At 42.0% G+C, this 72,089-nt stretch overlaps 2 protein-coding genes across 2 annotated transcripts; one reads left to right on the forward strand and one right to left on the reverse strand.

The window, feature by feature from the left end:
• The first annotated feature begins 5,102 nt into the window (after positions 1–5,102).
• Positions 5,103–5,901, forward strand: LOC120042868 (eukaryotic translation initiation factor 2 subunit 1-like). Its single transcript, XM_038987652.1, has 2 exons — positions 5,103–5,241; positions 5,498–5,901. Exons 1-2 carry the CDS (start codon positions 5,128–5,130, stop codon positions 5,621–5,623), a joined length of 240 nt encoding a protein of 79 aa, XP_038843580.1. The 5' UTR covers positions 5,103–5,127; the 3' UTR covers positions 5,624–5,901.
• A 20,829-nt stretch (positions 5,902–26,730) lies between these two features.
• On the reverse strand, positions 26,731–33,506 carry LOC120042869 (transport and Golgi organization protein 1 homolog). The gene is made up of 8 exons (XM_038987653.1): positions 33,202–33,506; positions 31,485–31,610; positions 31,335–31,356; positions 31,122–31,198; positions 30,939–31,016; positions 30,700–30,810; positions 30,185–30,244; positions 26,731–26,736 (listed from the first exon to the last, which is right to left on the reverse strand). The coding sequence occupies exons 1-8, from the start codon at positions 33,259–33,261 to the stop codon at positions 26,731–26,733; spliced, it is 540 nt and encodes a 179-aa protein (XP_038843581.1). The 5' UTR covers positions 33,262–33,506.
• Between the last annotated feature and the right edge of the window lie 38,583 nt (positions 33,507–72,089).

A 72,089-nucleotide genomic window follows, 5' to 3' on the forward strand; every position in this document is an offset into this window, starting at 1 on the left:
AATACATAAAATAAAAATGTATACATAATAAACATTTACAGCCATGTTGGCAATTGGGCTGACTGGTTCTGCTCGACTATGAACAGATGAAGCCTAAACGTCAGCAAATCCAAGGCTGGAACAATTCGCAGGATGTTGATCGTAGAGGCAAATATCAAAATCTGGGCAGACAATGTCAAAAATAAGAGCAAGGACATGAAACCAGAACGCATAATAAAAGCGTCTTATTGCGTCACCATATACGTTCTGATTCGGGTTTATCACGTCTTTGTTGGATAGAACTAAACAGTCCACAAGTTTACTGACAAGTGAGCGCAATATCCCATTCGATTTCTCCATTCAATTGGACTATCTGACTATCGCAGATGTATTATGATACATTAAAAGCACATGTTCATTGTTTTTCAGGCACTGGGTACCAAAACAAACAGAGAGGATAGATAGGACTCACATTTCCAGGATAGGCTATAAACTACGTTTATATTAACCTGTAAAAGTCAGAATTGATCAAATAAATGTTAATACAAATGCGTAGTTGCTGGACGAAGCTAAGGGTTGGCGATCCAGTTGTTTTTGTTTCACCTGTTATCAAAATAGTAGCCACTCCCACCCGACTAGACTACAATCACCCCATTAAACAGAGGACATAATTTTACTCACATTTGGGAGGACACTCAATGACGGTAATGATCCAAGTCACATGTCATTGCCAATAAAATGACAAAAAAGCATTGCAACAAATTACAGTCCTATAACAAAGACAATTTATTTAATTACATGTTTTGATTTGACCTTTATCTAGGCAAGTCAGTTAAAAATAATTTCTTATATACAATGACGGCCTAAACCCTAAACCCAGACAACGCTGGGACAATTGTGCGCTTCCCTATGGGACTCCCAATCACAGCTGGTTGTGATACAGCCTGGAATCGAACCAGGGTCTGTAGACAGAAGCTGCTTTTCAGTCTCTCGATCTCAAGGCCACCAGACTGCGAAACATCACTAGCACATCAGAGGCGGCTGCCTATAGACAAAGATTTGGAATCACTGCCAATTTTAGAAATGGATCACTAGCCACTTTAATAATGTTTCCATATCTAGCATTACTCATCACAAACCGGCTCGTGGAGATAACAAAAATATATTTCAGTTATTCCTTAACTGAAGTAAACTAAATACAAGTGTTTGTGTGCATAAATGTGATAATGAGGGGTGTTGAAAGGTGCCAAAGCAACCAAACGGCCACAAAAATGCCACAACCAAAAATCTATAAATGTGTCTGCATGGAGAGTCTCCCCAATGAATGGGGAATTGGTGCATTTATCCGGGAACACACCCTGGCCCAGGTGTGTCCCATGTCGCTGACGACCCTCCCAGCCCTGCCAGCCAACATCCTAATAAGGAAAACAAGAGCAAAGCGAAAGAATACGGCAGACAGAGCAGGAGGGTCGTCACAATATGTATAAACTGCACTCCACACTATTCTACGGTATCGTAGTCACTTTAATTGTGTTTACATACTGCATCACCCATCTCATATGTATATACTGTATTCTATACTATGCCACTGTATCTTCGTCCAATGCCGCTCTGACATACACTGCCGTTCAAAAGTTTGGGGTCACTTAGTAATGTCCTTGTTTTTGAAAGTAAAGCACATTTTTTGTCCATCAAAATAACATCAAATTGACCAGAAATACAGTGTAGAAATTGTTAATGTTGTAAATGACCATTGTAGCTGGAAACGGCAGATTTTTTATGGAATATCTACATAGGCGTACAGAGGCCCATTATCTGCAACCATCACTCCTGTGTTCCAATGGCACGTTGTTAGCTAATCCAAGTTTATCATTTTAAAAGGCTAATTGATCATTAGAAAACCCTTTTGCAATTATGTTAGCACAGCTGAAAACTGTTGTTCTGATTAAAGAAGCAATAAAACGGGCCGCCTTTAGACTAGTTGAGTATCTGGAGCATCAGCATTTGTGGGTTCGATTACAGGTTCAAAATGGCCAGAAACAAAGAACTTTCTTCTGAAACTCGGCAGTCTATTCTTGTTCTGAGAAATGAAGGCTATTCCATGCGAGAAATTGCCAAGAAACTGAAGATCTCGTACAACGCTGTGTACTACTCCCTTCACAGAACAGCGCAAACTGTCTCTAACCAGAATAGAAAGAGGAGTGGGAGGCCCCGGTGCACAACTGAGCAAGAGGACAAGTACATTAGAATCCATAGGCCTAATGGACACATGCTCAAACTCGCACACATTTGATAGAATAAAAAATAAAAAAAAGGGGTAGGTGCTACATCCATTTTTGGACACACATTGTTTTAACCATGTTATGAGGCTATACAGTGTTTGTTTACATTTACAATGTTTACAAACACTGGAGGAAAACAAGTTCACACACACACTACCGTTCAAAAGTTTGGGGTCACTTAGAAATGTTCTTGTATTTGAAAGAAAAGCACATTTTTTTGTCCATTAAAATAACATCAAATTGATCAGAAATACAGTGTAGACATTGTTAATGTTGTAAATGACTATTGTATTTGGAAATGGCTGATTTGGAATGGAATATCTACGTAGGCGTACAGAGGTCCATTATCAGCATCCATCAGCGCAAACTGGCTCTAACCAGAATAGAAAGTGTGGGAGGCCCCGGTGCACAACTGAGCAAGAGCTCAAGTATATTGAAGTGTCTAGTTTGAGAAACAGACGCCTCACAAATCCTCAACTGGCAGCTTCATTAAATAGTACCCGCAAAACACCAGTCTCAACGTTACCAGCGAAGAGGCGACTCCGGGATGCTGGCCTTCTAGGCAGAGTTGCTAAGAAAAATCCATATCTAAGACTGGCCAGTAAAAATAAAAGATTAATATGGGCAAAAGAAGACAGACACTGAACAGGGGAAGATTGGAAAAAAGTGTTATGGACAGCCTAATCTAAGTTTGAGGTGTTCGGATCCCAAAGAAGAACATCCGTGAGACGCAGAAAAAATGAAAAGATGCTGGAGGAGTGCTTGACGCCATCTGTCAAGCATGGTGGAGGCAATGTGATGGTCTGGGGGTGCTTTGGTGGTGGTAAAGTGGTAGATTTGTACAGGGTAAAAGGGATCTTGAAGAAGGAAGGCTATCGCTCAATTTTGCAACGCTATGCCTACAACAGGACAATGAGCCAAAGCACAGCTCCAAACTATGCAAGAACTATTTAGAGAAGAAGCAGTCAGCTGGTATTCTGTCTATAATGGTGTGGCCAGCACAGTCACCGGATCTCAACCCTATTGAGCTATGGGAGCAGCTTGACCGTATGGTACCTAAGAACGGCCCATCAAGCCAATCCAACGTGTGGGAGGTGTTTCAGGAAGCACGGGGTGAAATCTCTTCAGATTACGACTTCAACTAGAATGCCAAAGGTGTGCAAGGCTGTAATTGCTGCAAATGGAGGATTCTTTGACGAAAGCAATAATTTCAGTTAAAAATCATTATTTATAACCTTGTCAACATCTTGACTATATTTCCTGTTAATTTTGCAACTAATTTCATGTATGTTTTCATAGAAAACAAGGACATTTCTAAGTGACCCCAAACTTTTGAACGGTAGTGTGTGTGTATACAGTTGAAGTCGGAAGTTTACATACACTTAGGTTGGAGTCGTTAAAACTCGTTTTTCAACCACTCCACAAATTTCTTGTTAACAAACTATAATTTTGGCAAGTCGGTTAGGACATCTACTTTGTGCATGACACAAGTCAATTTTTCAACAATTGTTTACAGACAGATTATTTCACTTATAATTCACTGTATCACAATTCCAGTGGGTCAGAAGTTTACATACACTAAGTTGACTGTGCCTTTAAACAGCTTGGAAAATTCCAGAAAATGATGTCATGGCTTTAGAAGCTTCTGATAGGCTTCTAATCTACACACAATACCCCATAATGAAAAAGCAAAAACAGGTTTTTAGACATTTTAGCAAATGTATATTAAAAAAAAAAAACTATAATATCACATTTACATAAGTATTCAGACCCTGTACTCCTCAATGCTTCACGGTGGAAACCACACATGTGGAGATCATCCGTTCACCTACTCTGCGTCTTACAAAGACACTGCGGTTGGAACCAAAAATCTCGAATTTGGACTCATCAGACCAAAGCACAGATTTCCACTGGTCTAATGTCCATTGCTTGTGTTTCTTGGCCCAAACAAGTCTCTTCTTCTTATTGATGTCCTTTAGTAGTGGATTCTTTGCAGCACTTCGACCATGAAGGCCTGATTCAGACAGGTCTGATTGTCTCCTCTGAACAGTTGATGTTGAGATGTCTGTTACTTGAACTCTGTGAAGCATTTATTTGGGCTGCAATTTATGAGGCTGGTAACTCTAATGAATTTATCCTCTGCAGCAGAGGTAACTCTGGGACATTCCTGTGGCGGTCCTCATGAGAGCTAGTTTCATAGCGCTTGATGGTTTTTGCGGCTGCACTTGAAGAAACTTTCAAAGTTCTTGAAATTTTCCGCATTGACTGAACTTCATGTCTGAAAGTAATGATGGACTGTCGTTTCTCATTGCTTATTTGAGGTGTTTTTGCCATAATATGGACTTGGTCTTTTACCAAATAGTGCTGTCTTCTGTATACCACCCCTACCTTGTCACAACACATTAAAAGAAGGAAAGAAATTGCACAAATTAACTTTTAACAAGGCACACCTGTTAATTGAAATGCATTCCAGGTGACAACCTCATGAAGCTGGTTGAGAGAATGCCAATGGTGTGCGAAGCTGTCATCAAGGCAAAGGATGGCTACTTTGAAGATTCTCAAATATAAAATATATTTTTTGGTTAGCTGATTCCATATTGGTTATTTCATAGTTTTGATATCTTCACTATTATTCTACAATGTAGAAAATGTTAAAAATAAAGAAAAACCCTTGAATGAGTAGGTGTGTCCAAACTCTTGACTGGTACTGTATATACATACATTTTTTTATTAAAAAAGACAAAAGCATCCACTGAAAGTGACTTTTAGTCCAAGATCTGTGTCAGGGAAAAGGCTATATGCATCACAACATTGTGTCTCTTTGGGTCTCTGACAGATTAATCTGATAGCGCCGCCGCGCTACGTCATGACCACCACCACACTGGAGCGCACAGAGGGTCTCTCTGTCCTCAACCAGGCCATGGCTGCCATCAAAGAGAAGATTGAGGAGAAGCGAGGAGTGTTTAACATCCAGATGGAGGATTTTACATAAAAATCATGTTTGCTGTATTTTAATACATTAGGAAGAGGGGGACAATGGAAAGTCCAAGGTGGGGTGGTAGAAGTTTCATGTAAAACAGAAAATTGTAACTCCTGCCATATGTAATACATGCTTTGGAAGTCTTACTCGCCAGAGATCTCACATTAAAACAGTATTAAAAACAGCAACAATGTTCAGGACATTGCGCTTTCAATGTCCATGTGTTAATTGTCTTATATGTTTTCCTCCCCTCCAGGCGAAGGTTGTGACCGACATAGATGAGACAGAGCTGGCCCGCCAGCTGGAGCAACTGGAGAGAGAGAACGCTGAGGTGGACGGAGATGACGAGGATGGAGAGATGGAGGCCAAGGCAGAGGACTAAACTAGATGAAGAACTGAGGGATTGGATACGACGACGAGACCAATTATACATATGCAGTCCAGAGCATGTATTCATAAAGCATCTCAGAGTAGGAGTGCTGGTCTAGGATCAGCCCACCCCCCCATATGTAATCTTATGCATAATGATCTAAAAGGCTAAACTTATCCTAGATCAGAACTCCTATTTTGAGATATTTCATGAATACAGGCCTTGTCTGATGAGATGACGAACTTCATATCAAATCAAGCATTCTAGAACGTCTCTCCAACTGAACCCTTTGGATCAGTAGCAGGGACCCTTTCAGGGAGACTGATAGAGAGATGGCTACAGGCACTGACTGTCATATTGCCAAACAGGGCTGGGAAAGGCCTCTGTGATTATACCAATGGACACAATAACAACTGAATATGATCACTGAACCCTAGCTGTTTGAATTGCATAAGAACGGGTGGGTTGGGGTAGGATTAGCCTTTTTGTGCTGTAGCCAACTCCTCTCTGTGTGGAAGAGTTGGCTACAGCACATATAATACAAAATGGGACAAGGCTTGGGTTGGTGGGGTGGTAGCCTGGTCCCGTGCTGAATGTTCTTTAACCAACTCTTTGTGACACATGCAGTATAGGACCAGGCTAGAGTGAGTAGGGGTTTAGATAGATTCTGAGAATATAATAAGACAAGTGTTTTATATATAGCAAGGACATATTTTAGGAATGAGTACTTTTGAAAGTGGTTTTGACTATCTCCCCAACTCCATGAAAGGACAATAGCGTTCTTGTTGTTTTCCTGCTCAATATGGTTCAAGTGAAATGTCGGGCGGAAGAGAATAATGCTCACCTAACCAACTCACACAGATCTTTATAACTTAGGGTGCATTCTGGATATATTTCTATTTTGTCAGGACTACATTCTTAACATTACATTAAACAAATAGAAAAGTAAATATGTGTTATCAGGTTAGAAGTGATTGAAAGTGAAACATGCACTTAAATTAAATGTGGGATGCAGTTATAGCAGAAGCTGTTGGAGAAAGGTCCATGTGGGTACTCTAACCTTTATCAAAGATTTTAAATAAGATGTTTAATTGTTGTCACGTGCACAGGATATGTACAGTGAAATGTGGTGCTTTATAGGGTCTGCCATGGCAGTACAGCACACCTGGAGCAAATTAAGGTTAAGTGCCTTGCTCAAGGGCAAATCAACCTTGTCGGCTGGGTTACTAGTCCAACACTAACAGCTAGGTGACCTTCTTCCACCCATTCACAAAATAAGCAAATTAACCATATTCGGCAGGACAAGCACGAGATAGTGAGATCCTATTGGGGCGTTTTTGAATACATTTGCGTTTTTCCGTTATGGAACGCTTACTCTGAAATGCGCATCTAAACAACGCACTTTTACCAAAGTTTTGTCGTGGATAATCGTCTCAGAAATATAACACTCGTATAAGAACTTGTAAAATCAATAAAGACTTTTAATACAATGTATCACAAGGGGGTGATCCGCAGATCACACCCCTTCCCAGAGCACTGGCTCTCTCTTTATACCAATACACACACATGAGATCATTACATACATTAATTAAATGACTTCTCTTAGGTCATCTGCCACCATTATCCTTCATTTCAGGCTTCCTGCTTGTTTACGCCCAATAACGCCTGTATCAGCTCTTGATTAGATTATAATGGAGGCAGGACCCTCTTGTCTCCTAAAATTAATATATGTCTATCTTACCCTAAGCACTTATGGCCTTTCCTCTCTATTTTATCTTCATAATAGTGTCCTGCTCTTTCCATAAATGCACTTCAAGGCACGTATGGCTTTGGCCATCTGCTAATCTTTGGTTTCCTGTATTTACCAGAATGGCAAATGCACTCATGTCCTGCCTTCTTATACTATTTTCTAATGTACACCTGTCTATTGTTTAATAGTGTGATATCTACCTCCATATGTAACAATAACTCCTACATAATCCCCCCTCTTGAGGGTAATTAGCCTCAAAAACTACACTAAAATGACATATAGAGAGTAGATATCAATACCAACAATTGACTAAAACATTATCAAAATAAAGCTTACAAATCACTTGGACCAAACATCTCCAATACATAAACACAGACAGGAATAAAAGATCCAATTTGAAACATAATACACTTACAAAACCCAACTAGACCAAACATCTCCAATTAATAACATAAAATAGGAGTGAAAGATCTAGTTAATAAAAAACACTTATAATCAACCATTATACTTTAACATGATCCTATTTTTAGAAGGCAAAACTAACTTTAATTAAAAGAAAATATATATGTTCATCGATATATATCTAAAAATTCAAACAAACATACAAAGAACACAAAGCATTAGGCAAAATAGATATGCTAAAACCCCATTATCTAGGAGCACAGTCCTCATCCTTACAAATAAGACAATCTCCTCTTTGACACTTTGCACAGAAAAAAGGTTCTGGGTGATGATAATGACCATCCTCATTAATTTTTGTACACCACTTGCATTTGTGACGCAAATGACACTTTTTGTGGACATGTATGAGTAAACATTCATCTGAACTGGGTAATTGAACATATACAGGGAGCCGTGACACGCATGACCACCCCCCCCAATCACTTCATAGAGATAGTTAGGGTTACCAAAGGGGCAGTCAAGAGGTCCTCCAACCGCATTGCAAGGCTTTCCATACTTATTGGTATAATTGCCTGGGCTTCCCGGTACAGGATCAATCACCACAGGAGGGTCATCTCTCCTTACAGACATCTGTTTAACTGTTGTCTGAACCACAATTGACTTTACCAGGGGTAAAACACAACAAAATACAATACCCAAAGCCAACAACCCTCCTCCCAACATGATGGCCATCCTAGCAAACATGGCTCCCCACTTTCCTAATGCTAGGTCCAACCAATCCCATACATGAGAGTCTAAACCAGCATTAGCCTTTACTTCTGCTCGTAATCCTTTGAGTTTGGCCATAGCAATATTGGGAATAAAGGTGCAACAGTCATCCCCAAACATGACACAAACTCCACCCTTCTCCGCTAAGAGCCAATTGAGAGCCTGTCTATTTTGCCATGTCATTTTACTGGTAGCCTGTACCTGTTCCCCCAACGCCGTTAGAGCCGAGTCAGTATAGTTTTTTTTTTTTTTTTTGGGGGGTGGATCAGCTTAATATTGCGGAAAGAATGTTGCTTCCAATGTAATTGTCTGCATCATTTCCAATCCCCCATATTTTTTTGGGTAAATATATATATCCATTCACGTATGCATACATATACACATATATACATACACATACCTACATAGACATACATACTTTTTTAAAGAGTATACCTTTATTATTATTCCCCGCAAACCCTACCACCGATCCCCCAATTGGAGTAAACTGATAAACATTTCTGTTTTTACCTTCAATTTATACATCTTATACACATTTTACAGACACAGTCTACTTTATAATAGTTCTCTCTTGTTTGTTCTTAGTCCTTCCTCTATTTCTGTTGTCCATCCAGTTTGATTTCCACTTGTAACTGTGCTATTTCACAATAGCTCCGCACCTATACACATTTCACAGATCCCGTATGCCCTACATTGTTTATCTTGTTATTAGTCCCACCCTTCAGCTCCACTCAACCTTTCCCATCTATCTTCCAACATCATCCATTTCGGATTTTTATTTGCCATATATTTTTCAACTGTGCTGTGATGCTTCACAAAAGATTTGAATCTTCCTATTCTCATAGCTTCCACGGATTGTAAATTAAAAATAAACATTTTTGCTAAAATAATTATTATATTATTGATTGATTGACTATGGCTTTTCAAATCCCCCAGTATTGCTATCTGTAGCGTTAGTTCTACGCAAATGTTGCAATTCTTCAACCATTCCTGGACCTGTGACCAAAAACGAGCTACATGCGGACAATACCAAAATAAATGGTCTAATGACTCTGCCTCCTCACAGCAGAATCTACAGAGCTGGGAAGATTGTATCCCCCATATATATAACATTCTATTAGTTGCAAGAATTTTGTACAATAATTTAAATTGAAAAATTCGAAGTTTTGAATCCGGCGTTGTTTTGCGTATCAATTCATACACCATGTGCCATGGAATGGGTACATCGAAAATCTCTTCCCAACTATTTTGCAATTTATATGGCACAGCTGTAAGTTTTTTGGTCCTTAAATGAAATTGGTATATGTTTTTATTTATCACACTTTTCTTTAACCATTTATGTTCTTTAATATAAGGCCGACATACAAGTTCCTTACTTTTATCCCCTTCCACCTGCCTCTTCCATTTTTGTGGTAATGCTGCAATTAATTGGTTGTAATTTTGGGTAGAGCAGACATTTCCATATGTCTGCGTTAGCTGCATGTGTGACATTACTCCACCAGTCCTATTTATGATATCATTCACAAAAATTATACCTTTTTTAAACATTTCTTCGATAAATACAGTTTTTTTATCAATTACTATATTTGAATTTAACCACAAGATTTGTTGTACTATTTGTTCCGTCCTTTCAGGTGGATTAAACTGAAATTGCAACCAACTTTCTAAGGCTTGCTTAAAAAATAAAGATAATTTGGAGATTATTTCCTTTTCAAGCAACCGAAAGTGAGCAGGTGTAATCTGAATAAAGGGAAAAAGGCCCTTCTTGAACATAGGATGAGACATTCGTACCAATCTACTAGAGAACCAGTTTGGATTTAAGTATAACTTTTGTATGACTGATGCCTTTAGTGAGAGGTCTAATGCTTTAATATTTAATAATTTCTGCCCTCCGAATTCATATTCGTTATATAAATAGGCCCTTTTAATTTTATCTGGCTTGCCGTTCCAAATAAAATTGAATATTTTTTGTTCATATAATTTAAAAAGCAGGTCACTAGGTGTAGGCAAAACCATAAGCAAATAGGTAAACTGTGATATGATTAAAGAGTTAATCAGGGTGATTTTCCCACAAATAGACAGGTATTTTCCTTTCCATGGTAGCAAGATCTTATCTATTTTTGCTAACTTTCTATAAAAATTTATTGGAGTGAGATCATTTCTTTCTTTTGGGATTTGTATACCGAGTATGTCCACATCACCGTCAGACCATTTAATTGGTAAACTACATGGCAATGTAAAATGTGTATTTTTTAGTGATCCAATACGTAATATGGTACATTTATCATAATTTGGTTTTAATCCAGAGAGGATAGCAAATATATCTAGATCCTCTAAGAGGCCGTGGAGAGATTCTAGTTGTGGTTTTAAAAGAAAACATGAATCATCAGCGTACAATGACACCTTAGTTTTTAGGCCCTGGATTTCTAATCCCTTAATATTAATGTTTGATCTAATTTTAACAGCTAACATTTCGATGGCAATAATAAATAGATATGCCGATAGTGGACAACCTTGTTTTACTCCTCTAGATAGTTTAAAACTTTCTGAGATGTAGCCATTATTTACTATTTTACACCTAGGGTTACTATACATAATTTTTACCCATTTTATAAGAGATTCCCCAAAATTGAAATATTCTAGGCATTTATATATAAACTCCAGTCGTACTTTATCAAAAGCCTTTTCAAAATCAGCTATGAAAACCAGGCCTGGTGTCCCCGATATTTCATAGTGTTCTATTGTTTCCAGTACTTGCCTTATATTATCTCCAATGTATCGTCCATGTAAAAAACCTGTCTGATTAGGATGAATAATATCTGACAAAACTTTTTTTATTCTATGCGCCAAGCATTTTGCTAGGATTTTTGCATCACAACACTGAAGTGTAAGAGGTCTCCAATTTTTTAAATGGACTGGATCTTTATATATACCACTTGGGTCCTGTTTCAGTAATAATGATATCACACCTTCTTGTTGCGTGTCTGATAATCTATCATTTATATAGGAGTGGTTAAAACAAGCTAATAATGGTCCTTTGAGTATATCAAAAAAATGTTTGTATACTTCCACTGGTATGCCATCCAGTCCTGGAGTTTTCCCATCCTTAAAGGCCCCAATTGCATCAAGTAGTTCCTCCTCTGTAATTAGGCCTTCACATGAGTCTTTCTGTACAGATGTTAATTTTACATTATTATTAGGGAAAAAATCCATACAATTAGTTTCAGTTAGTGGAGATGGAGGAGCCTGAAACGAAAATATATTCTTAAAGTACTTTACTTCCTCTTTCAAAATATCATTTGGTGAATCATGCGTGACTCCATCATTTGTAACAAGTTTTAATACGTTTTTTTTGGTAGCATTTCTATATTGAAGATTGAAAAAAAAATTGGTGCATTTTTCCCCATATTCCATCCAGTTCGCTTTATTTTTGTAATATATTACACTGGATCTTTCTTGAATAAGTTCCTCCATTTCTTTTTGTTTTTCCTCTAACTTATTCTGTGCCTCTATGGTACCGTTTTTATTGTTATCTAACTGTACTGTTAGTCCTTCAATTTCCTTTGTTAATATGGACTCTTTTGATCGAAATTGCTTTTGTTTTATAGATGAGTACTGAATTGCATGGCCTCTAAAGCCACACTTAAAAGTGTCCCATACAATATGGGGATCTGCTGTACCTATGTTATGTCTAAAAAAGTCAGTTATAAATTCTTCTGTCCTAGTTCTAAACAATTTATCATCTAGTAGGCTTTGATTAAATTTCCAATATCCTCGCCCACGTGGAAATTCTGTAAGAGTAATATATATGCCAATTATGTGATGGTCCGACCGCATTCTGTCCCCTATCAAACACTTTTTAACTTTTGGTGCCAGAGAGAATGATATAAGAAAGTAGTCAAGGCGACTAGCTTGATTAAGCCTCCGCCATGTATATCTCACTAGGTCAGGGTATTTAAGTCTCCATATATCCACTAATTCCAATATATCCATGACATTCCTGATTTCCTTAAGTGCCTGAGGGTGATAGTTTGTAGTGTGATTTCCTTTCCGGTCCATAGAGGTATTTAAGACCGTATTAAAATCTCCCACTATAATAATAGAGTCTAGTGTTGCTTGTAGAGTTGATACATTCTTATATATATTGTCAAAGAAGCTTGGATCATCATTATTCGGACCGTATAGGTTAATAAGCCATATATGTTTATTGTCCAATAACATATTTAAAATAATCCATCTACCTTGAGGATCTGTTTGGACAAGTTGCACATTTGGATCAAAGTTATTATTAATTAAAACCATCACCCCTTTTGAATTTCTTTGCCCATGGGAGAAATATATTTCGCCCCCCCAGTTCTTTTTCCACAAAACTTCATCTAAAACTGTCGAATGGGTTTCCTGTAAACAGTAGATATTATAATCCTTCTCTTTTAGCCAGGTAAATACTGATCGTCTTTTCTTATTATCTGCTAAGCCATTACAATTGTAACTGGCTATACTTATTTCACCACTTACCATAATGAGACACACCTTTCAATTATTTTTATCAAAATATATGTTTGTAAACGTCCTATTAAAAAGTAACATAATGATTGAGTGTCTATATAGTTGTACCATGACATTTGCATCTCCACTAAGCAAACCTCCAATTGGTCCCCACTATTCCACCCGCCAAAAGCCCCCATCTCGAGTTGGGTTGTCATCCCAATGACCGGCAGACCACCCCCGACCCCCCGCATCGCACAGCCCCGGACCGACTGGGATCCATCCTTCGAAAAGTGCACACAGCGCCATCCACCGAACCGAAGCAGATCCATTGCCAAATGCATTTCCATCGCCCTCACCTCTATTTTTATTACATATTGCTGTGAATCATCCTCTATAGTCCCTAACATCTTTTACTTCTTCCTTCGCAACAGTTGTGGGATACACACATACACCCACACACATTCAGCCCTTACCCCCACACAACCATAAGCTCACCCTCTCAACAATTGCACCATCCCAGAGCCCAACTCAAGATGGATCATGATTTACAAATGTACTTGCAGTTGCAGCTGCATGAGAAGGCCTGCAAGACCGCGCAAAAAATGAGCATAAATGTAGAGATTTATTTACCATTGTCACATCCTAAATGATGGAGGTCAAATGTACCCCTTCTTCCTGAAACACCCACAATACGGTCATCCATTTTGACCATGTTCCCAAGCATCTCCATGCAGTCCGACTTGATTTCGTGCCACCAGGGCCACAATAATAGTCAGTATAGTTAATGAATCCACTCTAAGTTCTTATTTGGTGTTATCCACAAGAATATAGATTCAAATCCTGATTTAACCTCATCTCTGGCCTTGAAATCCCGAGGTACATCTCTAAGCTGTCCAATTGCATCAAGGTATACCTCAGGATCCTTCTCATAAGCCCTTTTAACTCTAGGTTTAACATAGTCATCATGGGGTGATTTAATAATAGTATCCTGTTTAATTTCTTTAACTAAGGCACAAAGACCAATCCATCCATCAGGCACTACATTCAACAGTTAGTTTTTTCCACACATCCAGAAACTATCAGCAATACCTCTGTCTTGATTTTTCAACATAGTAAGAGATGGCGCAACCTGAGTTATGTGACCACACAACCCTTTTCTATTCATAATCAACCCTTTATCATTACTTTTACGAACTCCCGCATTCTCTAACACCCAAATAGTATCACATTCTACAGTGGTGTTTCCTACATCAATTCCTTCGGTGTGGTGTCTGTAAAAACATTCATATTTTCCTTTAACCACGGTACTTCTGTCTAATTGAGGTCCATTTAATTCAGTTCTAATGTTATAGGCAGCACAATCATTGTCTCCCAGCATGGTCTCATTCAACATATTTTTACCCCTAGTGCTTACCCAGAGCAATCCTACATTCTATGTCACACAAGGGAATAGAATACTTTCTATTGGTACAATGGTCATTTTTCCAACTTACACAGTTTTTAAATGATGCCGGTTCAGAGACTATTAAAAGATCAGACAAAGGTGATTTTCTACACAAAATACAATTGTCCATTCTGTGTTTGTTTGCCATATACTTAGCCCATTCGTACCACTCGTTCTTCACTACTTCTTCTCGTGTGCTGTCCTTGAGTGGTTCTGATTCTGATACATCTAGTTCTGTCGCTTTTACAATGTTCTTATCTTGAGGTAGATCATTAGAGTTTATCAGAAAGTTCCAAATGTCATTAAAAAACTCTCCTGACTCTGATGTCTCAGGTTGCTTTGTGGGTACGGTGGTCTGCTTGGTAAGGGCAGTCGATGTCATCTTAGTGGTAGCTACTGTGGTCGTCACAGCAGCCGCCACCCTTGTTGTTGTCGTTGTCACAGGTTCTTCCTGTTCAGGTGCAGGGGTAGGTCTTCACCTTCCACTGGTTCAATCTTGTTCATAATGAGCACCTACTCGTCTTTTTCTTTGATTAATGTCAGGTCACATCCTTTCGGGTCCCAAACGACTTCTCCCTTTGTTTGGTGATGTGTCCATCCACAGAGTGCAATCTCCGGTAAGGGTTTGATCCTTATGATTGAGATAGACTTCTGTTCTCCTGCTTCTGTTATGAGTTGAGGTGGAACAGAGATTCTAACCTTGTCAGTCTTTTTGGATTGTTTGGCTGGTTCCTCTCTTCTCTTCCTGCTTCCACCATACATCTTTATTGTGCATGAGTCTGTTGTTTCTAAACTAGCACTCACTGTTACTTCTGTTATGTCAATGTCATTATTCTTTTGTTGTTCTAACTTCAATTGTCTGTAAAGGAGACCCTTCAAGAGTTGAAAAGTCAATTGTGGGGAAATCCCCTTCTGTTTCTCGTGAGGTTTCTCTTCCTCTTTCTTCCTCTGAGGCTCCCTCCTCAGGCCGGACTGGCTTCCATCTGGAAGGGTTTCAATTTTAGGGAAGAGATGTTCTCATTCTGTTCCTTGTGAGGCCTCTCCTCCTCTTCTGGGTGCATTAGTCGGTGCACATGTCGCATTTTGGCTTTCACTTGATTTGCTGTTTTCTTGGCTCCTCCCTGGCGTCTCGATCGCTTCCGCTGCTCCTGCTCCCTCCGGGCTCCCTCCTGGTGAATCAGCATCCTCTGTGTCCTCATTTCTATATGGTTGTGTCCTTCTCTCTGTTGGGACTCAGGTGCAGTGGTTCAGATGGTACCACGTCTGGCTTCCTTTCACTTGGACGGCCGTTCTTGTTGCTTTTGCCACCTCATAGGGTCCTTCTCTCCTCGGTTGATCCCACTTCCTTCGGAACACTCGAACATAGACTAGATCTCCTGGTGTCACTGGGAGAGGTCCTTCTGGTCCCCTTGGATCATCAGACGCAGAACCTCTCGTCCTGGTTCAGGTTTCTGCCTTCTTTCTGTGAGGCATTCAGACTTAGAGACTTATGGCCTCTGTTCTATGATTACACAATACATCCTCTTACTTCCATCACTCATCACACAACAAACTGACATTCCAGCTGAAGCTGGCAAACTCCTCTCCTTCTGGTTTCCTAAACATAAGACTTGGAAAGCAAAAGACAAAACATAACAGCATTGACAATGTTATGTGTTATGCATAAATATATTCATGAAAACTGAAATCTGAGACCATGACAATTCCCACTCTCTCTTTACCTGTCTATGCCTCCAGGATACTTTTCTGCTGGACTCCACAAAAATAAAAGCCCTAAAAAGCTTCCTCATGCTTCCACCCAGTCTTCCCCTTTCGGCCCCAGGTTCTGAGAGGTGTTCCCAAGTCATGTCATTTTTTACTTAGTTTCCCATCTGCTCCATTTCAACTGATAATCATGTGCATAACCTTAATCAACATTATCTCTTCTTGACGTAATTCAACACTGTATATGCTTTCACATCAATGCCTTTAACATGTTTGTTTAGAGTACAATATCCTATCATCTATTATTTTTCACATGATGCATTAAAAAAATAAAACAAGTAGCCCCCAAACTCAACCCAGTATGTCTATAGTGGAATCTAGTCTTTCTCTCTCTCTCTCTGGTTCCACGTCCTCTGTCATGGTGTTTTCAAGCTCACCCATTATTCAGCTGGACCTCACTTCTCGTGAGACTTATGCACCCATCAAAGAGAGACATTAAGATCTTTACCACTGCAGTGTTGTAAGAAGTATACCCCCAGCCTGGTGTATCTTGATGTACACTCAGTCTCCAGAATTCAGCCCAAGCCCTTCCATTTCTGGCTGTTTTTTCCTGAGGACATACACACTAACACATGGGTTATTTCCTGACAACAGACTTTCTTCTTATAGCAAGATCACTAAATCTTAATTTTTAAATAACAGCCCTATGTAAACATTCTGCCTCAAATACCTGGCCTCCTGCCACAGAAATATTCATAATGATAGTCAAATGATGGTCCCTACAGCAACTGCTGTAAAATAACATGTAATCAGTCAAGTGTCTTCCAGTTGAAAGAATATCCAATCCTAACAAAACTAAGTCATAAGTTTCTTAAACTTTTGCTCTAGTGTTCAAAATGTCACCACTTATTACTTTTACTATAATTTAGGTATGTGAATTGTTCTATTTACTTTAGAATTGTCCCTATATTTTACACAGCCAGCTATCTTTCCTTTTCTGTGAGTTATCTCCTCTAAAAATATACATAGTTTCTAGAAATAACACCCCTTCACTACCATAACCTTCATTTATGAGCCCCCTCATATATCCAATGTAGTCACAGTTTTTCTAACCCATAACAGCCATTGTTTGATACATACTTAAAACATTCTCAAATCAATTTTAATCAATTTTATATCATTCCCTCCTCAGGAACATATACACAACCTTATGTTCCTCAAAACAAAAATAAATTGACCAAACGAGAAAAAGAAATTATAATAACTGCTCATTTGCAATAAATTACCACTATTTGTAATGTAATTAAAACCTGGGGAACACGTCCATCCGTTTCATTCTATGCCAATGTTATTGTTGGTCTCTTTCTTCTTCATCCATGGGTATCATCGCACAACAGACTACTTTTTATTCAATTACTTATATTATTACATTTTATCATTACAATTCCAATGGCATTATAAAACAAAAGAAACAAAAAACCTTTAATCTAATATTCTGTAAGTTTTGTCAACCACCTTGTCTCAGGATTAGTTTCCAGAGCTTCCCTAGGCCTATTAAATTTAAACAGTTCTATATCCAAATAACTAAACCGTTCTTTTTAAAATACATTTTCCAACCCAATATTCAGGATAACAGTCCTTAGTGTTTACTTTAACTCAAATTTGACCTTATCTATTCAATACACATCATCCCTTTAATAATTAACGTTTATACTAAACACTTTCATTACCAGTAATATCTATTTTCCAAATAGCCCTTTTGTCTCAGTTTTTCTCTCATGAGTGGCCTGGTAATAAAAGGTCAGTACCCCAATTCCTTTTAGTCTTTCTTCTCCCTGGCCCATATCATTTCAGCATGTCTATTTTTAGATACAGTTCACAGGTCATCAGACACAGTTGTCCCTCACTATTCAGTCGGTTAGGGTGGGTTTGAGCTCCACACCCACTTGTTGTGGTGATATTCTCTCCCATGCCTTAAAGCATTCTGACGTCACCTTCCATGATAACTCCCTTATTCTACTGGTGATCTCTCAGACGAATTACAGATTATGTAGTTATCAACATAACCCTCAGAGACCCACACTCCAATAAACCCTTTGGAGTAACTTTCATCACTTTTTATATGCAGAATGAACAAAGCACATTTGTGTATTTACCCAAAGACCATAACCCCAGGGAACTGATCATTTTACCTATGAACCCATGTTATATCAAAAAATAAACCTATTTGAATACCTTAGTCAATTTAAGAGTACAACTCTTCATAATTTCCCCAGGGAAATAATAGATTTTCAAAGTAATTATACACTTTGAATAGAAACTGGTGTTTCTTAATCATTTTATAATTAAATCCCACCTGTTCCAACAATTGCTAGTGAAGGTGATCAGTCTTTCACAGGAAATTCTTAGGATTCAGGGCATTTTGACACCATTAAAAATGTTCCGCTCCCCTTTCTTTAGAAACAACTTAAATACATTTTTCAAAAACATTTCCATCCTTCTGCATACCCAATTTGAAACTGAATTGGAAAAAACCCTTCCAATATATCCACTAATGCATATTCATTCCCGGTACATGGTGTACTTACTAGTGAACCATAGGCCAAGAACACAAAGGGACTGGACTCACTTATCCAGAACTCCATTTTTAGCCTTATCCAGATATTTTTATTTTTAAAGCGGCTGACTTTAACTAACTGTTTTCCACAGTAATGCAGTCTCCAATGACATTTTGACCAGAGAAGATTAAACCCATATCGTTAATATTCACAATGTTACCTTTTAATCAGCAAACCAATAGTATTACTTATACATAGATTTTATTCTATAAGCGTCTTAACAGTTTCAGAGAATGACGGTATAGAATGTCTAACAATTAAAATTCCATCTGTACTCTACTAGATGTCAAATCAAACGTGATCTAATACTTCTTCTTGACCACATATAAACTGTAATCTCTATGAACCACTCATTGTTCGATCAGAGACTATACACCGCCAAGTGAAAATTCCATTCTTACTAACCTCAAACCGATTAGTTGTTTGTTATTTTGACAAGGATACAAACTCTTGTATAGCGGCATTTCCTGCTACCGCACTAAGTTCCAGTGTCACCGTACACTCATTTTCCCCATACGCGATATCACCATATGCAAAACAGGGAGCTATTTTCTTATTGGTTCTTAGATATTGTCAATAGTTCTGCTAATCACCCGCACGTCTGCGAGGACGAGCGGAACCATATTTGTCATTCATCGTAATGTATTTTCTGATTATATAATGTTACCGGGTAATGGCGTCCTCCATTTTCCAGTTTTTTCATATTCAATCCGAATTCGGTAGAACTAAGGTGCGCTTCTTTCAATGACTCCATGGCTTTTTTAAATCCCTCATCTCTCTATGCTAGGGAGAAACAGTCCTTTTGTTTTCATGCCACTATTTATTTTTCCTAAATACTCCACTTCTGTTATACACCTTTTATTTACTACTTTTCCAAGGTAGAGCTAATCCCCTTTCCCAGATAATAATTAATTTGTCACATCACTTAATTTCTCCTATCAAAGCCTACTCTATATATAGTACAGACATTATTTCTGAATACTACAGATGACTTAATGTCTTATTCTAGTACAGTACTTCAAATATCTCTGTGTTTTTTCCTTTACAGATATCATTATTTATTCATTTTATTAATTTGCTTATTTTATCACTTTAACTTTATTCAGTGTATTAAATCCAATTTAATAAATGTTTCCTTATAATTTAGCTAGTTATAATGTCTACACTTTCTTTCCATTGTCATTTAACTTATTTTACTATATAATTCCTGATTCATGGTTTTAGTGAAACAAGCCTCAGTATTTTTACACCCCTCTCTGTCCTTCAGGCTATTTTTAGACTGCAGTCTCTGTGGGTACAGAGCAGCTGATCTCTTGCTGTTCCTCTTCCCTGTGAGAGTTAAATGCACTCTCCTTCTCAAATTACACTCAGTTAACTGTCAGAGAGGCTTGCGCATTCCTCTTCCTACCAGCAGTTGGTCACAGACACACACACACTATTTTACAATTTTTTCCTAATCTGCTCATTCATCACAAAGAATTCTCATTCATCTTATTCACGCATACTCTTCGTTTTTACTTAAAACAACCCATAGTTATTCCTACTAATTTAATTCACTTCCTCAACATAAACCGGAATTATACTTATGGGATTTTTACGATATGACGAGACTACTACCTAATCGGGCCAGCCTGTCTTCATATCCTATTCACCCACCCAATACTGATCTCTATTCCGTATTAGAGCAATATCGTGGCGTGACCTACCGATTTTCAACCCCCGTTTAGCTAGACGGAGCGTTTCTTATCCGCAGGATTTCTTTTGCAGTTGAACCCCGCACAATCAGGCCAGCGTTCTTCCTGCGTCCTAAATATTCACCCACAGACCCTCCTGCCGTGAATATCCCACCCAAGCAGACCCCTTTCTAAAATGTTCCTTTTTAAAGGGCGGTATCGTGGCTTCCTAACTACTTATTTATGCAGCTCTCTCTTTTTAGAGCCGCATCCATAAGTAACCTGTCCAAGCGTTCCTTCTACTAATTTTATTGAAGAGGTATTACAGGATTTTCTACCTACATTATCTGTTTTGACCGTATGGGCTGTCCCACATTATAGCCAGGCATCTCAGCCAGATGGCGCAAACAACCGCATCATTTAAGCCACACATTCGAACGGTCCGATCAGAACGAGTACATGCCCACTCCGCTAAACGCCTGACACCCGCAAAGTTCACAGCTCCTAATCACTTAATTTCTACACATGCGCATACATTTATATTTAATACAATTCCCCAAATTACACATACATGCAAATTCATTGAATTCAAAAGTTCTTTAGTATTTACTGGTTTCTTTTTAGGAAATTTGAAAGAGAGACTTACGTGGCACCCTTCTCGCTGAGACAGGATCTCTGAAGCAATCCATACAAACATTTCAACTATGTAAGAACAAGCTTACCTTTTTATAGTTGTGGCCACATTGTTTGCAAGATTGTCCAAAGAAACTATCACCAGCCCCGAACGCCATTCCGTAGTCCCTGTCCCTCCTGGCTAAGCTCGCCAAATATGTCGTGGATAATCGTCTCAGAAATATAACACTCGTATAAGAACTTGAAAAATCAATAAAGACTTTTAATACAATGTATCACAAGGGGGTGATCCGCGGATCACACCCCTTCCCAGAGCACTGGCTCTCTCTTTATACCAATACACACACATGAGATCATTACATACATTAATTAAATGACTTCTCTTAGGTCATCTGCCACCATTATCCTTCATTTCAGGCTTCCTGCTTGTTTACGCCCAATAACGCCTGTATCCGCTCTTGATTAGATTATAATGGAGGCAGGACCCTCTTGTCTCCTAAAATTAATATATGTCTATCTTACCCTAAGCACTTATGGCCTTTACCCTAAGCACTTATGGCCTTTCCTCTCTATTTTATCTTCATAATAGTGTCCTGCTCTTTCCATAAATGCACTTCAAGGCACATATGGCTTTGGCCATCTGCTAATCTTTGGTTTCCTGTATTTACCAGAATGGCAAATGCACTCATGTCTGCCTTCTTATACTATTTTCTAATGTACACCTGTCTATTGTTTAATAGTGTGATATCTACCTCCATATGTAACAATAACTCCTACAGTTTCTAAAAAGGTAAAGTCTACATAACTTAATCTACTCTGTTCGTAACATATTCTAGTTTTGGGAACAGAAAACTGTATTGAGATTACATTTTTAATCGATGAGTAAATTACCACTGCCGGTCCCTGAGCTTCCTGTAGAAACTGAATCTGGCTCATTATTCTATTTTTGCTAATATCTCTGGTTGTAGTTTGTCTGCACTACAAATCCCAGAATTCCGTGTTAGCAGTCGGTAGCTAGTAACAACCCTGAAGGCTTACTAGTCAATCATCTAGTGTCGCAAAATATATATACAAAAAGTTGTAAATGTTTAGCTAGTTGACTGAAACATAACATAAATTACAGTAACAACGACTCTGCAAAATTGCTAGCTCTGTAGGGCGACAAACTATGTGTAATATTTGTGTTGTGGAGAAATGACCAGGCAGGAGACGGGAGTACAGTTAGTTTTCGTTTAGTCAAAACCTCTCGTGCTCTACAGTTCCCGGGCACACTAGTGCGCATGTGCATTTCCTATTAGGTGTAGTAACGTAACACTGTTGTAATACATCACTGCTTAGTAACAGCATAGTAACTCATATAAACAGATATAGATCCCAGATACTACTACTACTATGGAGATGAATCGACCTTCAATCAAGGTAAATATCGTGCTAGCTACGTAGTTAGCTTGCATAGCGGTTTGATTTTTGCTTGCTTAACGTTAGTTTGGGACACAACATCGCGAGTCTGTAGTAGGGTTTAAGTTAGGAAAATGCGGTGCAGAACATTTGACCGGCAATATTTTCATTTACCGGACTCATATGCATCAGGTTCATAACCTGATTAGGGCGTCCACATCGGCCCACAGTTCTCAGAATGACAGAAATCACATTTGGGATATCATGGTAATTCATTAACAGAACATGCATGTCCAGAATTTAAAGACGTGCTGTCCTTCTTACCAAATTCTGATGTGCACTTTGAACATGTTAGAATAACTGTCGACATTTACTTTTCCTCAGCCAACAAAATGAGTAAGTTAATGAACAGCAAAATCACTATCCTATGTGAATCTACTATAGTAGAAAAGTTTAGGCTACCTATTATATTGGTCAGCTTGTCGAGAAAGATCGTCTATTCCAGAGTCTGGACATTTGTGGGAAGATAGATCCCAAATTCAACCAGTAGGCCAGAAGGCCTAGGCTACATAAAACAAAGACGTTAAAAAGCAATGAGTCTGATGCAACAGATCAGAACATTTAGCTTAGCTTTGATAAACTATTATTTCTTAAGATTATAAGCGCAGTAATGCACACAGGGCAGTAAGTAGGCTACGCAGGAATGTTCGTTCCATAATGCAATTGGCGGGAAAACACCATTGTCGAGAGGGCACTGCACAGTCAAGCGGTTTCACGTGACAGATGAAAATATCCGTTAGAAATGTAGAAAGAGGAGATCTAATAGGCTAATCTGAAGCAAGGTAAAACATGCCTCGTAAAATGTATTAAAACGTTCTGGTTTTAAACAGTTAAGTATGTTTTCAAAATACATGATACATGTTCAAAATAAATGTTTTTAAAAATGAGCCTCCAGCTCGTTGCAAAGTGATGTTTGACGCGTTGATGAAGCCTGCCTGGGGAAATTTTTTTTGAACGTCATCCAACTGGGGCCTGTAGAGCACTGACTTTACGACCTGAAGATCACTGACGTCATGAAATGACCTCATATTTTTCTGAGTTCCCAGTTGTCTTGAAAGCACAGCAAGATGCTGCAGCAGTAGCTCTTGCAGAGTCTGACATATTTTCCACTCAATGGCTCTGTATGTGTGTGATAAAAAAAAGATACATAAGGAATATAGTGTACACATGCACCAATTTAATTCCACAAAATTATGCAAATTAAGCATGATCAGTCAAATGTATGTACGTAGACTGGTGAATCCATCAATGAATAGGCTAAAAAGCTAATAGGCAAATTTAGAAATTTGATTTTTTCTTCTCCTGGACAATTGTACTTTTATTTATTGGCTTTTTTTTTTTTAATTATCGGACGAACGCCTGTTATTACTGGCTAAAGGAAGCCCTCTGTGTAGGTACAGACTCCCAATGTGTCCTAAACCTAGATTTTGGCATGTGAAAACACATTTCGTTCTGTAGCTAACTAATAATGAATGACACAAATGACATTTCCTAATCTTTTGTGTAGGTGACCCAGATTATTGTCATCATTTTGTTAGTCAGGGTCCAGTTTGGAACCACCATATCAGGTAAGCTGATCAAATTGTGTCAAAGAAAGTAGCTAGTTTTAAATGGACACTCCAAAATAAAAGTTTGTCAGATGTCCTCAGCCCTCAAAATAAGGGGAGGGGATAAGTCCATGTTTTACCAGGCATGGTGTGTGCTTAGTATTTATTTGGACAGTGAGGCCAAATTTTTTAATTTTGCTCTATAGTATACTCCGGCATTTTGGATTCGGGATCATATGAAGAGACAGTAAATAATGTCACCTTAAAAATAAAAAAAATGTCATACATATGTTTACCCTTTAGAAATGAAAGCACTTTATGTATTTGGTCCCCTAGGGATGTGCTCCGATACAATACAGCAATGAAAGGTTTATTTGAAACACTTTGGTTTGATTAGAGAACGAATTGATGCGATACGTTGCACAACATTTGTTGCATAAACACATACATTTATGTATGTGCAGACCAGCTGGCTGGTGTGTTTACGGACATATTCAATCAATCCTTATCCCAGTCTGCTGTTCCCACATGCTTCAAGAGGGCCACCATTGTTCCTGTTCCCAAGAAAGCTAAGGTAACTGAGCTAAACGACTACCGCCCCGTAGCACTCACTTCCGTCATCATGAAGTGCTTTGAGAGACTAGTCAAGGACCATATCACCTCCACCCTACCGGACACCCTAGACCCACTCCAATTTGCTTACCGACCCAATAGGTCCACAGACGACGCAATCGCAACCACACTGCACACTGCCCTAACCCATCTGGACAAGAGGAATACCTATGTAAGAATGCTGTTCATCGACTACAGCTCAGCATTTAACACCATAGTACCCTCCAAACTCGTCATCAAGCTCGAGACCCTGGGTCTCGACCCCGCCCTGTGCAACTGGGTCCTGGACTTCCTGACGGGCCGCCCCCAGGTGGTGAGGGTAGGTAACAACATCTCCACCCCGCTGATCCTCAACACTGGGGCCCCACAAGGGTGCGTTCTGAGCCCTCTCCTGTACTCCCTGTTCACCCACGACTGCGTGGCCATGCACGCCTCCAACTCAATCATCAAGTTTGCAGACGACACTACAGTGGTAGGCTTGATTACCAACAACGACGAGACGGCCTACAGGGAGGAGGTGAGGGCCCTCGGAGTGTGGTGTCAGGAAAATAACCTCACACTCAACGTCAACAAAACAAAGGAGATGATTGTGGACTTCAGGAAACAGCAGAGGGAGCACCCCCCTATCCACATCGACGGGACAGTAGTGGAGAAGGTGGAAAGTTTTAAGTTCCTCGGTGTACACATCACGGACAAACTGAATTGGTCCACCCACACAGACAGCGTTGTGAAGAAAGCGCAGCAGCCTCTTCAACCTCAGGAGGCTGAAGAAATTCAGCTTGTCACCAAAAGCACTCACAAACTTCTACAGATGCACAATCGAGAGCATCCTGTTGGGCTGTCTCACCGCCTGGTACGGCACCTGCTCCGCCCACAACCGTAAGGCTCTCCAGAGGGTAGTGAGGTCTGCACAACGCATCACCGGGGGCAAACTACCTGCCCTCCAGGACACCTACACCACCCGATGTCACAGGAAGGCCATAAAGATCATCAAGGACAACAACCACCCAAGCCACTGCCTGTTCACCCCGCTATCATACAGAAGGCGAGGTCAGTACAGGTGCATCAAAGCAGGGACTGAGAGACTAAAAAACAGCTTCTATCTCAAGGCCATCAGACTGTTAAACAGCCACCACTAACATTTAGTGGCCGCTGCCAACATACTGACTCAACTCCAGCCACTTTAATAATGGGAATTGATGGAAATTATGTAAAAATGTACCACTAGCCACTTTAAACAATGCCACTTAATATAATGTTTACATACCCTACATTACTCATCTCATATGTATATGTATATGTATATACTGTACTCTATATCATCTACTGCATCTTGCCATCTTTATGTAATACATGTATCACTAGCCACTTTAAACTATGCCACTTTATGTTTACATACCCTACATTACTCATCTCATATGTATATACTGTACTCTATACCATCTAATGCATCTTGCCTATGCCGTTCTGTACCATCACTCATTCATATATCTTTATGTACATATTCTTTATCCCTTTACACTTGTGTATATAAGGTAGTAGTTGTGGAATTGTTAGGTTAGATTACTTGTTGGTTATTACTGCATTGTCGGAACTAGAAGCACAAGCATTTCGCTACACTCGCATTAACATCTGCTAACCATGTGTATGTGACAAATACAATTTGATTTGATTTTCCAAGAGCTGGGCCGTTCTGTGGGCAAAAACAGCTCGTTGAAGAGAGGTCAAAGGAGAATGGCAAGAATCGTGCAAGCTAACAGGCGGGCCACAAACCGGCAAATAATGGCAAAGTATAACAGTGGTGTGCAGACAACATCCCGGAACACACAATTCGTCTGCCCTTGTCACGGATGGGGTATTGTAGCAGACTACCACACCGGGTTCTACTCCTATCTACTAAAAACCAGAAGAAGCTGCTCCAGTGGGCACACAATCACCAACACTGGACAATTGAGGAGTGGAAAAACATTGACTGGTTTGACGAATCCCGGTTCCTGAACTCTTTGACTTGAATGCAAATCGCTACGTCTGGAGAAAACGAGACACAGCTCATCACCTGTCTAACATCATCCCTACCGTGAAGCATAGTGGTGGCATCATCCTGCTATGGGGATTAGGGTTTCACATTTTGGGGAATATTCAGAGGTGAAAACTTTCTGTGGGAATATATAGGAATTAATGCAAATATATGCAAATTAATATTAATACTATTTAATGTTTTTTTGCATTGGATATATTTACCAAATCATATGAAGACAAACATTAATCTTTTACCTTATCATAAGTAGACATAATTGCAAATTATTAAATCCTTCCAATAGAAAAAAAAAAACTTAGTTAGTTGAACTTTAATTAAATGAGTTGACTCTTCGCATGGGATGATTTCACTGAACAACAAAATAAAGGGAATATTGAATAATCCCAATGATCCATCGCATCTCCCAAAAACGTTTTCAACATACGTAAAAGGATAGTCTAGAAACTAAATCTTTGATTGTCTTCCTCTCAGCCTTCCATGTCTTCTCCCTGGACCTCCTTAATGTCCACCTCTTGAACATCAGACTCTGAGGCCTCATCTTCACTGTCACTTTCCAACCTTGTTGAGGAAGGCTCGTTGTCAGGCTCACAAAGCCGCAAATTTGCCCGGATGGCCACCAATTTTTCAACCCTTGTATTGGCCAGCCTGTTGCGTGCTTTGGTGTGTGTGTTCCCAAACAAGGACCAGTTGCGCTCTGAGGTGGCTGATGTTGGTGGGATTTGGAGGATGATGGAGGCAACAGGGGAAAGAACCTCAGATACACAAAGTCCCTTCCACCAGGTGGCTGATGAGATATGTTGGCACGACTGCCATATTGCATCTCCATCCCAAAGCCCCTGCTTGGAAGTGTACTTCGCCAGACTGCCTAGAACTTTGCCCTCATCCAGGCCAAGGTGGCGAGACACGGCAGTGATGACGCCATAGGCCTTGTTGATCTCTGCACCAGACAGGATACTCTTGCCAGCATACTTGGGGTTCAACATGTACACTGCGGCGTGTATGGGATTCAGGCAGAAGTCTTCACGCTTTTTAATGTATTTCAGAACCTCAGTTTCCTCTGCTTGGAGCAACAGTGAAGTGGGCAGGGCAGTATGGATTTATTATCTTACATCTGCAAGCAGAGTCTGAACATCAGACAGGATGGCACTGTCTCCCCCAATACGTGCAATGGCTACTGCAATAGGTTTCAGGAGTTTCAGGCTGCTTACCACTCTCTCCCAAAATACATCATCCAGGAAGATCCTCTTGATGGGGCTGTCCATATCGGCAGACTGATATGGCCATTTATTTCTTGGATAGACTCCTTCCCCTCCAGGAGACTGGCAAACATGATGACAACACCACCCCAACGGGTGTTGCTGGGCAGCTTCAATGTGGTGCTCTTATTCTTCTCACTTTGCTTGGCGAGGTAGATTGCTGCTATAACTTGATGACCCTTCACATACCTAACCATTTCCTTGGCTCTCTTGTAGAGTGTATCCATTGTTTTCAGTGCCATGATGTCCTTGAGGAGCAGATTCAATGCATGAGCAGCACAGCCAATGGGTGTGATGTCAGGGTAGGACTTCTCCATTTTAGACCAAGCAGCCTTCATGTTCGCAGCATTGTCTGTCAGCAGTGCAAATACCTTCTGTGGTCCAAGGTCATTGATGACTGCCTTCAGCTCATCTGCAATGTCTGTTGTCCCTTGTGTCTGTTCTTGTAGAAAACTGGTTGAGAGGTGGAGATTATGTCATTAATTATTCCTTGCTTCTGGCTGTAAGTTCTTCACATATGATTTGGCACAGTATTTGCAAATGTACACAGCTTTTCCTTCTACATTAGCTCCAGTGAAATGTCTTCACACATTAGTGTGAAGGAAAAGCAGCCAACAAGTGCTCAGCATATGTGGGAACTCCTTCAAGGCTGTTGGAAAAGCATTCCAGGTGAAGCTGGTTGAGAGAATGCCAAGAGTGTGCAAAGCTGTAATCAAGTCAAAGTGTGGCTATTTGAAGAATCTAAAATATATAATATATATTGATTTGTTTAGCACTCTTTTGGTTACTACATGATTCCATATGTGTTATTTCATAGTTTTGATGTCTTCACTATTATTGTACAATGTAAAAAATGAGTAGGTGTTCTAAAACTTTTGACCGGTAGTGTAAGTCAATAACTGTCAAACGTGTGTGTGTGTGTGTGTGTGAGAGAGTGTATGGGTGGGTATGTGTCTGTGCATATGAAGGGGAGAGGGAGGGAGGATGAATATGTGTAGGAGGGCAGGAGAGAATGGGTGTGCGGGGGCATGGAGTATATGTTGTGTGTGAATGAAAGAGAATGGATGTGTAGAGGGGTGTGGGTGTGTTTGAGAAAAGGGGACAGGGGAGGTGGAGGTTGGGATAAATTTGGCCTGGCTGGGTAAGGGAAGGAGGGTAGGTGGTGATAAGCTTGGCTTGGGGGGTTAAGGATGGGAGGGGGAACAAGCTTGGCTTGGGGGGGTAAGGTTGGGAGGTGGGGATAAGCTTGACTTGGGTAGGGTTAAATGGGGGAGAGCAGGGAGGGGGTGGTGCAGAGAGATGGATTTGGTTTGGGATGGGGTTTTTTCTTCATTTTATTATGACTTGTAAATCCATTGTAAAATTAATAAGAGATCTGGACAGATAGGAAAGGAAGTCAAAGTTGTATTATTCCTCGTTTGTCATTTTAACTGCAATTTAATGGTGGATATTGGTGATAATGGAGAGGGACTATATCCAGGGGATTGGGATGGGGTGATTGGGAGGGCATCAGACACTTCTCTGAGGTGTGCTTGGGTCTTCCACTCATCCCATTTCAGTCTCTTGGAGGACCCACTCACCCCAAGTAGACCCTCACCTGCCAATATACTTACATTTACCTTGTAAGGTAATACAAACCAACCACAGTACTTATGTGGTAGTCCTTCTTAAAATGTACAGTATGTACAATGTACGTACAGTGCATTCGGAAAGTATTCAGAACCCTTGACTTTTTCAACATTTTGTTACGTTACAGCCTTGTTCTAAAATTGATTAAATGTTTTTTCCCCCTCGTTAATCTACACACAATACCCCATAATGACAAAGCAAAAACAGGTATCGCATATAAAAAAACTCAAGTATCACAGTTACATAAGTATTCAGCCTGACAGAGCTTGAGAGGCTCTGCAGAGACGAATGGGAGAAACTCCCCAAATACAGGTGTGCCAAGCTTGTAGCATCATACCCAAGAAGACTCAAGGCTGTAATCGCTGCCAATGGTGCTTCAACAAAGTACTGAGTAAAGGGTCTGAATACTTATGGAAATGTTATATTAGAATTTTTTATTTGCGATACCTGTTTTTGCTTTGTCATTATGGGGTATTGTGTGTAGATTGATGAGGGGGGGAAACTATTTTATCCATTTTAGAATAAGGCTGTATCTTAACAAAATGTGAAGTGCATCCTGGGTCTTCTTCTTGCTGCGCTTCAACTTCTCAATGGTTTTGTCCATTTCGGACATCTATGGGCAAAGATAATGATAAGCATAATGACAACCATCTTTCTCTGTCCTCATCAACGAGCCATCCTATTTAGGATAGTAGCTGGCTAATAGTAGCTGCCTATGCTGTCTATATCACGAAAGCAACTGCTCTCTAGGGTGTCTCTCTCTCATTTGCAGGCTGTCCCTTTCTCTCTGTCTGCCCGCGCAAGTCCATGCAGCTGTAGGTGCAATGGATTGTGGTCATTTTAGTCAATTACCACATTTTCTGCACTAAACTATGTGGAATATTTATTCTCCTGTTGAAAACTACAACGTCCCGAAATATGTGCTTGATTTGATTTCTCTCTAGAGAAACGGCACATTGAGCTCACATAATAAACTAACTTAATGGAATTCAAATAATTGAACCGACGTCAGAGAATTGGTTGTTCTGAAACATTTTAATTACAGCTAAATCGCTCAATACTACTCACCATATCTTCATGTTTCGCAGTATTGGCCCGCTCTTTGTCAAAGGATATGGCGTGTAAGTTATTTTCCTCGTCCAGGCGCTCATTTTGTCTCTCCATCTCTTGCACAATATTCTATTGGATAGAAAAAGAAAATGCTTAGTCAATTTAAACACTATGGAGAAGAAAAAAATAATAAAAAATCTAATAATTGTCAGCATGACAATGACATGTGATCAAGATAATATTTCTTAGAGACTCACCTCCAATTCCTGGATCTTCTCCAGAGATAAAGTGGCAGATTTTTCAGACAGCTTTTGCTTTTCTTTAAGTTCTTCGCCCTGAGGGGAACCCAGTAGAAATATACTGTCAAAACATTATGTACCTTAATTCACATTGAACTCAAAAGTCTGGATCTTAGTCAGTGAAAAGTCTCTGCAACTTACCTGTTGCTGCAGTTCAGCGACCTTTTGGAGTATCTCCTTCTTCTCTTGTTCAAGCTTTTTCATCCTGTCCACCATCTCTTTTTCAGTAGCGAATAAAAACCATGACAAGAGTATGAAATCAGACATGGTTTACACATGACAAGAACACCAGCCTGTAAGCAATATGAATGAGGATTCACTATGCACCCTAAATAGCCAGGGAGAAGAACTTACTTAGATATGACTTGCTTTTGACCTGTGAGAAGGAAAAGAAAAGTGGCAGCAAACAGCCTCCTCAACGGTAGCATACAATACATCATAGAATAACATAAAGCAATCAGATTATGAAATTATGAAAGCAGTAACTGTGCAACAACGACTTACAGATAGAATGCTCCTCCAGAAGAGGAAGCCGATGACCCCGGCACCTGCAGTGATCAGCACGGGTTCACAGGACACGCCGTAGAAGTCTGGACCTGGCTTCCAGTGCTCTGGCAGGCTGGTGACCATCTGGGGAGAGACAGGTCCAATCAGTGTTACTACAGCACCATGTCAGGCTTAGCAAATAAGTTGGGTAATAGCTGGGCTGAGATGACAGAAGAAAATAAGTGATGTTAAAAACATTGAACTAAACCATCAGGCATTCCAGTGTTCTGTTTACAAGCATGGCTAATGGTTATCCCACTGAGCACCCTCTCAGTCAATGCAGAGGCATATCTTCAGATCAAATCAAGGTGGGTTTAGAAATAGATGTAGCCTATAACCTAGTTGTTGATCAAAATCAATAGAGAAGATTTGCCTTGACCTTATGCAATTAATGGGGATTGGATTGGACTGGGGCCCTACCACTGTCCAACCATGGTGACCTTTGCACAATACAGAACTTCCATCGCAGTCGCTCAGTGAAATTCAGGGATTGGCTAAATGAATCACCACAGAGTGGATCTAACTAACAAGCCTTAGGCCTATGTGGATTTAGAGTGCAAAAGATTGCATCATGTAGCCTTTCACCCTGTAAAATGGCCAATAAACAAAATAGATGATTACATGACATATCACTAGACATGAGCCACATGTAGATTTTAATGGCATGTAACCTCAAGTGATAGTTATGTAAGGGGAAGCTGTCAAAGCAAAATTCAACAACTTGAAGGCACCTCTCGATCTGAGACCCAGATATAGGAAGAACGGATACTGCTAGTCTGGAAAGTGAGCCATTTTTTAAATGAGGAAGAGGACAGGCAACTTCCACTTTGAAAAAAATCAACTAAAAGAGCAATTAAGTGATCCATTCTAGGCTGCAGCTATTTGGGAAATGCATTAGGTATTGTTGGACAAAATCATTCCCCAAGACAATGACGTTGCCAACAAGATTCAGTTTCAATGTAGCTAGCCAGCCAGCCATATTGCGGCCTAAGACTTGACTAGCCAGCTAGCTATATTGTAGCCAACTACTTACATATCGAAGTATAAGACAGGCAGTTGATCAGATTCTGTCATCAGGGGCAAAGTGGGTAAAGATGTTGTTTCTTCCGAATCCATCGCTACTGTACGTTACTTTGACAGTTGAGCTGGCTATCTAGTTAGTTTGGCTTGTGACTTGCAATGCAACTCGTTTGCTTAAACCCGAAAATCCTCATTTCACCAACTGATCAACGTAGTCGACTGTAATATTCATATGTGTAAACATACTGAATTATAATTGGATGCATTTTACCGCCATATCATACTGTGCTATGATTGGTTAAGACCACCCAAATGGTTAGGTCATGGTCAGTTTGATGCTGGTTGGCGATACGTGAACATGCCAGTTATAGCTAGCTAATAAAGAGCTACGTTAAGAAATATCCTGTAGTACTGCATTTTAACTTTTTTTGTACAAAGTGTGCAAAACAAGACAGTATTGGTCTTCGGCACAACATATGCTTCAAAACGAGCTAGTATGTTTTCAGTACCTTTGGTACAAATTCCATGAGAAAGTACAGGGAACTAACTAGTCTTTTGAACAGTTTGTGACAGAGCTGCGTCTGCTTGTGAAAGACTGATTATGCAAACAAGGATGAGATGGTCAGGGACCGTATTGTATTTGGAATACACTCACCGCGAGTGAGAGAAACTTGAATGTTGGGTCTGAGGTAACGTTGGACAAAGCTATCGACATAGCCAGATCTCACGAGCTAGCACTGGCTCAGATGAAAACCATTTCGCGTGGTAACACGAGCGCATCACGTGAACAAGCAGTGCACGCAGTCAGGCAGACATCAAAGCACACCTCCGGTGCACAGAGAGCGCGTTTTAGAACAGAGAGAGACATAACTCCAAAACAGAGCGACACAGACTCAAAACGCCCCAAAACATGTGGATGTTGCGGATACAAAGTGCATGGCGAACAAGGAAATTGCCCAGCTAAAGGCAAACAGTGTACTAAATGTGGAAAATGGAATCACTTTGCAAAAGTGTGCAGAGCTTACCGTGGAAAAACAGTACACACAGTGAGTGAAGATGAAATGTCAATCAAAGAGTCAAACGCTGATGAACTGTTTATTGATTCAGTGACACAGAAAAGTCAAATATCAGAGACAGAGCAAGCCTTTGCTGACATTGAGATAGGAACACAAGGCACAGAGCTAAAGTTCAAACTAGACACTGGTGCACAAGTAAACATTATTCCTCTGAATAAGTACCACAGCTTGACATCTGAGTGCGAGCTACAGCCCACCACGCGCATACTGACTGGTTATGGTGGTGAACAGCTCCCAGTAAAAGGCACATGCACTTTCAAATGCAAATACAAGGAAAGTGACATGATGTTGGACTTTTATGTTGTTGACACTAGAGCACCTGCAGTGCTAGGTCTTAAAGCATGTTTAGACATGGACCTCATCAAGCTAGTTTTATCAGTGACAGCACCAGTAGAGACAGAAAATGTACTGGAGGAGTTGACTGATGTTTTTACAGGAATAGGATTATTCCCAGGAGAATGTACCATTCACCTTTACCCAGACGCAACCCCTGTGGTCTGCCCACCGAGAAAGATTCCCCTTGCTCTCCGTGCCCGTCTGAAGAAAGAGTTGGAGAGCATGGAGCAATCTGACATAGTCACCAAGGTTACAGAACCGACTGACTGGGTAAACGCCGATACCGATTATTGGAGGACAAAAAAAGCCGATACCGATTAATCGGCCGATTTATTAGAAAAAAATGTTTTTTATATATATATATATCATACACACACACACATATTTTTGTAATAATGACAATTGCAACAATACTGAATGAACAATGAACACTTTTATTTTAACTTAATATAATACATAAATACACACACACACACACACACACACAGCTCTGAAGTGACAATGATACTGTAGAGTCTGCTTAGGAGACAAATACTCTCAACTGTTTGAATAAAAATAGAGTTTAAGTTACCTGTGATGAATGTTGAAAACAAAAACTTTAATTTCTATATGCAGGAAATCCTATTTTAATAATGGGCATGGTAAGAATTGACAACCAAAGTGCGAATCATAATTCCCATGACACCTAGCAAAATCTGAAAAGCGCTTCCTTCATTTATTCCATAGGATATTTTTAGATTCACTTAAAATAAGGTCTGTGTTTCGTGTAGGCTTACACCACCGTGCCAATTTTATAAGTAGATCAAGACATTCTCTATGGAAGACATGAACGGTAAAATAAGGAACCTCTTTCATGTTCAGCGGCAAGTTATTACAGGAATTATAACGCGTCGACTATTTCTCTCTAAACCATATACCTTTGACTAATCCGGAAACTATCACCTCGAAAACAAAACGTTTATTCCGTTCCGTATTTTATCTAACGGGTGGCATCCATGAGTCTAAATATTCCTGTTACATTGCACAACCTTCAATGTTGTCATAATTACGTAAAATTCTGGCAAATTAGTTCGCAAAGAGCCAGGCAGCCCAAACTGTTGCATATACCCTGACTCTGCGTGCAATGAACGCAAGAGAAATGACACAATTTCACCTGGTTAATATTGCCTGCTAACCTGGATTTCTTTTAGCTAAATATGCAAGTTTAAAAATATATACTTGTGTATTGATTTTAAGGCATTGATGTTTATGGTTAAGTAACACATTGGAGCAATGACAGTTATTGATTGATTGTTTTTTATAAGATAAGTTTAATGCTAGCTAGCAACTTACCTTAGCGTACTGCATTCGCTAACAGGCAGGCTCCTCGTGGAGTGCAATGTAATCAGGTGTTAGAGCATTGGACTAGTTAACTGTTGCAAGATTGGATCCCCCGAGCTGACAAGGTTAAAAATCTGTTCCTAGGCCGTCATTGAAAATAAGAATGTGTTCTTAACTGACTTGCCTAGTTAAATAAAGATTATATAAAGGTGTAAAAAAAAAAAACGGCAAATCGGCGCCCAAAAATACCGATTTCCGATTGTTCTGAAAACGTGAAATCGGCCTGATTAATCGGCCATATCAAACGACCGACATTATCCTTTACCGACGCTAGATGGCATCACACACAAGCTAGCGGGAGCACACTACTTCAGTGTCATGGACGCTAGATCAGGCTACTGGGCTATCAAGCTCACAGAAGAGTCATCTAAGCTCACAACATTCAACACACCGTTTTGTGAGGATCTGTGTTTATTGCACTATAACCCAATACTACATCACGTGATTGAATATTAGCAACTGTTGGCCTGGGTGTCTGTGTGTCTGTGCTGGAAATAACAGTTAGCCCCAGATAAGTGTGCTGGGAAGCTGTGGTTAGCCTTGAGCGAGAACAGTGTGCTTTCTATGCAGGTGCAAGTGGCTCAAACAATGTTACAGAACTGTCTGACCTCAGTCTCTGGGGTGTGGGAGCGTAATCTACACAGCAACAGCGCCAGACACCAAGGAGCGCCAAGAGGCTGGGACAGCCTGAGCGCCGGCTATACGCTAAGCAACTTTAAACCACGCTCAGCCTCTACTGTGATAGGCCAACATACGGGTTGGAACTACGTCCATCACAGTATAAGAACAGCTGTTTACTTACATCCTGCCAGTTCCCTGTTCTACCCTGCGAGGTGTTACAGTGAACCCGTATATACGAAAATTGCATTTACCATTTATCGCTTGAGTTTAATAAAAATACTTAAAATATATTCGGGGACTCTGAATCACATTTTGTCCTGATACCAGATTTGAATTGACGCAAATCCTTTATAGTTTGGACGCTACAGGTTCCGTCGCCTGCCTTTTGGGATTATCTCAGCCCAAGACGAGTTTCAGCGAAAGATCGGCGAAGTGTACGAAGGCCTCAACGGAGTTGTGGCAATTGTGGGCAACATCCTTGTCTATGGTCGAACCAAAGATGAGCACGACCGAAACCCCCGCGCGATGCTGCTGCAAAGGTCCCGCGAGAGAGGAGTCCGGCTCAACCCCGAGAAGAGCACAGTCGGCGCTACAGAGGTCAGCTACTTCGGACAGCTACTTCGGACATGTTCTTACAGCGACCAGAATCAAGCCAGATCCACAGAAGATCTTAGCCATAAAAGAAATGGAGCCACCAAAGAACCGTGCAGAGCTGAAAACAGTGCTTGGCATGGTCAACTACTTAGCCAAGTTCGCACCCAGCCTCTCCAATGCTAATGCACCCCTGTGTCAACTGCTAAAGCAGTCCAGTGAGTTTCTCTGGGACAAGCAACACGACATTGCTTTCCAGAATGTGAAAGACTTGATCATGAGAGAACCAGGACCAATCCTTGCCTACTACGACCCCAACAAAGAGCTCAGACTCCAAGTGGACGCGTCGAAGTATGGACTAGGTTCAGTGCTACTGCAAGAAGGAAAGCCCATTGGCTACACTTCCAAATCTCTCACAGACTGTGAAATCAACTACGCTCAAATTGAAAAGGAGCTCTACGCCATTCTGTTCGGATGTTTCCATCAGTACATATATGGACGACAAGTCATTGTGGAATCCGACCACAAGCCCCTTGAGTCAATCATGAGGAAACCACTAGCCGCAGCCCCGCCAAGGCTACAGAGAATGATTCTTCAACTACAAAAATACGACTTCACAATCACTCACCGTCCAGGCAAAGACATCCCTGTCGCAGACACACTCTCCAGGAAGTGTCTTACCTATAAGGACAGCAGCCTCAGTGAAGGCATGGACATGCAAGTGCACACTGTGTACAGCAACTTACCAGTTAGTGACACAAAACTGAAGGAGATCCAAGCAGAAACAGAAAAGGACTCGCAACTTGCACAGCTGAGGAAAGTCATACAGGATGGATGGCCTGAGGAGAGGAGAAAATGCCCTCAGAGCGTCTCAGAATTCTGGAACCATCGTGATGAACTATCACAGATCAACGGAATAATTTTCAAAGGAGAGAAAAATCATCATTCCTACCAGTATCAGAGAAGAGATTTTGACAAAGATCCATGCTGGACACATGGGCTTGGAATGTGCAAACAAATAGAGGACATTGTTGGTAAATGCGCCATATGTCTTGAACGACGCCCCTCAAACACCAAAGAGCCAATGTTACCTCACTGTATCCCAGACCGACCCTGGCAGGTCGTGGCAACCGATCTGTTTACCTGGAACAGCGAGGACTACATCGTAACAGTGGACTACTACAGCAGATACTTCGAACTCGACAACCTTCACAGCACTACATCTGCAGCTGTGATATACGAGCTGAAAGCAGCCTTTATCCAGGCATGGAATTGTAGAGACTTTAATATCTGACAATGGGCCCTGTTACAAATCAAATGAGTTTGAATCCTTCACAAAAGCATGGGAGTTCACACATGTCACCACAAGCCCGCATTACCCTCAAAGTAATGGCCTTGCTGAAAAATCTGTGCAGATTGCTAAATCACTCATGGATAAAGCAAAAGCAGACAAGAGAGACCCCTACCTCAGTCTCCTTGAATACCGCAACACTCCAGTTGACAACTTCAAATCACCAGCCCAGCTGTTGATGAGCCGCAGACTTCGCTCAACCCTTCCCAGCACCAACCAGCAGCTGCAACCTGAGGTCGTCAGCTACAAGGAAATGCATGAAAAACGTGCACAGAGACAACAACAAAAGCGATACTACAACAGGTCAGCTAGACCACTGCCACCACTGATCGACGGAGAGTCAGTTAGAATCCAGGAGCATGGCCTCTGGAAGCCAGCAGTCGTCATCCAGCCAGCTAACACTGAACGTTCATATCACGTCCGCACCGCAGAAGGAGCGGTGTACCGCCGCAATCGTCGTCACCTATTGAACACAAAAGAACAACACACTGATGAGATGAACTGTTCCCCTGAAAGAGAGCGTGATGGACTAAACACACACACAGCACAACATACACCATACTTACCTGCAACACCACAAGAGCTGTTGACTGACACAGAAGCATGCTCAGCATCATATCGCACAAGGTCAGGAAAAGAGGTCAAGCCCAGAGCTGTCCTAGACCTGTGAAATGTCAAAGGGTGTAGGCGGATCGCTGCCCTAAAAGAGTTCCAGACTGTAAACTTGTTATTGAAAGTTCACTTGAAATGCTTTGGTATTGTATTTGTTTGAAATGTTAAGATGTATTTCTACTGTGATAGCTGAGTTGCTGAGAATCCCTTGTACGAAAAGTAACAGTATGTTGGATCATTGTTTCAGAGTCTGTGTTGATTCAATTGGTGTAGTATGCAATATTACTTACCTTGAGTTCAAACTGCAGAGCATGTTTAAAAAAAAAAAAACGCTTAGAATATGTAAACATTTTTCTTTTGTTTTAAAAGAAGGGGGATGTAATAATCATATGTGTAAACATACTGAATTATAATTGGATGCATTTTACCGCCATATCATACTGTGCTATGATTGGTTAAGACCACCCAAATGGTTAGGTCATGGACAGTTTGATCCTGGTTGGCGATACGTGAACATGCCAGTTATAGCTAGCTAATAAAGAGCTACGTTAAGAAATATCCTGTAGTACTGCATTTTATTATTTTGTCCAAAGTGTGCAAAACAAGACAGTCGACTACTGGAGAGGATCCTTCATCGTGGTTCTCTTTACCCAGGAGAGGACAATATGTACCTATCTTTCTAGCTACTATAACCTACGCTTGAAGGTTAGCTTGCCAATGCTGGCTCTGCTTCGCCAACAACATGTCTACTGTAGGGTTTTATAAGGTTTTTTGACATGGTTAATTAACTATAAGCTAGTAGGGCTTCTTATGCATTAAAGTTTGAATTACTGACTCATGTGAACCTGTATTTTCCATTAGCCTCTACTCTTACCAGTGCTCTGTCTAACCATGAGGCCACAGCCTGAAATGTGTGTGTGAAATATGTGTGTGTATGCAACAAATGTATCAGCCTGAAATGTGTGTGTGTTAAAAAGAGAGCTGTACTGTGTGACCGAGACTGCTAATCTTAGGGAGACACAGGAGGGGGTGAATCATGAGACTGCTGACTGTGGTGTACAATGGACTATAACCCAATACTATAACAAACGTGATTAGCAACTATATCATATGTAATTGAATACTATAACAAACGTGATTAGCAACTGTATTAAATGTGATTGGATATTGACAAACTGTTGGTTTGGGCGCCTGGATGTCTGTGTGTGTGTGTGCTGGAAGTAACAGTTAGCTCAGATAAGAGTGCTGGGAAGCTGTAGTTAGCCTTGAGCGAGAACAGTGGACATTGTATACAGGTGCGAATATCTCAGACAATGTTATAAAACTGTCTGACCCCAGTCTCTGGGGTGAGGGAGCGTAATCTACACAGCAACAGCGAAAGGACACCAGAAAGCACAAAGAGGCTGGGACCAGCTTATGTGCCAACATCAACGATAGGCTGGGTAAGTCTAAACCACGCCCAGTCTCTACTCTGACAGGCCGGCTCAGAAGTGGGAACTAATCTCTGTCACGAGTATAATATACTATCTTTGTCAGAAACAAATCAGTTCTCTGTCTTATCCTGCGTGATGAAACATTGAACCCGTATATACGGAAATTGTATTTGCCATTTATTAACTTTTGAATTAAACAATTATTTTAACCAAGTTCAGGTGTGCTACTGTTCCTATCTCAGTTGAACTTTCGCAACCCTAACACTACTAGCCTCCTTTTAGAGTTCTGAACGTGATTACTTTCTAAGCAAAACGCACAAAGCCTGGTAAAACGAGCGGGGTATCATTTATATCCCACCAATAAGCAAAAGACTGGCTGTGGACACTTAACTTCAGTCTACACTTCACTAGAACAAGTCAACAAAAACATGGGAAAGGATCACTGAACCTGGGCTGCATTCAGTACGTTTTTACGTTCTGGAACGTTTAATTTAACGGAAACGGTGCTGTACTCAACTACCAGTTGAAAACAGGGGAAGGGTTGGGTAACGCTGTCAGCATGGCAAATGCCGCCCCCCAAATAAAAATAATACATGCATTGTCCCAGCAATAATAAAATAAGTATGAATACTTGAGTCCTAAGCACTACATGCAGGCAATTAGTCAATTACAATAGGAAGGAAAGCCCATTCACAAGAGAGAAATACATGAAGTAACTTACCATAACACCATATATTCCAAGATACTCATAAAACAGGGTGACGAGACGACCAGATAAAATTAGCACTGATACGAATGATGAACCACTATGCTCATCTTCATGGAAATCAGTGACAGGAGGTGACTCCACAGATCCTGGAAATACAGCACAAGCAAATTAGGTTAATGCATACAGTTTACATCTCACCACAATTTCAAAAGTAGGGAAGTATAATGAACACCTACCTGAGGGAGGGTGATCCATGTCTACGCTAAGTCCCATGTCCAAGGTGTTTTCAGACATATCCCCATCTTTTGAAACATTCAGAGAGGTTCAAACAGTGAGTAAATGTTCATGCATTGCAATCTAACTGGCATTGTCAGGAAGTGTATTTGTTCTGTCAACAGATTACTATTTACTTTGTTGTACTTCTTGGGCATTTCTTAAATACAGCTTATTCTGCAAACCAAATCTCCAGGCAGTATTATCATGTCATTAGCAATGTATGAGACTTTCCAAATATTTATTTAACAAAAGGTTTTAATCCTCCTATACTCTGACATGAACATAAACTGAAAAAAAGCATTATTACCTGTGTCAGGGTGTAGTTGACTGCTCACTGCCATGGGAGCACTGTTTCTGGCCGTCGAGTAATTCTGACGCAGGGTGAACACCAATTCCTGGAAGTCGTCCAAGATGGAAGCTTCCTCAAGAAACTCACCAGCCTCCTGCTGCTGGTCAGCGTTCTCATGGGCATCCAGCATCCTCTCAATCTCATCCAGGATTGGGGTTTCAGAGGCTTCCAAAATGGCTTCCAGCACCGTTTCAATGTCCTCACTGACGTTTGTCTGGGACCGCCGGGCAGCCTTCAGCTCCAGGTCAAAAAAAAGGAACTCCAACCTAAAGAGGTTCTGAGGACCTAGAATCTTTTGGAGGCGCTCCATATCCTCCTCCTTGCAGCGGTCTCGCAATAGTCTCAGCCTCAACACATTGTCACTGTATTCCGCCTCTTTGTTTGGAAGGGGATCCAGAACTTTATCTTTAAGTGAGGGCGTGTGGCTTTCAGCATCATTTTCAGTCTCATGCACCTCAGGTTCTATGTCAATAGCCTCGTCGTGTTGGACCACATCCAACACATCACTGGATACAACATCGGTTTGTGTATAATTATTGGGTTGCTCTGACCCAAATTCAGATAGACTTTCTGTGTCATTTTCATCAGTGTGCTCAGTTTTGGATGAAGACAATACTGCATTTTCATCCTCTAGCAACTCTTCCTCAATCTCTTCCCCCTCTAGGTGTATTGAATCCTCCTCCTCTATGGGGAGTTCTTGATGGCTCTCTTTCACCATTGTGTTTTTACTTGGATCTGGGACCTTCTGGTATGGTTCTCGAAATAGTCTGAAAAGCTCTGTACCACCCTGTTTAAAAGTATTCTCTACTTGTGAGAAATCTATTGACTCCTCTTTTTGTATGGGGAGTTCTTCAACAGCTTGTTTCTGCTCTGATTCGTTAATTTTACTATCAAAGTCTGAGAGCATGTCTGTCTGTGAGAGCTGTTTAGGGACTGGGCTGTCATCTTCTGTAAGATTCTCTGCTAAAGCCTCAGTGTGTTCACTCGCCTCATCAGCAGGAGGTGTTGAAGGTTCGATGTCACCTTCTTCAGATTCATCCTCAAACTGCAACGTCTGAGAATCCTCATCAGGTACTTTGACAGCATCCTCACTGAAATTAGAGTCCGCAGGTTCCTCAAAGATTAGCTCAGAGGAAGTAGAACAGCCAAATGACTCCTTGGGTTCTTCAATTTTGGGAGGCTCCTCTGGTGTAATCTCACCTTCGTCATCATCCTCCTCGTCATCTTCCTCTGAACCGGCAACATAAGCTATTCTTTCCCCACCACTGACAATGTTAAAAACGGTATCACCAAATGCAGACCACAGGTTATTGTCCTTGGAGTCCTGTTTCTGTGTATGAGGTACCTCTGATAGACTGTCTTCCTCATCTGTCTGATCAGATTCCGGAATGTTCTCGTGTTCCAAATTAGAACTTTCTTCAGAAAAAGCCAGCAATGGAGTTTCCCTGAGATGATAATCACTTTCCTCATCCTTCTGATATTCAGTCTTGTCACTTTCCTCGTCATATGGAGTCACCTTCCAAGTGTCCTTATCATTGGAAGTGACAGCATCAAAAGTTATTCCTAGTGTGGTGTTTAACTCAGGAATAGGTCTGCCTTCTGAAAAACCATCAGGTGCATTTTCTAACTCAGGATCATCTTTGGATTCAGGTTCTGAGGGGGTTTCTTTGATCTCACCTTCCTCTGGTTCAACAACACTGTACGACACAGAGTCCTCTGTCCTCTGCTGATCTTTCTGAAGGTAATCTTTGATCCTCTCAGCTGTGGTCTCAAGTACAGTGTTAGATTCCACTCCCTTTGTGTCAAGAGTTTCAGGCTGAGGCAGAGAGGACTCTAAAGGCTCAAAATGTCTCAGATCATCATTATCTGGAACCTCTACAACCTTATCAATGTCCTCAGGTACATCCCTATCAATCTCATCATTTTCTAACAGTGTCACTTCAGGTGGAGGCTCATCCACTTCCGCCGTGGTGCTCTCAGCACTTTTGTTAAGGTACAAAGTCTATGTGGTTACTTGCACAGATTCCTCCTTGTCTGTTAACAATAAAGAGGAACCTAACAGTGAATCAATGTCATAACTGTCAAACTTATCGTGTCCAGTGTCAAAGCAAACAATGTCGGTTTCCTGAAAATAAAAATAAAACATTGTTTGAGTCATACTACCTATTTCAGAAAGAAGTTCAGTCATTCCAGACAATGTTTTAAGCGATTATGCATTGGCAGTAGTGAACTAGGCCTACATCTATTTATTGACTTACCTCAGCAGGAATCTCCAATTCTTTTTCAGTGTATATGGGATTGATTACGAGTTGGTGCTTATTGAAGTAACCAAAGCGGTTACCAACCCATTGTAAGAAATGGAAACAAAACAGAGAATGAAACATGTTAACAAAACATTGTAGAATAATAGTGAAGACATCAAAACTATGAAATAACACATATGGAATCTTGTAGTAAACCCTAAAAAGTGTACAAAAAAATATCTAAATATATTTGATATTCTTTAAAGAAGCCCAAATCAAATCAAATTTTATTGGTCACATACACGTGTTTAGCAGATGTAATTGTAATGTAATGTAATAATGTAATGTAATTGCGGGTGTAGCAAAATGCTTGTTGTGTTGTTGAAACAGGAATGCTTTTACAACAGTCTTGAAGGAGTTCCCACATACAGTATGTTGAGCTCTTGTTGGCTGCTTTTCCTTCACTCTGTGGTCCAATTCATCCCAAACCATCTCAATTGGGTTGAGGTCGGGTGAATGTGGTCAAAAACCCCTTACACAGCCTGGAGGTGTGTTGGGTCATTGTCCTGCTGAAAAACAAATAATTGTCCCACTAAGCACAAACCACATGGGATGGCATATCACTGCAGAATCCCAGTTAAGTGAACCTTGAATTCTAAATAAATCACAGACAGTATCACCAGCAAAGCACCCCCACACCTCTTCCATGCTTCACGGTGGGAACCACCCATGCGGAGATAATTCGTTCACCTACTCTGCATCTCAGAAAGACACGAAGGTTGGAACCAAAACTCTCAAATTTGTACTCATCAGACCAAAGGACAGATTTCCACCAGTCTAATGTCCATTGCTCGTGTGTCTAGGCCCAAGCAAGTCTCAACTTTCTTATTAGGGTCCTTCAGTAGTGGTTTCTTTGCAGCAATTCAACAATGAAGGCCTGATTCACGCAGTCTCCTCTGATCAGTTGATGTTGGGCTATGTCTGTTACTTGAACTCTGAAGCATTTACTTGGGCTTCAATATGAGGTGCAGTTAACTCGCAGCAGAGGTAGCGCTGGGTCTTCCTTTCGTGTGGCAGTCCTCATAAGAGCCAGTTTCATCATAGCGCTTGATGGTTTTTGCGACTGCACTGTTCTTGCCATAATATGGACTTGGTCTTTTACCAAATCTTCTGTATACCACCCCAACCTTGTCACAACACAACTGGCTCAAACGCATTAAGAAGGAAATAAATTCCACAAATAACATTTTAATAAGGCACACCTGTTAATTGAAATGCATTCCAGGTGACTACCTCATGAAGCTGGTTTACAGAATGCCAAGTCTGTGCAAAGCAGTCATCAAGACAATGGGTGGCTACTTTGAAGAATCTAAAATATATTTGATTTGTTTAACACTTTTTTGGTTGCTACATGATTCCATGTGTTTTCCAAAGTTTTGATGTCTTTACTATTTTCTACATTGTAGAATAATAGTGAATTAAAACCCTTCAATGAGTAGGTGTGTCCAAACTTTTGACAGGTACTGTAATTTAATATTAACTCATACTTACACTCCCTGCACATATATTTGTCCTTTGGCCTGAGAGTTTATAGTAGACATATATAGTCTCTCCTTTTTTAAATGACAGAAACCGACAGTCTGGTCCAGTGAAATCGTTGAAAGCTTTGCCCCGACACAGGAGCACTGTGGAGAGGAATGATTCAAAGATCAGTTGTTTCACGCCTACCAAAGATTCCAGCCCATTACCTCAGCGTCCACCCTATGTGCCCCATGCACAATCAGGGCGTGAATAGAATACACATCACTAAAGTAAGCCTTGTTTTATCTGCTTCTCCATTTACAGAGCCAGAGTATCCAAAAGGAAAGCCAAGCAATAAGGCTAAATAGAATATTGTTTTTGTCTTGATAAGGTAGATGTAAAAAGAGAAGAACTTGCAAGCAGAGGGGTTAATGACATGCCAGTATTTTATGTCAACAATAGCTAGCTTTATAGCTAACCAGGCCTATAATCCATCTTGCAATTTGCTTCCTAAACCAACACAGAAGTATGATATATTTATGGTCAATTTAGTAAGTAACTATAGTAGTTGATTACAATTAAGCTCACATCTCTATTATTGTGTGTAGCTAGCTAGTTAGTTAACTAAGAAGACTGTCAGATCAATTGGCAAGTTGTCATGTAGTTAGTTAGTCAACGTTCACAAGTTTGGATTAGCTATGGGCCCTTGTGTGGCTTTGCCTTTGGGTTCAAGAAAATATATAGGCCGAAAGCTTGTTTACATGGTGCAAGGTACTAACGTAGTTACTACAGAAACACAGTGTCACGTTCTTTCAAGATCGAACCCAGAAGCAGACCAGGACAAGGAGCGTAGGAAGAAGGTGAGTATTTATTTACAATTAAATGTGAAAGGGTAGATATATCCAGATGGCGTAGCGGGCAGCGGTGGTGAATTGATGAGAGGAAATAGGTGAATCCAATGGAGTAGCGGAATCCTCCGTCAACCAGGCGGGAATGGGGTGAATGATCCGGGTGAGTAACTGAAGGCAAAACAAACGGAGGTAAGTTCAAGGCAAGCAATACGTAAACAAAAACAACAAAACAAATACTATCCAACTTGAGTCTGGTACTATGGCACAACATACTATTCATGGCTAACGATCCGGCAGGGAATGGAAGTCAGGTCAGAGCTTTTGAAGGGGAGAGATGATGATCAGGACAGGTGTGCAGAATACTGATGGGACACAGGTGCGGGTGAACATCAATCTCCCAACAAGCTAATTCGCCCGGCAACCAGACAGGGTGCGTTCCAGGACACCTGAAACACACTCCAGGACAGACACACAGGCAACCCCAGACTCAGGAAGCGGGATTCGTGACAGTACCCCCCCTCCGACGAACGCCACCGGGCGGACTACCTGGAGCGCCAGGGTGGAGGCGGTAGAAGTCACGAAGCAGGTCGTCATCCAGGATCTGACGCCGAGGAATCCAACTCCTCTCCTCTGGACCATATCCTTCCCAATCCACTAAATACTGGTACCCTCGACCCCGCCGTCTGGAGTCCATGATGCGGCGCACCGTGTAGACAGGACCACCTCCGATCATCCGAGGAGGAGGACGAGGAGGAGGGGGCAACAGAGGACTGAGGTGAACCGGCTTGAGGCAGGAGACATGAAAGGTGGGATGTACTCTAAGAGTTGCAGGCAACTTGAGTCGAACCACAACAGGATTAATGATTCTCTCCACTACAAACGGACCAATGAACTTCGGTGACAACTTTCTCGACTCAGTCCGTAGAGGAAGATCCCGTGTAGCCAACCAAACCTTATCTCCGACCGTATAAGCTGGGGCAGGAATACGGCGACGATTCGCCTGGATCTGATACCGGTCAGACACTCTAAGGAGAGCCTTCCTGGCCCGATGCCAGGTCCGGTGGCAACGACGAATGTGGGTCTGGACAGAGGGAACCGAGAGATCCCTTTCCTGAGAAGGAAACAAAGGAGGTTGGTAACCGTACAGGCATTGGAAGGGGGACATCCCAGTGGCAGATGACGGAAGGGTATTATGGGCATACTCGACCCAGGGTAATTGAGATGACCAAGAGGTAGGATCAGAAGAGACAAGACAACGCAGCGTGGACTCCATCTTCTGGTTGGCTCTCTCCGCCTGACCATTAGATTGAGGATGAAATCCAGAAGTGAGACTGACTGTAGCTCCAATGGCCAAACAGAAAGATCTCCAAACAGCAGAGGTAAACTGAGGACCACGGTCAGAAACAATGTCACTGGGCAATCCGTGGACCCTGAAAACCTCCCTAACCAGGATCTCAGACGTCTCCGTAGCCGATGGAAGCTTGGAGAGAGGAACAAAATGAGCAAACTTGCTGAATCTGTCCACAATGGTCAGAATGACCGTGTTCCCAACAGAAGGGGGCAATCCCGTGACAAAATCCAGGGCCAGATGCGACCAAGGTCGCCGAGGAATAGGTAGAGGGTGAAGAAGCCCAGAGCTGGGCCGATTGGTACTTTTGTTCTGAGCACAAACAGGACATGCGGCAACAAACCTCCGGGTATCTTCTCCCATGGCAGGCCACCAAAATCGTCTGCGCAGTAGCGCCATAGTCCGAGCAACGCCAGGGTGACAAGCTATCTTGCTGGCGTGGGACCACTGAAGAACAGCAGAACGGACCGACTCAGGCACGAACAACCGACCGGGTGGACCGTTACCAGGGCCGGGCTGCGTCCGAAGGGCCGCCATCACATCCTCCTCAATCCTCCATGTAACGGCTCCCACGACAAGATTCTGGGGAAGAATCGTCTCAGTCTTGGCCCCACTCTCCTCCGTCTTGGAGAACATCCGGGACAAGGCGTCCGCCTTGCCGTTCTTCGACCCAGGTCGGAACGTCAGGGAAAAATTTAAGCGTCCAAAAAACAAAGCCCACCTGGCCTGACGGGAGTTGAGACGTTTAGCCGATTGCATGTAAGCCAGATTCTTGTGGTCAGTCCAGACCACAAACGGTTGCTCCGCTCCCTCCAACCAGTGACGCCACTCATCCAAGGCAAGCTTCACAGCGAGAAGCTCCCGGTTACCCACATCGTAGTTTCTTTCAGCTGGAGAAAGACGACAAGAGTAGAAAGCGCAGGGATGGAGTTTACCGTCAGTGGAGCTACGCTGGGACAGGATGGCGCCCACCCCCACATCAGACGCGTCCACTTCAACAACAAACTGACGGGAAGTGTCAGGTTGAGAGAGAATCGGGGCGTTGGTGAATCGACTCTTCAAATCCAGAAATGCTCGGTCTGCCTCAGGAGTCCAACAGAACCTTCTGGTGCAAGACGTCAGAGCAGTTAATGGGGCGGCCACCCGGCTGTAATCACGGATAAACCTCCGATAGAAGTTCGCAAACCCCAGGAATCTCTGGAGCTGCAATCTCGTACCGGGCTGGACCCAATCCCGAACCGCCCGAACCTTCTCTTGGTCCATCTTGATCTCTCCCCTGGAGATGATGTACCCGAGAAAGGATGTAGTGTGGGCGTGAAAATCACACTTCTCTGCCTTCACAAACAGACGGTTCTCCAATAACCGCTGCAGGACCTGCTTAACATGCTGGATGTGGCTGGAAAGCTCCTTGGAGAAAATCAGGATGTCATCCAGGTAAACGAACACAAACAGACCGATCATATCCCTCAGCACGTCATTCACCAAACATTGGAACACTGCTGGAGCGTTGGAAAGTCCAAACGGCATCACCAGGTACTCGAAATGTCCCATAGGTGTATTGAATCCAGTCAACCACTCGTCCCCCTCCTTGATCCGAACCAGATGATACGCATTGCGTAGATCAAGCTTCGTAAACACAGTAGCACCCTGTAAAGAATCGAAAGCGGAGCTCATCAAGGGCAAGGGGTACTTGTTCTTGACCGTAATATCATTCAACCCCCGATAATCAATACACGGTCGAAGAGAGCCATCCTTCTTACTCACCAAAAAAAATCCAGCTCCCAGGGGTGATGACGAGGGACGAATGAGACCTGCAGCAAGAGACTCCTTTATGTAGGTTTCCAGGGCTTCCCGCTCAGGTCGAGAAATACTGTATAACCGCCCCTTGGGAAAGGCAGCTCCAGGGAACAGCTTAATTGTACAATCATAAGGTCGGTGGGGAGGAAGTGACTGAGCTTTCTGCTTACTGAACACCTCACCCAACTCGTGATATGTTTCAGGAACCAGGGACAAATCAGGAGAAGCAGACTCAAAGACCCGACTGGGGACAGCATGAGAACAGGCAGTCCTGAGGCAGTTAGCATGGCACTCAATGCTCCAACTAGTTACCTTTCCAGTCACCCAATCGAACGAGGGATTGTGTTCCTTTAGCCAGGGGTATCCAAGAACCAGAGGTACATGGGGGGAAGGCAAAATGAAAAAAGAAATAACCTCTGAATGATTCCCCGACAACAACATCTTAACCGGTTCAGTCCTCATAGTGATCCGTGCCAGAACACTGCCGTTCAGAGTGGTTGCTTCAATGGCTTCCGGTAATTGCTCCTTGGAAAGCCCCAGCTGTTCCACTAAGTCGGCATCAATGAAGCTGTCATCGGCACCTGAATCGATGAAAGCGTTAATCGCTAAACTCTGATCCTTATTTATGAGGGTAGCAGGGAAACGAGGTCTGACAGGACTCTTAAGAGGTTGAAACTGGCTCGCTAACAAACCTCCCAAACTTAACGAGCCGAGCAGTTTAACGGGCGCTGAGGAAAAACGGAGATGTAATGTCCCGAACTACCACACTTCTTCTCCCTCATTCTCTCTCGGACTCTATTATCTACCCGGATAGCTAAGGTAACCAAACTATCTAGGTCACTAGGCTCTGGATAGGAGATCAGCTCGTCCTTGAGTTGCTCCGACAACCCCTGGTAAAAAAACGCTTGTAGTGATTCCTCATTCCAACCACTCTCCACAGCCAATGTCCTGAATTCTATCACAAAGTCTGCCACACTGAGAGTTCCTTGGCGAAGAGAGAACAAACGTTTAGCTGCGTCCTTACCTCGGACTGGATGGTCAAAAAGCTTTCTCATCTCTGCCGTGAACCCCTGGTATGACGTCATGCAGGTGTCCCGTCGTTCCCAAACAGCTGAAGCCCATTCAAGAGCTCTACCACGCAGCAGCTCAATAACAAAAGCTATCCTAGCCTTATCTGTGGCGTAAGAGTAGGGCTGCAGATCAAAAACTAACCCACATTGCAAAAGAAATGAACGGCATCCTCCCAGATCTCCCTCGTACTTATCCGGTGTCGGAACCTTGGGCTCACGGAAGGAACCCGCTCCCGAATCGGCAGGTGATATGGGTGAAACAGGTGGTAGATGATCCACCGGCAACCTGAGCTGATCCTGGATACTCGTTAATCTATCCGATAAGTTTCGGATCGAACCCGCTATCTCGTGTAGCGCCGTCTTGTGTTGTCCCAACATCTTCTCCTGCTGGGTGATTGCATGGCAAACGGAGTCCAGGTCCGCTGGGTTCATCACTGGCCGGATCGTTCTGTCACGTTCTTTCAAGATCGAACCCAGAAGCAGACCAGGACAAGGAGCGTAGGAAGAAGGTGAGTATTTATTTACAATTAAATGTGAAAGGGTAGATATATCCAGATGGCGTAGCGGGCAGCGGTGGTGAATTGATGAGAGGAAATAGGTGAATCCAATGGAGTAGCGGAATCCTCCGTCAACCAGGCGGGAATGGGGTGAATGATCCGGGTGAGTAACTGAAGGCAAAACAAACGGAGGTAAGTTCAAGGCAAGCAATACGTAAACAAAAACAACAAAACAAATACTATCCAACTTGAGTCTGGTACTATGGCACAACATACTATTCATGGCTAACGATCCGGCAGGGAATGGAAGTCAGGTCAGAGCTTTTGAAGGGGAGAGATGATGATCAGGACAGGTGTGCAGAATACTGATGGGACACAGGTGCGGGTGAACATCAATCTCCCAACAAGCTAATTCGCCCGGCAACCAGACAGGGTGCGTTCCAGGACACCTGAAACACACTCCAGGACAGACACACAGGCAACCCCAGACTCAGGAAGCGGGATTCGTGACACACAGTTATTATAGTTCCAGAATTTGGCAACTAGTCAGGCAGTAGCCAACACAGGCTGAGACTTCGCTTCGGCTACAACTAAGCAAGCTTAGGTTATTATGGATTGGTAGTGTAACGCCCCTGGGTTTATAAGCGCGGAAATCGGCACGAGCATGCTTTTGCGGCACAGTTGATAGCGCGCCGGACCTCGGCCTAGGAGTTCGAGGGTTCGAGACCTGCTCCCCACTGTTTCATTACATTGGTGTCAGAAGTGATCGGACCTTGCACCGGTGAGCGCGTTCCTAAGACGTAGAGTCGCAAGCTAGCGCGAGGACGCGCTCTTTGAAAGGAGGGAGTAGTGTAACGACCCTGGGGTTATAAGCGTGGAAATCGACTCTGCCGCACGAGCATGCTTTTGCGGCACATTCGATAGCGTGCTGGACTTCGGGCTAGAAGGTCGAGGGTTCGAGACCTGCTCCCTGCCTGTTTCATTACAGTATTTACAACTAACGTTAACGATAGTTGCGCTAGGTTAGCCAAGTTCATCCCCTTGAAATGACAACGCCGGTCAAGCTAGCTAGCTATGGAAAGATGGAAGCATCCTGAAAGTTCGCTTGAGTTTAGCGCCAAGTACTTACTAATGCATTCCTCGTCTGCACTGTCTTGTTTTGCACACTTTGTACAAAATAATAAAATGCAGTACTACAGGATGTTTCTTAACATAGCTCTTTATTAGCTAGCTATAACTGGCATGTTCACGTATCGCCAACCAGGATCAAACTGACCATGACCTAACCATTTGGGTGGTCTTAACCAATCATAGCACAGTATGATATGGCGGTAAAATGCATCCAATTATAACTCAGTATGTTTACACATATGAATATTACATCCCCCTTCTTTTAAAACAAAAGAAAAATGTTTACATATTCTAAGCGTTTCTTTTGAAAACATGCTCTGCAGTTTGAACTCAAGGTAAGTAACCATTTATATTTCATACTACACCAACTGAATCAACATAGACTCTGAAACAATGATCCAACATACTGTTACTTTTCGAACAAGGGATTCTCAGCAACTCAGCTTTCACAGTAGAAATACATCTTAACATTTCAAACAAATACAATACCAAAGCATTTCAAGTGAACTTTCAATAACAAGTTTACAGTGTGGAACTCTTTTAGGTAAGCGATCCGCCTACACCCTTTGACATTTCACAGGTCTAGGACAGCTCTGGGCTTGACCTCTCTTCCTGACCTTGTGCGATATGATGCTGAGCATGCTTCTGTAACAGATGTATAATGTACTCTCCATGCGTTGTGTTTTCTTAAAATAAATCACTTCGGCCAGTGGTCCCAGTTGAGCATCATTTATTTCTGTTGCTGTTGTTAAATGGGAAACAGCACGTTAGTTGTGCAGGGCTTAACAGTGTTGATGGCTGTCGATGGCAAAACCCCTTGCATCACATTTTCATACTGGGCAACAAAATACAAAAATACAATACAAAATATAACATGTGTAAATACCTGTTGTTAAATGGGAAACAGCACGTTAGTTGTGCAGGGCTTAAAACCTCTCTGGGACAAGCACCCCCAACCCCCCCCTCACTGATTAGCATCGCGTCACAATTAAATAGTAGCTAAATATCATTAAATCACAAGTCCAAGACACCAAATGAAAGATACAGATCTTGCGAATAAAGCCACCATTTCAGATTTTTAAAATGTTTTACAGGGAAGACAAAATATGTAAATCTATTAGCTAACCACGTTAGCAAAAGACACCATTTTTCTTTGTCCACCATTTTTTCCTCTCCACCAGTAGCTATCACCAATTCGGCCAAATAAAGATATTGATAGCCACTAACCAAGAAAAAACCTCATCAGATGACAGTCTGATAACATATTTATTGTATAGGATAGGTTTTGTTGGAAAAATGTGCATATTTCAGGTAGAAATCATAGTTTACAATTGCACCCACCATCACAACTCGACTAGAATAAATACAGAGAGCAACGTGTATTACCTAATTACTAATCATAAAACATTTCTTAAAAATACACAGCTCACAGCAATGGAAAGACACAGATCTTGTGAATTCAGACAATATTTCAGATGTTCTAAGTGTTTTACAGCGAAAACACAATAAATCGTTATATTAGCATACCACATATGCAAACGTTACCCGAGCATTGATTCAAGCCAAAGAGAGCGATATCGTTATCATCGCCAAAATATATAAATTTTTTCACTAACCTTCTCAGAATTCTTCCGATGACACTCCTGTAACATCATATTACAACATACATATAGAGTTTGTTCGAAAATGTGCATATTTAGCCACAAAAAAACGTGGTTATACAATGACAATAGTAGCCAACCTGGGCTGAAAATGTCGTGCGCCATTTTGGACAGTGATCTTGCGTAATGAATAACTAATTATAAACTTTACTAAAAAATATAGGGTGGACAGCAATCGAAAGACAAATTAGTTCTTAATGCAATCGCTGAATTACATTTCTAAAATTATCCTTACTGTGCAATACAGGGTTCGCCAAGCGAAGCTACACAAAACAAAATGGCGGCTTATGCGTTTGACATTTTTCAACAGAATAACGATTTATCATCAAAAATAGTTCTTACTATGAGCTGATCTTCAATCAGAATCTTGGGCAATGTATCCTTTCTCCGGTCTAATCGTCTTTTGGTCGAAAGATGTCCTCTTGTCCTGTCGAAATGGCCACTAACGTTCGGCATGTACTGGAAACGTGACCAGCTCTTCAAAGTACGTCACAAAGAAATGCCTCAAAATCGCACTAAACGGATATAAATTGCTATAAAACGGTTTAAATTAACTACCTTATGATGTCTTTAACACCTATAACGAATAAAAACATGACCGGCGATATATAAGTGGCTAAACCAAAGCTTGGAAGGAGGCCAGTCCGACGACCACTCTGCGTCGAGCGCACTGTTGAAAAGGACGTTCTTTCCGCTCCAGGGTCTATTTATAGAGCCCGGATTGCGCAATCCACTCCATTCAAAATCTCCCCGCTTACTGACATCTAGAGGAAGGCGTAGGCAGTGTTTGTAGCATCATAGCATTCACAGGGACTTATGAACTGACCTGGGAGCAGGGGCCAAGATTTCTGAAATCTCACTCCCTGGCAGGAAAAGTGCTGTAGAAGGAGTTCTGTTTCACTCAGAGACATAATTCCAACGGTTATAGAAACTAGAGAGTGTTTTCTATCCAATAATAACAATAATATGCATATTGTACGAGCAAGAATTGAGTACTAGGCAGTTTAATTTGGAGACCAATTTTCCCTAAGTCGAAACAGCACCCCCTATATCCCAGAGAGGTTATTAACAGTGTTGATGGCTGTCGATGGCAAAATCTGTAGCATGAAGACAACTGTGTTAGCCGTGGCTTATGTGACCATGACATCAGTGTATGCTAGCTAACACAATTATTTACAGCAATCATATGCCAAAGCACATCCCAGAAAGCCCCTCAATCCCTAACAGGTACCATATACCCACACATGTATAAAATCAGTAACGTACAGCAAACTTGTACACATTGTAAAATAGAAAATAGAAAACAGTATTCAGAACGTGACCTACCCCTTGCATCACATTTTCATACTGGGAAGACCTGACGTTCGCGATCTCCCCCTATCTGCAAGCGGGGCCAATCACAACACCCCTTATTGTCATCAGAGTTGAACTAACCAATAAGAATGCTTGAACATCAAATACACATTTCTTTAGAGGCAAGTGGAAACATAACCAACCCTGTTACATTCTCCCCTGCTGAATTACACTTGCATACTACAAAGAAACTAAATGAGGTATGCAATACCTTGCAATACATATGTCACCAAATATTCCAGTGCAAAGACTATTCTCTAAAGAGAATTAGGGGAATTCAAAGACCCCGTAGGAAAACATGCCTGTTACATGTTCAGTACACTCAGTGACAATAAGAACCTCAGACAGAAAAACCTTGGCCTACATGACCCCTGACCCATTACCTCTATAGGGTCTCTTGAAAGTTAAAAGTAAAAAAATAAATGTGGCTACAGACTTGGATTCTAATCCTACACCCACACAGGTACTCTAATGAATTCTGTATGAAAAACCCTCTGTGTCTGCATAGTCTCAATGAGTCTCACTGGGCGTTTCCTAACTCGACCAGCCCCTGACCTGACAGTCCTAACAGAGTTATCATTACGTTTAACCTGTTCAACTACAACCACCATTGGTGGGTCACTGTCCACAGTCGATGGGTAGTCAAGGTCAAGGGTTCTGTGACTGTTGCTGGAACTTGTGCCACCAGTGGCATCTTCAGAATGTCTTTCTTCCTCAGAGGGTTCGGACATTTCTTCTCCAAAGGTTACCTCTGACATGCTTGTGCCACCAGTGGCACCCTCAGAATGTGGTGAGTTCTGAGGGCCCCTCGCCAGTGGCCCATCTTCCAGCACATCTAGGGTCTCTTTTTTCAGAGGGCTCCGACTGTGATTCCTCCGAGGTCTGTTCTGATACCCACACACTAGTCCTCTCACCGATGTCCATTTCTGGTATATCATTCATGGATGAGTCCTCCATCTCCTCACTCGGATCCTCACGGTCTCCCGTATTAGGTGTCTCTAAGGCAGTGTCAGGGAGAGGCAAAAAGTTTACAGGCATTATCAGATTACGGTGGACCGTTTTCTCCTGGCCAGTCGACATGTTCTGTATCTTGAAGATGTGGATGTCACTATTCTTCTCCGTAACAATATAGAGGTTGTTCTCCCAGTGATCTGCCAGCTTCCTCTTTCCACGTTCACCCTTATTCGCCAGCAGCACCCGATCACCGACCTCCACTGGAGCTCCTCTGATCTTCCTGTTGTAGAGGCCCGCATGCCTCTTCAGCTGTTTGGTTGCCGACAACTGTACAGTCTCCATGGCCTCCCTCAGGTCTCTAGTCAGGGACTTGACGTACTCATCATAGTCTACAACATTTGAGTCTTGTAGCACCGTACCAAACATCATGTCGACAGGCAGACGTGGGGTTCTCCCAAACATCAACTGGAAAGGGGCGTGGCCCGTGGTTTCATGGACTGTACAGTTGTAGGCGAAGGTCAACGACTTCAGCTTCTGGGGCCACCTGTGCTTCGCTCTCGTAGGTAAAGCCCTGATCATGTTTCCCAGCGTTCTATTGAACCTTTCGACTCCCCTGTTCCCCATCGGATGGTAGGGAGTTGTGTGCGACTTCTGGACTCCTGCAGCACTCAACAACTCAGCAATCAATTTACTTTCAAAGTTGGCCCCTTGGTCGGAATGGATACGACGAGGAAAACCATACACACAGAAGATGTTGTTCCACAGCTGAAGGGCCACTGCTTTAGCTGATTGGTTCGGACACAAGAAGGCATGGGCCATCTTAGTAAAATGATCAGTGACGACCAGAACATCCAAGGACTTGTTGTTGGAGTCTTCAGCAGACCAGAAGTCCACACCAACTCGAGGGGCTCAGTTGTGATGATGTTCTCCAGTGGAGCTCTGGCCTCTGGCTCGGGGGCCTTACTGAACACACACCTCTTGCAGGTCTTGACATACTCTCTCACATCCGACTCCAGACCATGCCAGAAGAACCTCTGTCTCGTCAAGTACAACGTCCGCTGTTGCCCCTGATGACCGGCTTCATCGTGGACACCCTTCAAAACTGTCGCCCTCATTGAGGTGGGTACTACATACTGGTACGTCTTCCTCTTTGACAGCAAACTTTTGGTAACGCGATATAGTACACCCATTTTCAGAGTGAGCTTCTCCCAGGTCTTCTGAATCCGCAGAGCCTCGATTGGTTCATGGCCACGTTCCCTCCTAGAAGGTCTACGGCCCCTGTCCACGTAGAAGACAACTCTGGCGAGTGCATCATCCTGGCGCTGCTTTGATATCAGGTCGTCACGGGACAGCACTCTCACATCTGACATCTCAGATGGCACCAGTGACTGAGTGAGCTGAGGCAGTAGCAGCGCACAGTTCTGTAGACCAGCCTCCTCTTGCGACCTCAGGATTGCTGACACCGCTTCCTTTGACAGAGAACCAGGAGAAGGATAGGAGGTAGTTTGGCAGTCCATGACAATTTCACAGGCATCTGCCTCAATTGACGGTGAGCAGCTTTCGAGGTCGAATGGGTGGTTCGACCAGCGGAACACATCTTGCACCTTCTCAGCATGTACTCCCGCAGCTTCTTCCAGCAAGGCCTTGTATGGAACCCTTGTGATGCGGTGGAGAGCGCTCGGCTGCACAAATGGCTGTCTACTGAGTGCATCAGCAATGACATTTTTGGGACCGGGGTTGTACTTTATGTCAAACTCGAATGGAGCGAGTTTAGCAACCCATCTCTGTTCACAGGCGTCCAATTTGGGCTTGGACAGGATGTATGTTAATGGGTTGTTGTCTGTCCATACAGTAAAAGGCTTTCCCCTTAGCCAATGACTAAACTTCTCACAGACTGCCCAGCGTAAAGCAAAAAACTCTAACCTATGGGCAGGATACTTTGACTGTGCATAAGTAAGAGATTTGCTAGCGAATGCTACAGGCCTGGCTGCAGACCCATCCTCTGGCACTTGGGAGAGGACAGCACCTAATCCATTACTAGATGCGTCTACAGACAGCAAGAAAGGTCTACTAAAATCAGGGTGGGCTAGCATGACCTGATCGAGGAGAGCTTGTTTCAACTGAGATGTCACGTGTCAAAATATTGATTGATGACCCTAAGTCCAGCTGTCAAAAAAATGATTGATGACCCTATGTCCTGCTGAAGTGTGCAAGCCCAGGGTTTCCTGTCCTGACCCCCCTTTTGGTTTGAGGGGGGGGGGTGGGGGGGCGTGGTTTATGACCCTATGAATGGGGCTCCTGTTTCTTAGAGTGTGTAAAAGCTTTTTATGCTGTTTTTGAATTTGTCATGCTGTTTGATGTCATGTGTCCTGTTGGGGGCTGGGGTGGGTGGGGGTGTGTGTGCTGAACATTTCAAAGAGTAAGGCCTATTTTATAGCTTATAGCCCTCCGGGGTTGTTGTCTAGGAAACACTAATGTCAGGGGCACAGCCTTATAAAGCCCCAGGAACAATCCCTGTTTAAGACTGTACATGATAACCCCCCTGAATATTAAACAAAAATGCCACCTATGCCAATTTTCGGGATGTTATGCTCGGCTTGTCATGAACCCAGTGACCAAAGCCTTGAAGAAGTTCTGTGTGAAGCTCCAGAATGTTTTAAAGGATTTTTGGGTACGAGTGAAGGCCACATTTCTTACATATTCCACCCGGAGGATTCTACGGTAAAGATATTCACAGACAGTGGCCCCAAACCCTTGTATCAGGCAAAACCTGGTAGTTTTTCTCCTGCTCTGGGGATGAGAGAATGGCTAAAGATCAGGCTGGCGCTCTGTAAAATTGAACAGGCTCTGAGTGGGACACCTGTGCCCGGCTATGCGTTGGAAGAACAGGTCTTCGGGGGGGCAGGGGATCTGAAGGCTCTAAGAATCGCTTCAATGGACTATAGCCCTGACAACAAAGTGACAATTTTAGCCTGTGAAGTTTATGATGCGGGTAATGCTACAAAGTCTGTCAATTATCCAGTAGCTTCCAGAGCATGCAAAGATGTAAACTTTTTTATTCCTGTGTTTAGTTTTAAATGGTTGGATTATCCGATTTTCATAACCCTTATGAATAAGCTGGACAGTCTCTTCAAAAATCGCGAACAGTTAAAGCGCTGGCCTAGGCTGTCCTTGAGACATAGTCACGACCAAAAGGCCCGACGTAGGATCTACCCCTGGAGTGAAAACTTACGCAGTTTTGATGAACCTTGCAAGAGATCCCGGCATTTTGAGGGTGAAGAATTAGACACGGACAATGGGGGGTGGTTGCACCAGATCCCTGGATCTGTAAGAAAGGCATCGTAAAAGACCATAATTATGAACGGTTATAAAATGTATGTACTAAATATTTTGAATGAAATAAATGGTTTTAAAAGCAGAATCTCACCATGTCATGAACTCGTTAGTTTGTTCACTCTTAGCTCAGTCTGTCCCTGAGGAGAAAAAAAAACTTGCGGAAAAAGCCATGTGCGCGCGTGTGTGTGCGTGCGTGTGCTGGAGTGGATGTGTGTGTGTGTTTCAAAACAAAGAAAACGGGGCGGGGTGTGTTCATAAATGGATATGCGTCAGCGCTCAAGGCTCTCTCTCTATCTTTACCCCCCAAACAAAAAAGTGTGTCTTTGTCTTAAGGCCACTTACGAATCATTAACAACATGTCAAAACATAATTTATGTTCTAGGGTCTAAAACAGAGGCTGTAGGGTTTAAAAAAGTAAATCAGTCCCTTTTTGTCTAGAACTCCCAACCCCCAGCATCGAGGTGCTACCACACCGGTTAGTTTGTAGAATAGCCCAGGGTGTAATAAGGTTTAAACACAACAATCCCTTTGTTTGAACCAAATAACGTAGGAGTTAAATATAGCTGGGGTCTAGTCCTAAAAAAAACGTCAACCCGATGCTATGTGAAAATCATACAGTACTTTCTCTAGGTAGTGGGGGACAACCGCGACCCTGTTAGCAGCGTTTTAGTTCAGATGCAAACAGCACCTACAGAAACCCCAAGAATCGTTATCGGACTGACCCGTTAAAATAGCATCTAGGAAAAACTCCTAATGGATCTTTCGGAAGGTGAGTTCTTGAAATAAATATATATTTATATTAGATTTGTATGTTGTGTGGAATTGTTTGAACATTATGTATGTTATAGCAATATTAAACATGCATTAGGGCATGTATTCTTAACGTATAACATGTCAATATTATATAAGGGGATTAGAGCTTTAATATTGTCGAATGTTTTATAGATTCTGAAGCATTCACGCAGATACTCCGAGGTATAACTGAGCTCGAACCGGCCATAGGGTCTCCGGAACAAATTGCCTGCATCCCAACGCCGACCCTGAATTGTAAACGTGAGTCCAAGAATTCCATACATAAAAATATTTTTAGACCTTAAAAACAAAAAGTGTGGGCATCTTATATTAAAAGCTATTTTTTATGTGTTTACAGCGGACATAAAGCCTAGAAGGTTAAAGGATGCCATAAGGAGCCTGAACGGTTTCTGCGAAACATATGACTACGACCCCCTGCAACCATACGCCCAGGAGATTTTTACACACAAGCCGCGAACAGATGCTTTAAACGACCCCATATTTCTAAACACCAACGGACAATCAGTGCCCAGATCCACAGTTCCGCTTCACCCGAGCAATTCTACTTGGCCGGTATTCACGAGACCGCGTTCCAAGGACAAGGTATGAATCAATTATATATTATTATTTATATATATTATTATTTTATTATTTATATATTTTTTTATGCCTGAATATGTTAAAACAGGGCCTAATGCTGTTTTTTTTTCAGGCTCACCAGCTACAGACCAGGCAGATGCTGTAATTCGGGTTGCCCAAAGACATGTTCCAGAGTTTTCCGAGCTTCTTCAGAACAGCCCTCGTCAAAAAAGCCGAGGTATTTAATTAATGTATTGTTAATATATAGGCTTATATTTGAAATGTATTTGACATTTTTATCTAACATATTTTAGGGTTAATAACCTATTTTTGTATGTATTATTTTTATTTCAGACTCCTCCCCGGCTTATAAAGACATCGAAGAAGCTACACATCTAGACCCCGAGGAGGCGCCAAAGACCCCAGTCAAGAGAGCATCGAAAACTGATGATTTCAAAGGTTTAAATGACATTTCTGAGGTAGACGATTTGATGTTTTGTGAAGTGGCCAACCTTCTTGAATCGGCCAATTCTGGGGGGGGCAACAGCCGCTTCTGAAATAGACCAAGCCCGGTTTTTCAAGGCTTTTACTCAGGGTTTAAGGTCACGAAAGGCTTTACTTCAAAGACGTATGGGTATTCTACTAGAGCATCAATACAGTCAGGATGTGTCATTCTGGCGTAGCGAGCTTCCCCGTATGTTAAAAAACAGTAGGGTTAAAACAAGCAAATACCGCCGTTAAAAAACACCGCTGTAAACACAAGAACACACGTCCTTAATTAGACAAATGGCGCCACCTATAGACCTAAGCGAGACAATTGAAAACCTCTTAGCCCAAATCCCTACAGAGCTCCAAGATATAATTAACCATATGAATGATTCTGGGATAATTGACATAATGACTATAGATGAAAACCTATTATCCCAGATTCCCGCCGAACTCATAGAAATTATTACTCGTATGAATGAGTCAGGGCCTTCCGATGAAAACAGGTTATCACAGATACCCGAATCAATCATATCTCTAATTACCCAGATGAACGAGAGCCCGAGGTTTAATTCTGAACCACATACACTTCTAAGCCAGCCTTTAACACCCCTGTCCGAAGAGTCTGAAACCCAATACGATGTTTTTGAACAGCTGGACAAATGTCTAGCAAATCTGGAGGGGGAAGGTCTTGATCGCAGTGTACAGAACGAGAGCCCTAGGTTTAATTCTGCACCACCTACACCTCTAAGCCAGCCTTTAACACCCATGTCCGAAGAGTCTGAAACCCAATACGATGTTTTTGAACAGTTGGACAATTGTCTAGCAAATCAGGAGGGGGATGGTCTTGATCGCAGTGTACATGTTTTGTATCGAAATAAATTCCACAATATTGAGGTTCGACAGTTTTTCAATTTCGCATGGGGGGGTCAGATTCGGGAATATGCTGTGTTTTACGTAATGCTTATGGACACTTTGAATGAACTGTTAGATAGGGTTAGAGATTATAGCGAACCAAGGGATCTCTTACAGTTGGAAATTTGTGGAGACAGTCTGCAGAGCCGTGTTTTGCTTATTTTACAGAATGGTGAAGCAGATCTTGAACAATTTGTTAACCTGCTAGAACGCCTTGTTCAGTCAAATTTAAACGTGCTAGCAGATAGGACCCTCGAACTTGTAGTACAATTAATACGTCAACCCCAAGGGGGCGGTGGTCAGAGAAGGAAGCTCGATAGCCTAATGCAGTCAGAAATCATAAGCAATAAAAGGGCCTACCTCATAATCGTTCCCAATCCTGGTAATAAGCTATGCTTTGCCATAGGGCTGGCCCACTTACTCAGCCCAGGATGTACAGAGCGCGCAGCGTTACAGAAAGCTCAAGAGCTACAAAAGGCTGTGGGTCTCGGTATACAGGATGCTGTGGCCTTCTCTGACATAGTCCAATTTGAAAACTTTCTGAATATCAAGATTGTGGTTTTGTACCACAGTAGGGCTAATGACGCTCTCTTGAAGTTCCAAAATATACAAGAGCCACATCCTAAGACTATGTACTTTTATGTGCAAAATGAGCATTACTATGCCGTAACTAACATCACAGCTTTTTTAGGCGCCCCATATGTTTGTCCCGCCTGTCATACCGGCTACACACGCCTGGGTGGGCACTCGTGTCGTTATAACTGTTCAGTATGTCTGGATAAACATTGCCCTATGCAACCGCTAAACTTGACACCCTGTGAGGATTGTCACCGCACATGTCGCTCGGTTTACTGTTACGAAAAACACAAAACTGAAACATGGCACCCCAAGGCCTGTAAATCTGTAAGCAGTTGTGACATTAACAAGAAATGTCCAAAATGTCATTGCAATTACAACCTTAAAATAGACAGCCCTAAACCGCATGTTTGTGGAATTCTACATTGCCCCATCTGTAAAGGGCCTTTGAAAAGCAGAGACGCAGAAGTGGTTCAAGAAGTACCACATGAGTGTTACATTCAGCCCTTGGCTGAAGATGAACATACAGAGAAATATGTTTTTTATGATTTTGAGACAAATCAGCAATCAGGGGTTCACTTGCCTATTTTTGTATCTACCATGACTTTCACCGGTGAAAAGTGGTCGGCCGAGGGGCCCAATTGTGCCCGGCTCTTTCTAAAACATTTTAGAAAGGCCCAGTACAGAAACTTCACGTTTATAGCTCACAATGCGCGAGCCTATGACTCCTATCTGCTTCTGAACCCTTTGATACAGCAAGGCGTTGCGCCCAGTGTCATAGCTCAAGGGAGTAAAATATTATGTTTTGTTGACCCCGCCTTCAAACAGAGATACATTGACAGCTTAAGCTTCTTACCCATGAGATTGGCTCAAATGCCAGAGGCCTTGGGTTTTGAAAACTCTGTCAAAGGCTATTTCCCCCACTTCTTCACATCTGAGGAGAATCTACATTATATAGGATCTTATCCATCCCCCGAAATGTACGGGTGTGATCAAATGTCTTCCAAAGAGCGTGAGAAATTCATGACGTGGTACGAGACAGTAAGACATGGAACTTTTGATTTTCATAAAGAGATGGAATCATACTGTGACAATGACGTGGTTATACTACGTGAAGGATGCCTCAGATTCAGAGAAGAGGTAATCAAAGATGCGGGCATTGACCCCTGGAGCTGTACAACTATTGCATCCGCGTGCATGAAAACCTATCGTACACACTATCTAACTCCAGCATCTATAGCTATCCCATCGCCAGACAACTACCGACGACAATTCAAGGCCTACTCTAGTGGTTCCATTCAATGGTTGGAGTACTTGGCCCAGGATAAAGATATTTTTATCCAACATGCTTTGAATAGGGGGGCGAAGGCTTTTGGGCCTTACCATGTAGATGGATACACACAGATTGACGGGGTTGAGACAGTGTATGAGTACAACGGTTGTTTCTTCCACGGTTGTAAATTATGCTTTGTCCCCCAGGCCCTGTGTGTCCTAACCCAAAAGACTTTTGGGGAAATGTACCAAGAGTTTCAAGACAAACTGAATTCTTTAAAGGCTACTTACGGGTTAAAAGTTGTGGTTTTGTGGGAGCACGAATGGACAGCCCTCAAAAAGGCGGATCCTCATGTTCAGGCCTTCCTTACCCAATATGACCCTCCAGAGCCCCTGGAACCGAGACAGGCCTTGTTTGGAGGCCGGACCAATGCTTTGACATTGCGTTATGTAGCTCAACCCGACGAGACAATAGGCTATGTAGATTTTACATCCCTATATCCTCATGTAATGAGTTCCTCATGCTATCCTATAGGGCAGGGGTGTCAAACTCATTCCACGGAGGGCCTAGTGTCTGCAGGTTTTTGGTTTTTCCTTTCAATAAAGCCCTAGACAACCAGGTGTGGGGAGTTCCTAACTAATTAGTGATGTTAATTCATCAATCAAGTACAAGGGAGGAGCGAAAACCCGCAGACACTCGGCCCCCCGTGGAATGAGTTTGACACCTGTGCTATAGGGCATCCTGAAATTATTCACAGCGACTTTGACATACCTCAAAATTATTTTGGTTTAATCAAAGCGACTGTCTACCCTCCTAGGGGTCTGTTTATACCTGTGTTGCCTTACAAGGGGTCTAAAGGAAAACTTTTCTTTCCCCTTTGTCGCACATGCTGTGAAAACAACAACCAGGAAAACCCATGTGATCACTCAGATCAAGAAAGAGCCCTGACCGGTGTATGGGTCACCGTTGAATTCTCTAAGGCTTTAGAGAAGGGGTATCGTGTGGCCAAAATCTTTGAAGTGTGGAACTTTTCCAGGAAATCAGACACACTTTTTAAAGAGTACATCAAGACCTTCTTGAGATGCAAGCAGATGGCTTCAGGCTATCCTGCATCGGTCACAGATCAAGAGAGTAAAGACAAGTACATTCAAGACTACCATGACAGAGAAGGCATACTTCTTGACCCTGACAGAATAGAGGTCAACAAAACCAAAAGAAATGTTTCGAAATTGTACTTGAACTCCCTTTGGGGGAAATTAGCGCAGAGATGCAATATGCTAACAACTTCGATCATTAAAGACCCGGAAGAATTTTTGGAATTTGTTTTTTCGGACCAATACGAAATTTCACATTTTTCATTCTTGAGTCAAGACATTGCCTTGGTGCAATGGCGGCGCAACCAAAAGTGGGTTCTACCCCCGGGTAATGTAAATGTGTTTCTTGCAGCATTTACCACAGCCTATGGCCGACTTGAACTGTACACCCTCATGGAACAGCTTCAGCGGCGGGTTCTTTACCACGACACAGACTCTGTGGTCTATGTAAGCAAGCCGGGGGATTGGAACCCCCCACTTAGCAACTATCTTGGGGGTTTAACTAGTGAACTCGACGAGGGTGACCATATCACAGAATGGTCCTCATGTGGTCCCAAAAGCTATGCTTTTAGGACTAAAGCCAATCACGTGGTTTTGAAAGCCAAAGGCGTGACTCAAAACTACGAAAATGCCCCGCGTGTAAACTTGGAATCAATCACGCGCTTGGTCGAGGGTTACGTAAATGACCGGAATAGTGACTTGGAGATTTTGAGCTCCTACAACAAAATAGTGAGGGATAAAAAGGGGTTCCATCTAAGAAACGCCCCACTCACTAAAAGATTCAGGGTAGTCTATGACAAGAGACGGCTATTGCCTGACGGTACCACATTGCCCTTTGGCTACTGACTTAGGCTACAAGCCCCAGTGTGTCTTAAAGCTTAAGATATAATGACGGCTGTCGAGGATTTTGACCCCCGTTTAAAACTGCCTTTTTCGGCCTTAATTGCAGGCCCCTCAAACAGTGGTAAAACTTTTTTTGTAAAAAGTATTTTAGAGAATTCTGAACATGTGTTATCTCAAAAGCCTGACAATATTGTATGGTGTTATTCCTGTTACCAACCTCTGTATGATGAATTATTGAAGACAATAAAAATCAAGTTTGTTGAAGGAATACCCGATTCTCTGTCTGATGATGAACTTCTCCCCCCACATAAAAACAATCTGCTTGTTTTGGACGATATGCTATTTGCTGGTAGCGAACACCCCGAAATTGCACGAGCTTTTACCCAATATACTCATCATAGAAACCTGTCCGTGCTTTACTTGGTACAGAATGTGTTTCACCAAGGTAAAAATAGTCGGACCATTAGCTTGAATGCCAACTACATGGTATTGTTTAAAAATCCTAGAGACAAACTGCAAATTAGCACTCTAGCTCAGCAGATGTACCCTGGAAGGAAATCATACTTTATGGAGAGCTATGAGGACGCTACCAAAGAGCCATTTTCTTATTTAATCGTGGATTTAAAAGCAAATACTCCAGAACACCTTAGGCTACGTACAGGTCTGTTTCCGTGGGAGCGGCCTGCTGCATACCTTCCTAAAAAGTAAACGCTATGTCTCTGCGTTTAAAAAGAAACCTGCCCCTCTTGAGAAGGCTAGTTGGGTCTACAGCTAAAGAACGGAAGGCCATCTTGGGTCGCTGTTCTTCAGATCTCATATTATCCCTATGTGAGATTGCTTTGAATCTTCTCAAAGGACGCATTCCACACACCCTGAACCAATTGAAAAAATTAAAGAGACAAAAGACCGCGATCAAACTCTTTGCCAATAAAAGGGCCAGTCTTCAAAAGAAAAGACATAGTATACAACAGTCTGGGGGTTTTCTTCTACCTTTACTCAGTATAGCCGTGCCCTTCATCACCAGCCTTATTGCGGCCAGACGTGGGGGTTGAACACGCGGTGTGATGGCCACTAAAATGTACTTGGTGCCTCAACAAGAGTTGGATAGACTTAAAAAACAAATGCATGGTCCTGAAGATATCAGACAAACAGCGGAAAATGATTTGGATACGGCCATGAAGGATGTTTTGAACCGAAAAGGATTGAACCCCTATGATAAGATTAAAAAATACACAAACCTAATGCAAAGGTATTTGACTCTGGTAAAGCAAGGGGAGAGAGAGACTAACCATTTAACACTTTCCCTACCGGACCCTTTAACAGATGTCGAACCTAGCGATAGCCATGCCCCTGTAAGGCCTGTACCGGCGATCTTACCTAGTGAAGATCATATGTCTGGTGAAGCTCAAATGCCATTTGAAGATAAAGTTATGCATGACCTACTGACCCATGTGCCTTTACGTAACAGGAAGAATGTTAAATACATTATGAACAAGATAAAAGACTCAAAGGGGATAGCTGCTTGGAACGACTCTGGAGAGTTTATCCTTCAGGGCTCTGTTGTCAGGGGTTCCCATATGCTGGACTTGCTTAAAAGTACCACGGCTGCCCACAAGGTTGCTGATGACCGAAGGCCTCCCGGCTGGCGTCAGTTTCTTAAGGCCCTGGCAATCCTCAACATTCCCCTCTCGGGTGTACCCAACCATAAGCTTCGTCAACAGATTCAAGCTTTAAAACAAAAGCCTTCAACGAGATACAGCACCCCTAAAGATGCCCCAACGACACCGTCCCCCTATGAAAGCGATGATGCTAACTCATTTACTCCCATGAACGTCTCAGGACCTTTTCCTAATCCCGATCTCTCGGGGTGGTTAGACTTTTGAAAATGACTTTTGAATGACTATGATTAAATTCAATAAATTTCTTATTTGAAAAATAAGCAATTTAACATTTGTGGCATTCTTGAAACATATGACGTGAGCATACGCCTTGATTACGCGTTCTTAAAGGACACACATTTGAACACTTTTGATATTTTCTAACAAAACAAGATACAAGGTTATCATTACTTCTTAAATCATCCTTATAAAGAGACATAACATCTTCAAAAGAAACTCCCCGGGCTCTTTGGCACAGGTAAAATACACAGTGGTGACCGCATGTAGTGGAAAGGTTATCTTGCACTTGTTTGATGCTGTAGTAGATCTTTGAACCGTTTAGGGTCAAAAAATCTTTAATAGATTTAGGGAAATGTGAAAAACCGGGAGGAAAGCCATAGGAATCAAAAAAAGTTGAGATTTTTCTTCCACCTTCCTGTTCTAATGTCATAGCTAGCCAATGTTCACCAGGCCTGTGTTTAGGATGGGTATTGACAATAAACATTGCAGGCCTCTCAGGCCATATCTCAATAGGTAATTCATCACAAGCCATCACTCCACAAAATTGTTTTCCAATCAAGCGGCTCATGAGCCCTTCCAACTCTTGGGTATTCATGTCTTTGCTCAAAGGTCCTTAATAATAATCCACTAAGACCTGTCTTCGGGCATTCACTTCCAAGATTGAATCAGAGCATGCGTAAACAATCATGCTAACTGTACATGTTAAAGGTGTACGGAAACGCATTTCCAGCCTGAGGTTACCTTGGGACATCACAGACAGATTTCCTGAGGTGTCATCATCAGGGGATAAATTGAAAGCATACAACGTGTAACCCTCTGCAAAATCATTTCTGTCAATAGGCAAAGAGAGATCTTTGAGATGTCGCCCTGTAGCCAGGAATAGATTGTAAAATTCTCGCACAGATATGTTGTTATTAAATTGGGGTTGGAAAGCCTTAGCCGGAACCTGACGTCCGTCCTGACAGAGAGCTACATACTCTGCATTGAAGTGTTGAAAATTAAAGTTTTTTTTATCTAAACTCCCCGTATTAGAGGCGTGATCAACCAGACCTATAACCACATATCTAGGTAAAGGGCCTAGAAATAGGTTTTCTTGACTGCAGATTCTACTGCCCACAGGTATGCTAAAGGTTTTCATGGTAATTCTTTGGAGAGGGTAAAGGGCATTTCCTTTCATCAAAGCATGTGAGTGACCCAGGCGTACTGCCGGAGATACAGACACTTTTTTAATAAAAAGGGTGGCCCCCAACACTTTCAAACTAAAATCCCCGTCTTGGGGAGACATCAGGCAAAACTCATCCTTGGCCCTGGTTAATTTTAATCTTAAATCCACAGAATTTAAGAGTAACCGTTCTTGAAAGAAAATGTCAGAGTGTATAGGGCCTAGCAAATGAAACTCTCGAGATTCGGCGCAGTAGCGAGCACGTGCCGCCAGTCCTTTGTTTGCACCGGTGGAAGGGTCTGTCGATTCCATAGCGGCTCCTGCAGTATCCTTGCTAAACAACCCGGCGCTAAATTGTGTTTTGAGAGTGTCTTCGGAGTAGTTTAGCAAACACTCCATGATGGCTCTATATGGGTATGTGGCGCTGCTTTGACTGATTAGGCGTTCACCCAAAGTCACATCCACTTGGGAGAAGATGGTGGCCAAGGGGTAATTAATGAGACTCACTTTGGCATCGCCTGCAATATTAGACCCATCTCTTTTGGTCACTTTTAGACGTAAATGCACCAAGGTGTTGTTGAGGTCCAGATAGTTGTCACCGTGGCCTGGTATGAAAAATTCGATAGGCCCGTTATCTGTAATAGCCGAGAGGGGGGCTATCTCCACATAACTGGACCTGTCTATTGAATGCTGCGTTAACGGTGCCGTGAAAAGATCGAGTTCTGTCTTTATAGCTTCAGAGGACATTCGGTGTAAAAGAGCCATGTCACTTATTCTTTTAGAAAATACTTCCTAGTATTCTTTTTGGTCCAGACCTCCTCACTTTACCACGTCTTTGACTTACTGAGGTTCTTTTAACAGTTAACCTCCGCTTTTTAGGTGCCGGCCTGCGTCTTAAACCTGGGGGTCTCTTTTTTGGCCTTCGAGACAATATCATAAGCCCCGAGCCTTCTTGATGCTCCACATCTGGTGACGCCCTTCGGGTCATAGCATTTGCTACAACCTCACTTACTATATTTTTAGCCGCTGATTTTAAATGTGGTTTGGCTATGCTGAAGCCTCTCTTCATAAATGGTAAAACCATCCTAAAGAGGTTACGAAATATACCCCCTATCCCCGCACCGTACATTGTCGGTGCTCCATGATATCCTGGTAGTCCATTACCAACTTGATCCACATAGTATGAAACATAACGGTTAGGGTCGAGCTGATGGTGCTCCATAACCCTTTTATTTGTATTATGTTTATAAATATAATACCAAATATTATATATGTAGAGAGGTTTTGGTGGGTCTAAAGTGGAGTTTTACAATCGTTTTACCATAAGTAAATTCAATGTTTTCGTTCTGATCCGTTTTAAGCTCAACCAGAATGTTTTCAATATATTTCTTGCTGACATGTACGTAGTGCGGCTTGTCATAATTGACAGTGACGATGTCCCCATCCTTTCCGTCTATATGAACTGTTCGCAGGAGGGGCACACATGTGTCTCCGACCCTTTGATAGGTTATGATGTCGGTATACACAAATATGTTGTAAAATCCTGCATGTATATCCGCAGGGAATGGGAATAATTTATCTTTCACATACGTCCATTTATTGGGACCCATCCCCAACATGTAGGATAAATTACCGCTGGTCTTTATACCACCGTTAGCAGGCCCTGAGATTTGTATCCTTTTATGGATAGGGTTGTAGAATAGGAATATTTCCATCCTGTTCAGGGTTAGGTGTTCATTCAACTCTGAGACGATCCTGTCGACGGTTCTATAGAAACCTTTTTTAAGCTTAATAAGTTTCGCAGGTTCCGATAACTTTTTGCAATAAAAATCACGGTCCTTATCTTTGATATTATACCAACTATGGGGGTATGTAATCTCGCTGAGACCTACTTCCCAAGCCTCTGATAACTCTATAGGCTTTGGAAAATTGGTTGTATAATTCGAACTCTGATTATTACGATATATATGTGCAGACGCATTACTGGGGAGAGTCAGGTAGAAGCCGCTGTGTTCCATGATGCACTCGTGTGTACACGAGAATGAGGAGCTAGTTATCATGACTGTGGGTTTAAGTTAATCCCCGTTGCCTCCACCACATCATGCTCCAATACCCAACTGTTGAACTTTTGGGGACAGTTTTTCCAGCGGACCAGCAACCATTTTTTACCCTTTTCTCTCTTCTGATCTAGAATCTCCTCCACGTGAAAGACTTTGTCTTTACCCAACTGGACCTTCTGTAATTCCTTCTCATAAAAAGATCCCTCTATAAGCTCCCCGTCATAATCTTTTAACTTGTAGACAGGGGGTATGCGTGGCAGACATTCTGTAACGGTAAACAACTCCGAGCTGTAACCTTGTTCGTATTTTTTGTCGAAAACACCCCTCAACTTCGATATACGCACCAAGTCACCCACTAGGAATTTAAAGTTAATTTTTTTCTTACGGCGAAGTGGGAACAAACCATACAGATTTTTAAAGACTTGAAAAGAGTTTTCAGAAGAGACCTCAGAGGGCTTCATACGTATACTCTTATGGTAGCTGTTGTTGTAACCCTGTACTAAATCAGGAATTATATCGATATATCTATGTGTGTTGTGAGCTGTAAAATATCTCCACATCCGCTCCTTCAACGTTCTATTAAAGCGTTCCACAACCGAAGCTTTCAAATCAGAACCTGTAGCAAAATGTATTATATTATGCTTCTTCATGAGCTTCTGAAATGTCTTATTAAAAAATTCTTTTCCTCCATCAGTCTGCACTTTCTTGGGTGCGCCTCCTGCCTTCAAGATCGAGTCAAAGGCCCGGGTTACCTCGGCCCCGCTCTTATTTTTTAACACCCTTACAAAGGCTACTTTAGAGAAAATATCTATAACCGTTAGCATGTAGCGATTTCCATCATTTTTATCTGCAAAGGCCTGCATGTCACATAGATCCGCCTGAAATTGGGCCAAGGGATGCGTAGAAAAAACTCTATTTCTTGGAAATTGTTTTCTTACAGGTTTATGGAGAGTATAGGCATCCTGCTCTGATAACCACTCATTCACTTTAGCATCGCTTAACAGGCTACCTGTTTCTTCGGCTATAGCTCTCTGTAAACGCTCTTTACCACCATAAGACCCGGGGTTAGCGGGATTATAATAAATGTTTTTCAACAGCTTCTCAGCCATCCTTCTTGCCTCTCTGAGTTACAATAACGTTAATGAGCCACTTTCAAATAACGACAACATTTCAGTTTGTGAATTTTTATTTTTTAACACCTTGTATTACGTATACAACCAATTTAGGATTTGTTGCAAGATACAAGTCCCAGTTTTCTCAACAATCACAGCATGCAACACCCTGTATATATGGTTTAGATTTACAGGTTTGTGTCGCTGAATTTTTAAAACACACACGTCGGATATATAAGTATATAAACAACAAATAT

This window comes from Salvelinus namaycush, unplaced genomic scaffold (genome assembly GCF_016432855.1).
Source record: "Salvelinus namaycush isolate Seneca unplaced genomic scaffold, SaNama_1.0 Scaffold794, whole genome shotgun sequence".
NCBI lineage: Eukaryota > Metazoa > Chordata > Actinopteri > Salmoniformes > Salmonidae > Salvelinus > Salvelinus namaycush.

Excerpts from the sequence above, each read along its gene's own strand:
- LOC120042868 (XM_038987652.1), top strand. The coding sequence starts at position 5,128 with ATGACCACCACCACACTGGAGCGCACAGAGGGTCTCTCTGTCCTCAAC. Across the intron at positions 5,242-5,497 it reads TGTTTAACATCCAGATGGAG|GCGAAGGTTGTGACCGACAT; the intron begins GATTTTACATAA and ends CCTCCCCTCCAG.
- LOC120042869 (XM_038987653.1), bottom strand. The coding sequence starts at position 33,261 with ATGTCGATAGCTTTGTCCAACGTTACCTCAGACCCAACATTCAAGTTT. Across the intron at positions 30,811-30,938 it reads AGAAGATCCAGGAATTGGAG|AATATTGTGCAAGAGATGGA; the intron begins GTGAGTCTCTAA and ends TCTATCCAATAG. Across the intron at positions 30,245-30,699 it reads CTGCGAAACATGAAGATATG|ATGTCCGAAATGGACAAAAC; the intron begins GTGAGTAGTATT and ends CTTTGCCCATAG.